The following is a 60948-nucleotide window of genomic DNA, read 5'->3' on the forward strand; positions in this document are numbered from 1 at the left end:
TTGCGAAAGTATTCGGCCCCCTTGAACTTTGCGACCTTTTGCCACATTTCAGGCTTCAAACATAAAGATATAAAACTGTATTTTTTTGTGAAGAATCAACAACAAGTGGGACACAATCATGAAGTGGAACGACATTTATTGGATATTTCAAACTTTTTTAACAAATCAAAAACTGAAAAATTGGGCGTGCAAAATTATTCAGCCCCCTTAAGTTAATACTTTGTAGCGCCACCTTTTGCTGCGATTACAGCTGTAAGTCGCTTGGGGTATGTCTCTATCAGTTTTGCACATCGAGAGACTGACATTTTTTCCCATTCCTCCTTGCAAAACAGCTCGAGCTCAGTGAGGTTGGATGGAGAGCATTTGTGAACAGCAGTTTTCAGTTCTTTCCACAGATTCTTGATTAGATTCAGGTCTGGACTTTGACTTGGCCATTCTAACACCTGGATATGTTTATTTTTGAACCATTCCATTGTAGATTTTGCTTTATGTTTTGGATCATTGTCTTGTTGGAAGACAAATCTCCGTCCCAGTCTCAGGTCTTTTGCAGACTCCATCAGGTTTTCTTCCAGAATGGTCCTGTATTTGGCTCCATCCATCTTCCCATCAATTTTAACCATCTCCCCTGTCCCTGCTGAAGAAAAGCAGGCCCAAACCATGATGCTGCCACCACCATGTTTGACAGTGGGGATGGTGTGTTCAGCTGTGTTGCTTTTACGCCAAACATAACGTTTTGCATTGTTGCCAAAAAGTTCAATTTTGGTTTCATCTGACCAGAGCACCTTCTTCCACATGTTTGGTGTGTCTCCCAGGTGGCTTGTGGCAAACTTTAAACGACACTTTTTATGGATATCTTTAAGAAATGGCTTTCTTCTTGCCACTCTTCCATAATGGCCAGATGTGTGCAATATACGACTGATTGTTGTCCTATGGACAGAGTCTCCCACCTCAGCTGTAGATCTCTGCAGTTCATCCAGAGTGATCATGGGCCTCTTGGCTGCATCTCTGATCAGTCTTCTCCTTGTATGAGCTGAAAGTTTAGAGGGACGGCCAGGTCTTGGTAGATTTGCAGTGGTCTGATACTCCTTCCATTTCAATATTATCGCTTGCACAGTGCTCCTTGGGATGTTTAAAGCTTGGGAAATCTTTTTGTATCCAAATCCGGCTTTAAACTTATTCACAACAGTATCTCGGACCTGCCTGGTGTGTTCCTTGTTCTTCGTGATGCTCTCTGCGCTTTTGACGGACCTCTGAGACTATCACAGTGCAGGTGCATTTATACAGAGACTTGATTACACACAGGTGGATTGTATTTATCATCATTAGTCATTTAGGTCAACATTGGATCATTCAGAGATCCTCACTGAACTTCTGGAGAGAGTTTGCTGCACTGAAAGTAAAGGGGCTGAATAATTTTGCACGCTCAATTTTTCAGTTTTTGATTTGTTAAAAAAGTTTGAAATATCCAATAAATGTCGTTCCACTTCATGATTGTGTCCCACTTGTTGTTGATTCTTCACAAAAAAATATAGTTTTATATCTTTATGTTTGATGCCTGTAATGTGGCAAAAGGTCGCAAAGTTCAAGGGGGCCGAATACTTTCGCAAGGCACTGTATATGGGTAAGGTATCTGATATGTGAGTGGAATAGGTTGTGGGGTGTGGAGGTGTGTTGAGTGGTGAGTGAAATAGGATGGTGATTTCATAGGTAAATACAAGGAATTTGTCCTCAGTTTGACTTTAATTTGAGCATCTGAGATGTGAGAGGACGATAATTGGACTTTTAGAACTTCCTTATTATGGATCATATTTATGGCTCCTCAACAACAATCAGGTTGTGTCCCAATTGGCACACTATTCCCTATATAGTGTATTACTTTTGACCAGAGTCAAAAGTAGTACATTAAATAGGGAATAGGATGCCATTTGGGACGCAGTCACAGTCCTATTGAATACACAATAAGCAACTGCTGTTCTAACTCTGGTATAATAATAATTATTACAGTGCCTCTCTATCCATGCTGTTGCATATGTGACAGACCGGCTCAAATCTGTCTCATGTAGCAAAATTTGAAATGGTTTATTTTACATGGATAAAAGTAGAGACTCAGAGCTACAAAATGGTTATCATACACTACAGCTGAGGAACAATGGGAAAGTAATTTTCCTTTGAAAGTTGATAAACTTGTAAACTCACTTTTGAGAAAATGGCCTTTAAATGTTTTGGTACTACTACTGGAGAGCCATTCAGCATTGTTCACACCCTCTTATGTTTTAGCCCCACCCATCTCCTTAAGGGTTGTTCCGAGCGTTCTGTACTAACAACATCTGGCAAGGACCCCAGTAAAGACCTTAATTATACACAGATTCAAAGTAGGTAAGCTAACTTGCTAGCTACTTCCAGACACAAATGAGAGAACAGCTCACTGAACATTACTCTCCCTAGCAGAGCTGGTTAGGCTGTTATGTTATCCAGAGCTTTGGTGACTGGAACTGTAATGTCAGATTGTCCATTTGTAAATTCAGAGCGCACACTGGAAGCTCTGGCCAATCAGTAGGGTTGATTCTAACGTTCTGACCTCACAACGGCAGTCAAGCACCCAAGCTAACTGGCTAACATTGGCTAGCTTGCTAGCTACTTCCAGACACATAATAAGAAAAAACCTTACTCTGACCATTTTACTCACCCTAGCAGAGCTGGTTAGGTTGTTTTCATGTTATCCAGAGCGTTGGTGACTGTGCTGTAACTGTGCTGCTGGCAACAATTTAATTACGCTTTTTTGCTGACGTTTACTGACACCGCCCATATTCAATGGATGTTGAGCGTTTGTAAATTCATCAGTTATCCTGCGCTCTGGCACACTCAGACGAGAGTATTTTATTAAGACATGTACAGTGGGGCAAAAAAGTATTTAGTCAGCCACCAATTGTGCAAGTTCACCCACTTAAAAAGATGAGAGAGGCCTGTAATTTTCATCATAGGTACACTTCAACTATGACAGAAAAATGAGAGAGAAAAAATCCAGAAAATCACATTGTAGGATTTTTTATGAATTTATTTGCAAATTATGGTGGAAAATAGGCATGTTGTTCTTCACACAACATATGTCCCCATATGTCCCCCTTTCAAGATCCCTATGTAGCCTTCGCTCCCCACTCAACATTTTTAAAAAGACCAGACGAAGCTCATTGCCTTCTTGAATTATGCAGAGATGGGCATCATGAAGGGCTCGTCATTGATTTAGTTGGAAAGGGGAGAAATTGTGCTTTACAATGCTATTGATATTACAATTGATCTGGAAGTATTATGTTTTTTGGGCGCTAAAATAAGGTCAATTGTACGGACCAAGGCGATGTACAAAAGTGAGTGAGTTTACGTTAAATGAACCATAATCCCAATTCATGACGTTACTACCCTGCATTAATCTGCAGCTAGCTAACAAACCAGGATCAACATTAGCTAGCTAACATTAGACTATAACTAGTCAAGCAAATGACTCTGAGATTCGAATAATAAGGTCATAGACGTAACGTTAGCTAGCGAGCTAGCCAGCTAACGTTAGCTAGCTAGCTAGGTAAACCACGAACCATATTCTCAACTCATGACGATACTACCCTGCATGAATCTGCAGCTAGCTAACCAACCAGGTTCAATGTCAGCTAGCTAACATTAGGCTATAACTAGTCAAGCAAATGGCTCTGAGATACGATTAATAAGATAGTACACCTAATGTTAGCTAGCGAGCCAGCCAGCCAGCTAATGTTAGCTAGCTAACAGCACACTTTAACTTGAAATGAAACCACTTTCTGTCAAAATTAGAAACATTTAATGTCTGAAAATGTAGCTAACTAGACTATCTTACCCGTATACATCATGGATGGATGTGTCTCCTGTCGCGGATGCCATGGTTGCCCTTAGTTTGAAGATGTAATCCAGAGACAGGTGTTTTCTCCATCTCCTTAGCTGTCATACTCGATTGTCGATTGTCATACTCCACTGATTTCAAAACTCGGTCCTCCAGAAAGTGGAGAGCATACACGTAATGTTAGCTAGCGAGCCAGCAAGCTACCATTAGCTAGCTAACAGTACACTTTAACTTGACATTAGGCTTGTCGGGGTTCACGAAAAGGGTTGTACCAAAATGTTTGATGTATTAGAATAATTGATTATTCTTATGTACTATTAATAAAAGGGGAGGGGTTGTAAAACCAGATTGACAATAGATATTAATTGTAGAGGTTTAGTATTCCACAATTGTTTTTTAGTTCTCTCTTTCTTAAAAAAAAGGTCCCTCTGAGAATGTATGACTGTGAAGAAGGAGCTCTGCAGGGGAGTGGAGGAGATAAGACTAGTCAAACATTCCACAATAAATCAACTTTACTGCTAAGTTTTAGATAACACTAAAAGCCATTGTTTATATAGGGTTTTGGACTCAGGAGTAAAAAGGTAATGACGTAGGTAGTGACATCACCAGGATAGACTGAGGGTATAACAAAACAACTGGAGACTTTTTGTTTGATGCAGAACTTACTCGGGAACAGGCGTGCTATGTTCCTGGTTGTCAACTTCTGTCTGAAATTGCATTAATAAAGGTTCTTGAATGATTTAATAAAATATATTGTCATAATGCTAATTTCACCAATGAACCAATGATTGACAAGGATGTAAGGAAGGAACCCTAACAGCTTATAAAGTTTTACTACGCGATACATAAAAAATACATTAAAAAAGCTGTGTTAGACAGGATTACCTAGACATACTGACCAGCTCAAATAGACAGAAGCATGCTATATGGCAGACCAATCCAAATACATCTCTCAGCATGTCCAGCCATTATCTCAGCCGATCATGGCTAGCGGGAAGGTTGCTGACTTTTTCTGTGGCTAAAGCAACTAGACTGGTAATTTAACAAATGTATTTGTATTTACAGATGACATACAAGTTTTATATTAAGGTACATTAAGGGGCTTTATCTTGGCCAGGTCGCAATTGTAAATGAGAACTTGTTCTCAACTTGCCTACCTGGTTAAATAAAGGTGAAATAAATAAATAAAATAAACATTAAAGTTGACATGTTCGAGAAGTTTACGTTCTAACAGCTCTCTTGTGAAGTAGTGACCCGTGACATACGCCTGGTTTCCTGAAATGGGTCACATATATCGATCTGCCCAGGGACTACAGTTTAAAACTAGCCAGAAGTCTAAATCTGGCACATTTACAGAAATGTTGATTGATTTGCATTCCCAGAAAACTGGGAACAGTCCCAGAACATTAGTTGTGACATTAGGATAATGTTTTTGATATCAAAACGTTGTTGTTTTTCAGAAAATGTTTAAATTAAATATACTTGGGAATATTCTCCTAAAATTCCCTAAAATGTTGTGATAGCCACCACAGATGTTGTCATTGGGTTTCCAGGTAAAGTAATAACACAAGTAATGTTTTTAGCACATACTGCCAATACAAAACGTGAGAGCAACGTTCTGGGAATGTTCTTGCAGGCAAACAGATTTTGTGTTACGAGAACTATTTTCTGCGAACTTTCACAGAACCAATTTTGGTTTGCTGGGTTGTCCCTGTCAACAAAAAAATAAAAAATAATATGTTGTATATAATATACCATTCATGCGCTTGTTTATTTTTAATCAAGTAACACTGCAAACTCTGCTCTTTGCTCAGAGATGTTTACATAACATTTCTTTACTGTATCTAGAGGTACTGTACTGTATCTAGAGAATCTGTGCAGACAGGGCACATAACTTTCACTTTCAACATCAGCATCAGCTACAAATATAGATACACTATAAACACATGTGCACATGCACACACAAGCACATGCAGACACGCACGCACACACAAAACCTGTAATATTTTTTTCAAATAAAAAAGTGATTTCTTATTTTAAAAATTCACATAAAACTTTATTTATTTTTGGTTCACCCAGACTGGCAATAGAATGGTCAAAAACATTACATATTTATCAGTTCATTTTCTAAATCATGAATGAATCACAAAATCTGTTGAACTTGTTTGACAAACATGGTCATTCCAGTTCATCCATTTGATCTTACTGGGGAACATGACACCTGTATGCTGCTTAACTCACTGGAATGTGTTTCTGATAGAAAGAGAGGAGGGAAAGGTGAGAGACCGAGATGGATGTGTCGGGACAGTGGGAGAGAGTGAGAGGGAGGGAGAGGCAGAGAGAGAGAGAGAGAGGAGGAATGGAGAGATGTGGGAAAGACAAACAAGAGAGTAAGAGGAACCCAAATGATACGTGCAAAGAATGAAAGAGAAAGAAAGAAGGAGAAAAGTATCCAGTATATTTGCTACGTATGAATCGTTTTGCGATACGTTTCATAACAAAGAAACGTCTGAACATTCTCAAAATTATTTTCTAAATTATCTGAAAGAAAAACCACGAAGCCCTGAACTAGCCCCAATTTCATAGTGCTGACAATAACACAGTTGTAACATTTACAGAACCTAACACAAATGTTGTGTGAAAACAAAGACTGACTGGACAGGTCTGCTGGTATAGTAACGTTATAAAATGTTAGTTTTTCTCCCATGATGACAATGGATAAACTAAGGTGTTGTGCTTTAAATGATTGCTAAGGAACAGTGCAAAATACTTGATATACAGTACCAGTCAAAAGTTTGGACACACCTACTCATTCAAGGGTTTTTCTTTATTTTTACTATTTTCTACATTGTAGACTAATAGTGAACACATAAACTATGAAAAAGAACTTATGGAATCATGTAGTAACCAAAAAAGTGTTAAACAAATCTAAATTGAGTAGCCACCCTTTGCCTTGATGACAGCTTTGCACACTCTTGGCATTCTCTCAACCAGCTTCACCTGAAATGCTTTTCCAACAGTTGTGAAGGAGGTCCAACATATGCTGAGCACTTGTTGGGGTCTATTCCTTCACTCTGCGGTCCAACTCATCCCAAACCATCTCATTTGTTTTGAGGTCGGGTGATTGTGGAGGCCAGGTCATCTGATGCAGCACTCCATCTCTCTCATTCTTGGTCAAATAGCCCTTACACAGCCTGTAGGTGTGTTGGGTCATTGTTGTGTTGAAAAACAAATGATAGTGCAAACCAGATGGGATGGCGTATCGCTGCATAATCCTGTGGTAGCCATGCTGGTTAAGTGTGCCTTGAATTCTAAATAAATCACAGGCAGTGTCACCAGCATAGCACCTCCACACCGTCACACCTCCTCCTCCATGCTTCACAGTGGGAACCACACATGCAGAGATAATCTGTTCACCTACTCTGCGTCTCACAAAAACATGGCGGTTGGAACCAAAAATCTCAAATTTGGATTCATCAGACCAAAGGTCAGATTTCCATCGGTCCATTGCTCGTGTTTCTTGGCGCAAGCAAGTCTCTTCTTCTTATTGGTGTCCTTTAGTAGTGGTTTCTTGGCAGCAATTTGACTATAAAGGCCTGATTCACGCAGTCTCCTCTGAACAGTTGATGTTGAGATGTGTCTGTTACTTGAACTCTGTGAAGCTTTTATTTGGGCTGCAATTTCTGAGGCTGGTATCTCTAATGAACTTGTCCTCTGTCCTCTGTGTCGGTCCTCATGAGAGCCAATTTCATCATAGTACTTGATTGTTTTTGCGACTGCAGTTGAATAAACTTTCAAAGTTATTTTCCGCATTAACTGACCTTCATGTCTTAAAGTAATGATGGACTGTCAGTTCTCTTTGCTTATTTGAGCTGTTCTTTCCATAATATGGACTTGGCCTTTTACCAAATAGGGATATCTTCTGTATACCACCCATACTTTGTCACAACATAATACAAAATTCCAACAATGAACTTTTAACTTTTAACAATGCACACCTGTTAATTTAAATGCATTCCAGGTCACTACCTCATGAAGCTGGTTGAGAGAATGCCAAATGTATGCAAAGCTGTCATCAAGACAAAGGGTGGCTACTTTGAACAATCTCAAATATAAAATGCATTTTGATTTGTTTAACACTTAGTTACTACATATGTTTAACACTTAGTTACTACATATGTGTTATTTAGTAGTTTTGATGTCTTCGCTAATATTCACCAATGTAGAAAATAGGAAAAATATAGGAAAACCCTGGAATGAGTAGATGTGTCCAAAGTTTTAGCTGGTACTGTATGTATGGTAAATATAATAATTTTGTTTTGAATGGATACACTATCTATTGGCTATCTTATATAGTGACTTCAGAAAGTTTTCATACCCCTTGTCTTATTCCACATTTTGTTGAGTTTCAGCCTGAATTCAAAATGGATTCAATATTTTTCTCTCTCACCCATCTACACACAATACCCTATAATGACAAAGGGAAAACATGTTTTTAGAAATGTTAGCAAATTTATTGAAAAAGAAAAACAGAACTATCTAATTTACATAAGTATTCACACCACTTAGTCAATACATGTTAGAATCACCTGGCAGTGATTACAGCTGTATCTTTTTAGTTAAGTCTCCAAGAGCTCTACAAACCTTGTGCTTCTACACCTGCATTGCTTGCTGTTTGGGGTTTTAGGCTGGGTTTCTGTACAGCACTTTGAGATATCAACTGATGTACGAAGGGCTATATAAATACATTTGATTTTGATTTGATTGTACAATATTTGCACAAATTCTTCAAGGTCTGTCAAGTTGGTTGATGATCATTAATACATAACCATTTTCAAGTCTTGCCATAGATTTTCAAGTCGATTTAAGTCAAAAATATAACTAGGCCACTCTGGAACATTCAATGTCGTCTTGGTAAGCAACTCTAGTGTATATTTGGCCTTGTGTTTTAGGTTGTTGTCCTCCTGAAAGGTGAATTCATCTCCCAGTGTCTGGAGGAAAGCAAACTGAACCAGGTTTTCCTCTAGTATTTTGACTGTTCTTTTTAACCCTGAAAAACTCTCCAGTCCTTAATGATTACAAGTATACCCATAACATGATACAGCCACCACTATGCTTGAAAATATGAAGAGTGGTACTCAGTAATGTGTTGTATTGAATTTGCCCCAAACATAATGCTTTGTATTCAAGACAAAATGTTAATTGAGTTGCCACATTTTTTGCAGAATTACTTTAGTGCCTTGTTGCAAACAAGATGCATATTTTGGAATATTTATATTCTGTACAGGCATCCTTCTTTTCACTCTGTCAATTAGGTTAGTATTGTGGAGTAACTACAATGTTGTTGATCCATCCTCCATTTTCTCCTATCACAGCCATTAACTGTAACTTTTTTAAAGTCACCATTGGCCTCATGGGGCAATCCCGGGTCAGCAGTTTCTATCCTCTCCGGCAACTGAGTTAGGAAGGAAGCCTGTATCTTTGTAGTGGCTGGGTGTATTGATACATGGGGCAGGATGGCAGGTAGCCTAGTGGTTAGAGTGTTGGACTAACAACTGAAAGGTTGCAAGCTCAAATCACCAAGCTGACAAGGTAAAAAAATAAAAATAATCTGTCATTCAGCACCTGAACAAGTCAGTTTACCCATTGTTCCTAGGCTGTCATTGAAAATAAGAATTTGTTCTTAACTGACTTGCCTAGTAAATAAAGGTTAAAAAATACACCATCTGATGTGTAATTAATAACTTCACCATGCTGAAATGAATATTCAACATCTGCTTTTTGTATTTTTTATCTATCTACCAATAGGTGCCCTTATTTGCGAGGCATTGGAAAACATCCCTGGTCTTTGTGGTTGAAATTCACTGCTCGACTGAGGGACCTTACAGATAATTGTATGTGTGGGGTACAGAGATGAGGTAGTCATTAAAGGATCATGTTAAACATTATTGCACAAAGAGTCCATGCAACTTATTGTTATTACATTTTTTACTCCTGAACATATTTGGGCTTGCCATAACAAAAGGGTTATTCATTTGTAAAAAATGTCTAACAACATAATTCCACTTTGACATTATGGGGTATTGTGTGTGACACAAAATCTCAATTTAATTAATTTAAAATTTAGGCTGTAACACAATAAAATGTGGAAAAGGTCAAGGGTTGTGAATATTTTCTGAAGGCACTGTACCAAATGAACTAGTTTTAACTGTATTTGGAAAGTCCTCTGTCCATAAAGTTCCATAAAAATTCCCTATTGTTGATAAACATAAAATATAAAGTGAAATGTACATGTATATTTACCATGATATGTGATGTCAAATCTATGTATATTTACCAGTCATATGATATTATGCAGTAAAACTGAGTTATAGTGATGGACGAAGAGTATAACTAAAACACTTTTCAAAATCAGTCAACTCATTTAAGTTTTAGACTCACATGTTGTACACACTGACAGACACATACGTGCATGCGCGCACACACACAGTCATAACAAACATACAGACTTGTACACACAAGTCATACACACACCCACAGAATAAATATACAGAGACGTTTTATATATACACACACACACACACACGTTTCTTCTCTAGCCTCTACTGGTCCTATACAGAAACTTGCTGGTGTTATTACCTCTGTCACTTTGTGTGTGTTTGTGTGTGTTGGTGCATGTGTTCCCAGACAAGCCACACACACACACACACACACACACACACACACACACACACACACACACACACACATACACACACATACACACACAGCAACTGGGTTCGAGTTGGGTCTGTTCAGTGGTGTTTCTGTAGCTTTCCATAGGGCTGAGAGGGAGGATAAGAGCATGGGATCAGTAGGTTGTTAAGACTGAGTAACATGGTCCTTCTGTCTGTCTGTCTGTCTGTCTGTCTGTCTGTCTGTCTGCAAGAGCCTGGTTGGTCCTCCATCCTCTATGGGCCGCCACTGTAGGAGTAGTCTGCCTTGTTGTGCATCACCAACTTGTTGTCCACAAAGTAGAAACTGTCGGACTGTGTCTTGTATGGGTGCAGGATCATCTCTCGCACTGCAGGGAGCAACAGAGACACAACACATTATATATATTAGTTTTTTAAAATTGCTAACAAGCAATGGTCAATACTGCAGCCACTTTTTCAAAACTGTTCACACAGTCTGCATTAACAACACGCATCTTGGCCGAACAATTAATCTCACCTCCAAAACTCACTCAAACCACCAAAACACTTCATACTGTCCATTTCTCAAAATAAGCTTGTTCGACCATAACACCGGTAACAATTCTCACTCAGAAAGCATACATTGTCACTCATAACACACTGACCTAAAAAACACTAACAGGGAGCATTACGTAAATGATTTTCTCCTTGAAGTGTGAATTATTTTTCACATACATCAGTATTTCATTCTAGAATAAGAATAACACCTTTTCACTATATTGACTGAACTAAAGTAAACTACCGTTCAAAAGTTTGGGGTTACTTAGAAATGTCCTTGATTTTGAAAGAAAATAAAAAAAATTGTCCATTCAAATAACTAGTTGAGTATCTGAGGCTTCAATTACAGGCTCAAAATGGCTAGAAACAAAGAACTTTCTTCTGAAACTCGTCAGTCTATTCTTGTTCTGAGAAATGAAGGCTATTCCATGTGAGAAATTGCCAAGAAACTGAAGATCTGGTACAACGCCGTGTACTACTCCCTTCACAGAACAGTGCAAAATGGCTCTAACCAGAATAGAAAGAGGAATGGGAAGCCCTGGTGCACAACGGAACGAGAGGACAAATACGTGAGAGTGTCTAGTTTGAGAAACAAGTCCTCAACTTGCAGCTTCATTAAATAGAACCCGCTAAACACCAGTCTCAATGTCAACAGTGAAGAGGCAGAGTTCCTCTGTCCAGTGTCTGTGTTCTTTTGCCCATTTAATATTTTATTTTTATTGGCCAGTCTGAGATATGGCTTTTTAAAATTTTTAACTCTGACTAGAAGGCCAGCATTCTGGAGTCACCTCTTCACTGTTGATGTTGAGACTGATGTTTAGCGGGGGTGAACATACTGAACAAAAATGTGAACATACTGTATTGTACTGTAGTATGTAGTTCAATTATCATTGAAGGATGCACATCTCACCAGTTATTTGCCGGAAAATTCGTACTATAGATGCAACTGTTGAACACTGCAGATTTGTCTGGACCCTTAAACCGGCCTCTCTCAAAGAGAGACCATGGTTTACAACATGGTCAATAATTGTGGCCCTTATCTCATCAGAGACCACCGCTCTTGGTCTTCCTCTCGTTTTGTAATCCACACATTCTCCCTCTCCCTGCCACTCTTCTTTCCCCACCGCCTGCCTGTCTTCCTTGATCCATGTTTCCAAACTAAATCATTCCGAAGCCGTCCTCTTTTGTCTGTTTGGTAACAAGACTAAGACTTGGGTAGGCTATCAGATGAAATTGCAATCAGCTGTGTTTGGAACGATAAAATATTATTCTGAGATTTTCTATGTTTCAATCTGGTTACTGCAGAAATGCACAACATTTGCCATCATTTTGTTTTCAATGTGTTTTTAACCGTTTTGGAAACAGTGTGTTAGCATTTGAAAACATGTGCTGCATATATAGTTTAGTAGGTGGTGGAGTTTGAATGAGAAAAGAGGTCATGGATTTCGGAGAATGTGGTCACTGAATGTATTTTGTGTGAAAGCAATGAAAAATGATTAACCGTTTTTCCACATACAGTTCTGTTTCGCTGACTGTGCAAAGAGTTTTAACAATGTGTCTTCAGTTTTGACCAATGCATGTTAGCAATTGAAAATAACTGTAACCCTTGTGTGGTGTTCATGTTTTTGTTCACCCAATGTTCGCGGATCTGATGGACCAACAACATTATTGGGTTTTTAATTACCAAACAGATCAAAATCACCACATAACAACATTGTGGCTGTGTCCGAATACCCATACTAGCGTACTACATACTTAAACTGAATAATTTTTACTAATCGTTACATACTATATAGCACATACTGTTCAATAAAAAGCATGCAGTATGCCATGCCCACATTGGACTAGCGGATCCTGACTGGCGGGGCCGAGTGAGGGTGTTTTTTTTTTCAAATTTAACAGACTTCTCATTAACCAGCCTGGATAATAGCTAATATCCAATTAGATTTGATCTCTAAACTCTGAATAGAATAGGAATAGAGTTACACAGTGCCTTCAGAAAGTATTCACACCCCTTTACTTTTTCCACGTTTTGTTGTGTTACAGCCTGCATTTAAAATGGATTCAAGTTAGATTTTGTTCCAATGGCTGACACACAGTAACCCTCAATGTCCAAGTGGAATTATGTTATTAGACATGCTTACGAAATAATAAAAAATGAAAAGCTGAAATGTCTTGTGTCAATAAGTATTCAACGCTTTTGTTATGGCAAGCCTAAATAAGTTCAGGAGGAAAAATGTGCTTAAGAAGTAACGTAATAAGTTGCATGGACTCACTCTGTGTGCAATAATAGAGTTTAAAGCGATTTTTTGAATGACTACCTCATCTCTGTACCCCACACAATTATCTATAAGGTCCCTCAGTCGGGCAGTGAATTTAAAAGACAGGTTCAACCACAAAGACCAAGGAGGTTTTCCAATGCCTCACAAAGATGGGCACCTATTGGTAGATGGGTAAAAATACAGTGGGGCAAAAAAAGTATTTAGTCAGCCACCAATTGTGCAAGTTCTCCCACTTAAAAAGATGAGAGAGGCCTGTAATTTTCATCATAGGTACACTTCAACTATGACAGACAAAATTAGAAAAAAAATCCAGAAAATCACAATGTAGGACTTTTAATGAATTTATTTGCAAATTATGGTGGAAAATAAGTATTAGTATCATAAATGTGGCATAACTGTGTGACATAATCACCCATGTCAAATGTGACATAACCCACTATGTCGAATATGATATAAACATGTCCTTAATAATGTCCTTAATAATGGGTGACATGTTGTGCTGAAGGATAGCACATGATCTAAAGTGAAGTCATGTTAGTCACATTACACCTAATCTCATTCCCAGACACTAGCACCCTAATGCGTGGAACACAAGGGGAGACTCTCACAAACACAATGGTGTTCAACGTTTTGCTCTACGGCCCCCACGAGTGTCAGGAGACTCGTCTGAAGTCAGTACCTTCAAAGTGCCAACTTCTGTTTGGTAGCGTCCGAACCGTTTGGGCTACAAACTAATGGGACCCCACTGTGAAAAGGGGGGACTCTAATGAACACGATGGTGTTCTCATCTGAAGGTTACCGGTACAAATAGCTAAATAATCTTAAAACAACTCCATATGTCAGTATAGCTTGGATAATAGCTAATATCCAATTTGATTTTCTCTCTAAACTCTGAATAGAATAGGAATAGAGTTATACAGTGCCTTCAGAAAGAATTCCCCCAACATATTCGACTCTAAAAAGTGAACAACTACAAAATAAACGATATTACAATCATTAAAAGTGGCCACTTGATTTGCAAACTCATCAGATGTGCGCTTTACTGAGCTACAGAAGCACAGCTAACCAAACAACAGCGCAGGGCATGCACACTAAATTAAGGGCAACTACACTCAAAAACGTACGTTTCTTAGATTTTTCCCAGACACCAAAAGTCATCCCCTGATGTTGTTTATGCATTTTTGTGAACACAGACACACTTGTCTCAATTGATGGGGCATGTGAAAGAAATGCTTTAACCACCCACCAGCCACATCTAGCTAAGGTCTGCTGCCTCAGTTTGTATGATGGCAATTTGCATATACTCCAGAATGTTATGAAGAGTGTTCAGATTAATTGCAATTAATTGCAAAGTCCCTCTTTGCCAATGCAAATTAACTAAATCCCCCAACAACATTTCCACTGCATTTCAGCCCTGCCACAAAAGGACCAGCTGACATCATGTCAGTGATTCTCTTGTTAACACAGGTGTGAGTGTTGACGAGGACTAGGCTGGAGATCACTCTGTCATGCTGATTGAGTTCGAATAACAGACTGGAAGCTTCAAAAGGAGGTTGGTGCTTGGAATCGTTCTTCTTCCTCTGTCAACCATGGTTACCTGCAAGGAAACACGTGCCATCATCATTGCTTTGCACAAAAAGGGCTTCCAGGCAAGGATATTATTGCCAGTAAGATTGCACCTAAATCAACCATTAATCGGATCATCAAGAACTTCAAGGAGAGCGGTTCAATTGTTGTGAAGAAGGCATCAGGGCGCCCAAGAAAGTCCAGCAAGAAAGTTGATTCAGGTTTGGGATCGGGGCCCCACCAGTACAGAGCTTGCTCAGGAATGGCAGCAGGCAGGTGTGAGTGCATCTGCACGCACAGTGAGGCGAAGACTTTTGGAGGATGGCCTGGTGTCAAGAAGGGCAGCAAAGAAGCCACTTCTCTCCAGGAAAAACATCAGGGACAGACTGATATTCTGCAAAAGGTACAGGGATTGGATTGCTGAGGACTGGGGTAAAGTAATTTTCTCTGATGAATCACCTTTCCAATTGTTTGGGGCATCCGGAAAAAAGCTTGTCCGGAGACGACAAGGTGAGCGCTACCATCAGTCCTGTGTCATGCCAACAGTAAAGCATCCTGAGACCATTCATGTGTAGGGTTGCTTCTCAGCCAGTGAGAAGTGGATTCACTCACAATTTTGACTAAGAACACAGCCAGGAATAAAGAATGGTACCAACACATCCTCCGAGAGCAACTTCTCCCAACCATCCAGGAACAGTTTGGTGACGAACAATGCCTCATCCAGCATGATGGAGCACCTTGCCATAAGGAAAAAGTGATAACTAAGTGGTTCGGGGAACAAAACATTGATTTTTTGGGTCCATGGCCAGGAAATTCCCCAGACCTTAATCCCATTGAGAACTTGTGGTCAATCCTCAAGAGGCGGGTGGACAAACAAAAACCCACAAATTCTGACAAACTCCAAGCATTGATTATACAAGAATGGGCTGCCATCAGTCAGGATGTGGCCCAGAAGTTAATTGACAGGATGCCAAGGCAGATTGCAGAGGTCTTGAAAAAGAAGGGTCAACACTGCAAATATTGACTCTTTGCATCAACGTCATGTAATTGTCAATAAAAGCCTTTGACACTTATGAAATGCTTGTAATTATACTTCAGTATTCCATAGTAACATCTGACAAAAATATCTAAAGACACTGAAGCAGCAAACTTTGTGAAAATTAATATTTGTGTCATTCTCAAAACTTTTGGCCACGACTGTACACCTGGTTAACTTGATTGTTCACATCTGGTGAAGTCTTTTGTTTAGACATGCTACTAGCTTGCTAGCTAAACAATGAACCATAATCCTCATACATTAGCAATAGAAACAAATTGTCATAGCTATACACCATGCATGACATTATGTAGTATGAATCTGCAGGTAGCTAAAGCCAACCAACTAGGTTCAATGTTAGCTAGCTAACAGTACGCTTTAACTTGCAACGAAAACAACTTTCTGACAAAATGAGAAACTTCTAATATCTGAAAATGTAGCTAGACTCTTACCCGTATACATGGATGAATGATTCACGCCAGACTGCAACCCCTTTCATTGAATAAAACATCATGTGTCATTTCTGTTTAGTTTGTACAGCTTGCTTGGCCCCTTTGTATCAAGTCACTCTGGTTCACACTGACCATGTGCAATGCCATAAGAATCATCAGATCTTTCTCCCTCTCTGTCACGGATGGTTGCCCTTAGTTTGAAGATGTAATTCGGAGATTACACAGCCTTCTGTGTTCTCTTTTCGACTCCCTCTGCATTTGCAATCAAACATCTGAATTTTCACACCCCTGAGTCAATAGTTTGTAGAAGCACCTTTGGCAGCGATTACAGAGTCTTTCTGGGTACATTTCTAAGAGTTTCCACACCTGGATTGTGCAACATTTTCCCATTATTATTTAAACAATTCTTCAAGCTCTGTCAAATCGGTTGTTGATCATTGCTAGACAACCATTTTCAGGTCTTGCCATAGATTTTCAAGAAGATTTAAGTCAAAAGACGGCCACTCAGGAGCGTTCACTGTCTTCTTAGTAAGCAACTCCAGTGTAGATTTGGCCTTGTGTTTTAGGTTACTGTTCAGCTTAAAGGTGAATTCATCTCCCAGTGTGGTGAAAAGCAGACTAAACCAGGTTTCCTCTAGGATAATTTTTATCCTGAAAAACTCCCCAGTCCTTAACGATTACATACCCATTATAACATGATGCAGCCACCACTATGCTTGAAAACATAGAGAGTGATACTCAGTAATGTGTTGTATTGGATCACAGCCACATCATGGTGGAAACCCTGAGCGGTTTCCTTCCTCTCCGGCAACTTAGTTAGGAAGGACACCTATATCTTTGTAGTGACTGGGTATATTGATACACCATCTAAAGTGGAATTAATAACTTCAATGTCAGATTTGTTCATTTTTACAAATCTACCAATAGGTGCCCTTATTTGCGAGGCATTGGGAAACCTCCCTGGTCTTTGTGCTTGAATCTGTGCTTAAAATTAACTGCTTGACTGAGGGACCTTACAGATAATTGTATGTGTGGGGTACAGAGATGAGGTAGTCATTCAAAAATCATGTTAAACACTATTATTGCACATAGAGTGAGTCCATGCAACTTATTACGTGACTTGTTATGCACAGTTTTACTCCTGAACTTATTTAGGCTTGCTATAACAAAGGGGTTGAATACTTACTTACTGACTCAAGACATTTCAGCTTTTCTTTTGTAATTAATTTGTAAAAATGTAAAAACTACTTTGACATTATGGGGTATTGTGTGTAAACACTGACCAAAACAATCTTAATTTAATCTATTTGAAGCTCTGACGAAGAAAACCAGAAACACTTTTCAATGAGAAAACAGAAATCCACTTTGGGTAAAACAAAACATATATAGACTTCTGTTTTCAAGTAGGCTACGATGCAATACTTGTGATCATGTTAAGGAGAACAAAACTACTTAGCCTACATTTGAACACCCATGCAGAAGCTTTGCTATTCGGCTTCTTCCCAATTAAGTAGCCTAGTTTTGTTGTTTGGCTACTTGAAGAGAACTATGTCCTATCACTCGCAGCCCACCTCTTCCAATGTATTGTGGAAAAGTGTGCATCGAATTCTACTAGACGAAGATCCAAAATGAGTATAACATCCTGGCATTTATACCATACTCGATTTTTGAAAATGTACATACTATAACTATAATTCTATTTTCGCATACTGAGAATACGTCATGTGCAATTGCATTGTTTCCTGCTATTCATTGATTTCGGTAGCACATCCCCATATCTAATTGATCAGCTGTTGTCAAAGCCGAAATTAATGACATCCAGGCATTTAAAGTATGCTCGATTTTGGAAATGTTGCATACTATTAAACATAATTTTTAATTAATAATAATAATTAATACCCAAGTATGGGTATTCGGACACAACTATTGTCCGTCAGCACATTTCCCAGGCCTCTCTCTCTCTTGCTGTGTGTGTGTGTGTGTGTGTGTGTGTGTGTGTGTGTGTGTGTGTGTGTGTGTGTGTGTGTGTGTGTGTGTGTGTGTGTGTGTGTGTGTGTGTGTGTGTGTGTGTGTGTGTGTACTCACTGATATCCTCAGACAGAGGGGGGAACTCATAGATGTGTTCGCAAGTGTTCTTGCTACTGGGCATACAGAAGCCAAACTCAAAGTCAAAGCTTTTGAGCAGCTTCTCTCTGAAGTAGTGCCTCTCAATCATCCGGAAGTTCTCTATGGGCATGTCTCCTACGGTGAACTCAACACTGAGAGAGGGGAAGGATGGTGAGATAAAGGCAGAAAGAGTGGGGTTGGAAAGGCAATTTCCTTGGGATTAAAATGTGTCCTTCTTTGTAGAGTTAGAGTTAGACTTCAGTGTAAATTGAGGGTTAGGTTTAGACTTTTGTGTACATTGAGGGTTAGGGTTAGACTTCTGTGTAAAATGGGGATTAGGGTTACAGACCTCTTTGTGAGTTAATGGGTTAGACTTACGTGGCGCCAACTTGTCTTAGCCGGAGGAAGGCGGGGGTGAACTGGTAGCGGACAAACCTCCCGGCGTTTGTATCAATGACGCTTTTATCTCCTGCTTTATCTACGCACAGACAGACAGACAGACAGACAGACAGACAGACAGACAGACAGACAGACAGACAACACTCAAAGGTAACACTCGTCATAATAGGCCAATCAGACCCCTGTGTGTGTGTGTCTCACCTGTATGAGGAGGTTTGGTGATTTCGAACAGCACTGTGCCTGTCTCCATATCTCTGATCTTGAACCTGGTGAAGTCAATGCTGTACACATTCTCACCAGGCCCACATAAGTAGTCTGATAGAGGGAGAGGGAGGGAGGGAGGGAAAGAGAGGGGGTGTTAAGGGAGGGAAAAGGAGAGAAAGAGAGGATGTTAATATAAACACAATTATATACTATTTATTTTCTTTCTTTATAGAAGAAAGGAAGTCTTCATCTACTGATCCTCTGTTTCTGTAAAGTTTTTAAATAAATGGTTGCCAATGCTGAGTGCATAACAATAACCTTGAGGATCACACATACAGTGTAAATAGGTTAGGTTACTGGGAATACACAGGCAGGAGATTACCAAAGCAATATTCTATCTTTATTTACATCTTATTTAAACAGGGACATCCTATTGAGACCAAAGCTTATTTTACAAGGGAGCCCGGCACACAATCATATAAATTCACAATAGCAAAGTAAAGAAAAACTATATTTACAAGAAATGTAAGAAAAGTAACTTAATCTTAAAGTAATCTAATCATGAAAAACAAACACATTCCTCAACCATCTGAACTGCCCCTAGTGGCACCAAAACATCCACCTTTAGAGAGTTCTGGAGATCATTCCTCTAGTCAGGTGCAAAAAACCTAAACTTAACTCTGTGGAGACCGAAGGGATCTCCAAAGTTAGCCATGCCTGTGATCGGGCCTGGTGACTCAAATGTCTGTCATTCAATAATGAAGTAAGGATTTTAGAAACAAAAAGAGAGCAGCGCATTGATCTGCGAGTTTTAAGAGAGGTCCAGCCTACTTTCTGATAAAGAATTCAGTGATGTGTACCCGCACCCGCAATAAAGGATAGTGCATTATGATAAACTGTGTCCAATGGCTTAAATACAGTGACAGCTGCATTCATATAGACCATATCGCCATAATCTGAAGCCGGAATGAATGTTGACTGAATTATTTGTTTTCTGCTATTTAACGAAAGGCATGCCATATTCCTATAAAGGAGGCCCATTTTAATTCTTAACTTCTTAAAACCTATTCATCAGTATGCTTTTTTGAAAGATAACTTTTCATCAATCCAGATACCCAAATATTTATCCTGAGTCCACAAAAAATGTACAAATCAAATCAAAATCATCAAATTAAATGTATTTATATACCCATTCGTACATCAGCTGATATCTCAAAGTGCTGTACAGAAACCCAGCCACAAACAGCAAGCAATGCAGTGCAGGTAAATGCAGCAAGCAATGCAGGTAATGCACCTTTCTCAAACAGCAAGCAATGCACCTTTCTAATATTGAATTGCGCATGGGTTCCCCTCAAATTAGGGACTGATTTAGACCTGGGACACCAAGTCTGTGCAATTAATTATGAAAAGAAAACCAGCAGTCTCTGAATCTCGTACGGTAAGAGTTGAGTACCCATGATGATTATGCTGTGTTCAAAACAACTGGGAAGTTGGAACTTGGAAATCTCCAAGTCAACTCGGAACTGGGAAAAGTTGTTCTAACCGGTCATCCAACTCGGAATTCCAGGTGGGGAACTCGAGCTTCGACTTACCAACCTGATTATCTCTGACTTTATGATTTGATCTATTTTTTCCCCCCAGTTGTCCCAGAGTTCCCAGTTGTCTTGAAAGCACAATTATTATGAATTTTTATGGACAAAAGAGCAAGATTATTTGTATTTGTCAAATGGTAGCTAAGTATCGATTATCATGTCACCAGAATAAGATTTCCTTTATTGGAAAGGACCATCAAGCTCATCACCTTGCACTTTCACCACACTGTGAAGTTCATCATTACTTATGTTATCTGTAGCCTAATAAACTGCATGCTTTCCCGATGAGTCGTAGTGGGAGGAGCACACAACAATATTTGCGCATAAAAGCGTTTCCACTGACATTTCTCGCATAATTAATTTTACAGACACAAAAAGATCCCACCATGTCTAGTGTATTTTGTTTTGTCGACATTCGTAAAGTTTACTGACAAATTTTCTGTTTCCATCAGGCCTGTCATATTTTGTTTCCGACATGTAATATACTTGCATAAAAAGGTTGGATGGAAACCTGGTTAGCGATAATAAAAAGTACGGGGCCCAAAATCGACCCTTGGTGGACACCTTTGGTAATATCTAGGAAACGTGATTTAACACCATCAGAAGAAACACATTGTGTCCTGTCTGTCAGGTGGTTTTCAAACTAATTGCAGGCTGCCTGCCACAGGCCAATTTCAGAAAGTCTACGAATTAAAGGCTCAGTGCAGTAAAAAATGAAAATTTTCCTGTGTTTAATATACATTTCCACACTATGAGGTTAGAATAATACTGTGAAAGGGATGATAATGCCCTTTTAGCGTAAGAGCTGTTTGAGTTTTGGTCACACCAGGCAGTAAATTAGTTAATAGACCAATAAGAAGCCTTTCTGCCAAAAACAGCTAGTTTTCAGTTTTCCCCTCCCCACCACTCACAGAATGTTCTAGCAAAATTCTTGCTAATGAAATAGTTTTTGGCTAAAAAGCTATTTTTATTTTTCACAATTTTAATTAAAAACAATCAATCAGTAAGGTACTTAAATGAGAATTCCATGATTTGTATTAATCAGTATTTTTGATGTTAATGGCATGTTATAGAAGGTTAGACAGTTTTCTTACAATCTCACTTGTTTTTGAGAAACTTACCCCACCAGCAATTGACTGCCTTAGCCTCATTCTGGAGTTCCAGGGCTCCAAAAACACCCAAATACGTCCTTTTACAAACAACAAAGTTCTCAGTATCGTAACCCAGTACTTTAGATCTTGTACACATGAAAATGTGTTATACCGAATGTTATAATCCATTTAGTTGAACTCAAGTGATAATTTGTAAATAAGGGGTATGCTACCGGCACAGGTACTAAGTAGCTAACTAATAACGTTGTCATTCACTCACTCACAAGGCAATAACAAGGGGACTGTAGTAATTTTTGCCGATTATTGTGGAAATTGGTTCACCGATATGTAATCCCAACATCTGACAATGCAATGATAAAACCTAGCTAGTCCGATAACTTTTCACAGACTTCCTTTGGATGACCCAGATTTACTGAAGCTTTGGCTAAGTGTTCTGCAAAGATGCAACACTCCCATCCACAGACTTTGTGTTTTGGATATATGGGTTTGTAGTGAGCATTTCGCCATTGACGACTTCTGTAAATGACAACATGAAAAATCCTTGGTAAAAAAAACATATTTGTAGAAAACAGCTACACCAACTGTTGAAGGATGTCCCGTGCCTGTCTAGGACCAGCAGAAATTGAGCTAAGAGATATGTTGTAAAGTTAGCTAGCTACCTACCTAGCTAGCTAATAAAGTAACATCACTGATGAAAAGGGGGACCACTGAGTCTGTGTGGTTTAGCTTATGTTAGCTAAAAGTTTGCTTGCTACATAGCCAGCCTCGCAAGTGTGTGTTTTGGGATAGTGTTAACAACTAGCTATTTTCAGGCTGTTTTGTGCTTCACTATTGTTATATAATTTTGCCAAACATGTCGTTTGCTAACGTTAGGTGACCTAGGGCGCCTTCACATATTCCCTGTATGATTTGGATCCTGTAGCTTTTATTTGGTTACCCTGATCGGCTAGTACGTTCTGGTACACTTTCATTCTATTACAACAATTTATTTTAAATACAAAATGTTCCATTTTGGGGACTGTGAAAAGTGCTTTATAAATTATATACAGTTATTAAGTAATGAGTCATTCGTCCATGTCCTTAGTAGAGTGACCTTCAAATTTCATATTTAACACTGTGTATTAACTCGACCGAAATGTGACCGACCGGCTCAAATCAGTCTTATCTAGCGACATTTGAAATTGTGTTTTTACATTGGATAAAAGTAGAGACTCAGAGCTACAAAATTGTATCACACAATACAGTTGAGGAACAATGGGAAAGTAATTTAGCTTTGAAAGTTGATAAACTGGTAAATCAATTATTTTTGTTCACCTTTAGTTAACCAGGTAGGCCAGTTGAGAACAAGTTCTCATTTACAACTGCGACCTGGCCCAGATAAAGCAAAGCAGTGCGGCAAAAACAACAACAAATGTACAATCAATAACACAATACAAAGGGAAGAAAAAATAAAAATCAATGTTCAGTGGTTAAATGTAGAAGAGTAGGCAATAAACAGGCAATAGAGGCAATATAATTGCAATTTAGCATTCACACTGGAGTGATAGATGTGCAGATGATGATGTGCAAGTAGAGATACTGGGGTGCAAAAGAGCTAGAGGGTAAGTAATACTATGGGGATGAGGTAGTTGGGTGGGCTATTTACAGACTGGCTGTGAACAGGTATTGTGATCGGTAAGCTGCTCTGACAGCTGATGCTTAAAGTTAGAGAGGGAGAAATAAGACTCCAGCTTCAGTGATTTTTGCAATTCGTTCCAGTCATTGGCAGCAGATAACTGGAAGGAAAGGCAACCAAAAGAAGTGTTGGCATTGGGGATGACCAGTGAAATATACCTGCTGGAGCACGTGCTACGGGTGGGTGTTACTATGGTGACCCGTGAGATGAGATAAGGCAGGGCTTTAACTAGCAAAGACTTATACATGACCTGGAGCCAGTGGGTTTGGCGACGAATATGTAGTGAGGGCCAGCCAACGAGAGCATATAGGTCGCAGTGGTGGGTAGTATATGGGGCTTTGGTGACAAAATGGATGGCACTGTGATAGACTACATCCAGTTTGCTGAGTAGAGTATTGGGGGCTATTTTGGAAATGACATCGCCGAAGTCAAGGATCGATAGGATAGTCAGTTTTACGAGGGTATGTTTGGCAACAAGGAGGCTTTGAAGGAGGCTTGTTGTGAAATAGGAAGTAAATTCTAGATTAATTTTGGATTGGAGATGTTTAATGTGAGCCTGGAAGGAGAGTTTATAATCAAACCAGACACCTAGGTATTTGTAGTTGTCCACATATTCTAGGTCAGAACTGTCCAAAGTAGTGATGCTAGTCAGGCGGGAGGGTGGGGGCAGCGATCGGTTGTAGAGCATGCATTTGGTTCTTTTTACTGGCAATTAAAAGCAGTTGGAGGCCACGGAAGGAGTGTTGTATGGCATTGACGCTCGTCTGGAGGTTAGTTTGCACAGTGTCCAAAGAAGAGCCAGAAGTATACAGAATGGTGTCGTCTGCGTAGAGGTGGATCAGAGAATCCCCTGCAGCAAGAGCGACATCATTGATGTATACAGAGAAGAGAGTCGGCCTGAGGTTTGAACCCTGTGGCACCCCCATAGAGACTGCCAGAGGTCCAGACAACATGCCCTCCGATTTGACACAATTAACTCTATCTGAGAAGTAGTTGGTAAACCAGGTGAGGCAGTCATTTGAGAAGCCAAGGCTATTGAGTCTGCCGATAAGAATGTGGTGATTGAGTCGAGAGCCTTGACCAGGTCGATGAATACGGCTGCACAGTAGTGTCTTTTATCGATGGCGGTTATGATATCGTTTAGGACGTTGAGCATGAAAGAGGTGCACCCATGACCAGCTCGGAAACCAGACTGCATAGTGGAGAAGGTACGGTGGGATTCAAAATGGTCGGTGATCTGTTTGTTAACTTGGAATTCGAAGATTTTAGAAAGGCAGGGCAGGGTGGCTATACAGTTGAAGTCGGAAGATTACATACACCTTTGCCAAATACATTTAAACTCAGTTTTTCACAATTCCTGACATTTAATCCTCGTAAAAATGCCCTGTCTAAGGTCAGTTGGGATCACCACTTTATATTTAGAATGTGAAATGTCAGAATAATGGTAGAGAATGATTTATTTCAGCTTTTATTTCTTTCATCATATTCCCAGTGGGTCAGAAGTTTACATACACTCAATTAGTATTTGATAGTGTTGCCTATAAATTGTTTAACTTGGGTCAAATGTTTCATGTAGCCTTCCAGAAGCTTCCCACAATAAGTTGGGTGAATTTTGGGCCATTCCTCCTGACAGAGCTGGTGTAACTGAGTAAGGTTTGTAGGCCTCCTTGCTAGCACACACTTTTTCAGTTCTCCCCACACATTTTCTATAGGATTGAGGTCAGGGCTTTGTGATGGCCAATCCAATACCTTGATTTTGTTGTCCTTAAGCTATTTTGCCACACATTTGGAAGTAGGCTTGTCATTGTCCATATGGAAGACCCTTTTGCGACTAAGCTTTAACTTCCTGACTGATGTCTTGAGATGTTGCTTCAATATAGCCACATCATTATCCTGCCTCATGAAGCCATCTATTTTGTGAAATGCACTAGCCCCTCCTGCAGCAAAGCACCCACCCACAACATGATGCTGCCACCCCCGTGCTTCACGGTTGGGATGGTGTTCTTCGGCTTGCAAGCCTCCCACTTTTCCCTCCAAACATAACGATGGTCACCATGGCCAAACAGTTCTATTTTTGTCTCATCAGACCAGGGGACATTTCTCCAAAAAGTACAATCTTTGTCCCCATGTGCAGTTGCAAACCGTAGTCTGGCTTTTTTATGGTCTGGCTTTTTTATGTTTTAGAGCAGTGGCTTCTTCCTTGCTGAGCTGCCTTTCAGGATATGTCGATATAGGAATCATTTTCCTGTGGATATAGATACTTGTGTAACTGTTTCCTCCACCATCTTCTCAAGGTCCATTGCTATTGTTCTGATATGCACTTTTCACACTAAAGTACGTTCATCTCTGGGAGACAGAAAGCATCTCCTTCCTGAGCGGTATGACAGCTGCGTGGTCCCATGGTGTTTATACTGGCATACTATTGTTTGTACAGATGAACGTGGTACCTTCAGGCATTTTTAGGATGTTGCTCCCAAGGATGAACCAGGCTTGTGGAGTTCTACAATGTTTTTCTGAGGTCTTGACTGATTTCTTTAGATTTTCCCATGATGTCAAGCAAAGAGGCACTGAGTTTGAAGGTAGGCCTTGAAATACATCCACACCTCTATTTTTATTTATTTATTTAACTAGGCAAGTCAGTTGAGAACAAATTCTTATTTTCATTGACGGCCTAGAAACAGTGGGTTAACTGCCTTGTTCAGTGGCAGAAAAATAGATTTTTACCTTGTCAGCTCGGGGATTTGATCTTGCAACCTTTCGCTTCCTAGTTCAATGCTCTAACTACTAGGCTACCTCTCGCAATTGACTGAAATGATGTCAATTAGCCTATCAGTAGATTCTAAAGCCATGACATCATCATCTGGAATTTTACAAGTGTCTCACCCTGACCATAGAGAGCCCTTGGATTCTCTATAGTGGTTTAGGTTAGGGTGTGACTAGGCGGCATTCTAGAATGTGTATTTCTATGTTGGTGGTTTTGTATGGTTCCCAATAAGAGGCAGCTGGTAATCATTGCCTCTAATTGGGGATCATATTTAGGAAGTCCTATCTCCCACCTGCTTTGTGGGATATTGTTTGTGGTAGTGTGTTTGGGCACTATGGCGTCATGGACTTATTGTAGCGGTTTGTCAGTTTCCTGTTTTTGCTTGCATGTTTGTCTGTTCTAGATGTTTTATTTGGTGAGTGTTTTTGTGTGTGTGTCTTTCGACAGATGCTTTCTTTCTCTGTTAGGGTGCAAAGAGGAAGGAAACCACTCAGATTTCACCTTGAGGCCAATGGTGACTTTAAAACAGTAACAGAGTTTAATGGCTGTGATAGGAGGAAACTGAGGATAGAATAACATTTTAGATACTCCACAATACTAACCTACATGACAGAGTAAAAAGGAAACCAGAATAGATATATTCCAATACATGCATACTGTTTGTATTATACAATGGCCAAATATACAGTGAAGTTGCTTACCAAGACAAGAGCGAATGCTGTGGTATCCATGCTGGTTATGTTGCCTTGAATTCTAAATATATCACAGATAGTGTCACCAGCAAAGCACCATCACCCCTCCTCCTCCATGCTTCACGGTGGGAGCCACACATGCGGAGATCATCATTCACCTATTCTGCGTCTTACAAAGACACGGCAGTTGGAACCAAAAATCTCAAACTCAGACCAAAAACCAGATCTCCACCGTTCTAATGTCCATTGCTCATGTCTTTTGGCCCAAGCAAGTCTCTTATTTTCATTGGTGTCCTTTAGTAGTGGTTTCTTTACAGCAATTCTATGATGAAGGCCTGATTCACACAGTCTCCTCTGAACAGTAGATGTTGAGATGTGTCTGTTTCTTGAACTCTTTAATGTGCAATCTGAGGTGCAGATAAATGCTGATTTCTGAGGCTGGTAACTCTAATGAACTTCCTTTCCTGTGGTGGTCTTCATGAGAGCCAGTTTCATCATAGCACTTGATGATTTTTGTGAATGCACTTGAAGAAACTTTCAAAGTTCTTGACATTTTCTGGATTGACGGACCTTCATGTCTTAAAGTAATGATGGTCTGTCATTTCTCTTTGCTTATTTGAGCTGTTCATGCCATAATATGTGGCCCATTTCAAGAAACTAGGCGTTTGTCAGGAGAGCCGTTTCAACGTAAACTTTTTTTGATCAAAATGCGTTAATTGGCAGAAATTCCTTCTCGAACATGTTATCTTTCATGTGCCTCAACAAACTTGTATGTCATTTGTAAATACGAATATAATTGTTAAATTATGAGCCTAGTTGGTTTAGCCACAGAAAAAGAAAGGAACCTTTCTACTAGCCATGATTGTCTGAGATAATGAGTGGGCTGGACATGCTGAGAGGAGTTTGGATTTGTCTACTATTTTGCATGGTTCTGACTATTTGAGCTGGTCAGTATGTGTAGGTAATCCTGTCTAACACTTATTTTTGTGTTAATGTATCGCGTCGTAAAACTGCATAGGTGTTGCTCTCCACTTTCTGGAGGATCAAGTTTTGAAATCAGTGGAATTAGAGTATGATAGCTAAGGAGATAGCAAAAACACCTGTCTCCAGATTACATCTTCAAACTAAGTGCAACCATAGCATCTGTGACAGGAGACGTGTCCATCCATGATGAATACAGGTAAGATTAGCTAGCTCCATTTTCAGACATTACACATTTCTAATTTTGAAAGTGGTTTAATTTCAAGTTATTGTACTGTTAGCTAGCGAACATTGGCTGGCTCACTAGCTAACATTACGTGTATGATCTTATTATTCGTATCTCAGAGCCATTTGCATTGCTAGTTATAACCTAATGTTAGCTAGCTGACATTGAACCTGGTAGGTTAGCTACCTGCAGATTCAAGCAGGGTAGTAACGTCATGAGTTGAGATTACGTTTCATTGTTTACCTAGTTAGCTAGCTAAATGTCTTAACAAAAGACTCCACTGTGCAAGTAACCATTTCGGGTTGGTTTGTAAATTCAGTCTGGCCATCTACTCCGATTTCAGAGCACTCATCTGAGTGTGCCAAAGCTCAGAATATCTGATGAATTTACGAACGCTCAACATCCATGGCCGGTGTCAGTAAAAGTTGGCAAAAAAGTGTAATAAATTGTTGTAAGCAGCACAGTTACAGTCACCAATGCTCTGTATAACATGAAAACAGCCTAACCATCTCTGCTAGGGTGAGTAAAATGGTTAGAGTTTGGGTGGGGGCTAAAGCTTAAGAGGGTGTGAACGATGCTGAATGGGTGTAGACAAAGAAGAGCTCTCCAGTAGGTACCAAAAAAAGTGAGGTTACAAGTTTATCAACTTCCAAAGCAGAATTACTCAATTTTTTTTAAGACTGAATCAAGGCATTTGGTCACATATGGACTTGGTCTTTTACCAAATAGGCCTATCTTCTGTACCTTGTCACAACACAACTGATTGGCTCAAACACATTAAGAAGGAAATACATTCCACAATTTAACAAGGCACACCTGTTAGTTGAAATACATTCCAGGTGACAACCTCATGATGCTGGTTGTGAGAATGCCAAGAGTGTACAAAGCTGTCATCAAGGCAAAGGGTGGCTACTTTGAAGAATCTCAAATTAACCTGTCAACTGTGGGACCTTATATATACAGGTGTGTACCTTTCCAAATCATGTCCAATCAATTGAATTTACAACAGATGCACTCCAATAAAGTTGTAGAAACATCTCAAGGATGATCAATGGAAACAGGATGTACCTGAGTCCAATTTTGTGTGTCATAGCAAATGGTTTGAATACAAATGTAAATAACGTATTTCGGAAAATGTTTAAAAAAAACTTTTTTTACTTTATCATTATGGGGTATTGTTTCTCATTTTTTAATAAGATTAATATAGCATCATGTGGAAAAAGTCAAGGGGTCAAAGTATGGGCGAGTGTGTGTCGAAAGGAAAGTCCTGGGCGTGTAGAAAGGAGTGGGTATGTCGAAAGTGCTCTGCTTTTGGTTAGATGGTTTTGATTGAGCTGTTTTTTTTTTGTTTCCGTTTCTTACCATGCAACTACTGTACCGCGAGAGTTTGGACTTCTGTTTTTAAGCCAGAGTCGTATTTCAATGCTAGTCTTACACAAATAATTGTACATTTTCAGTTATAAAACTAACGATAGTTTATTTTTTGTTTAAAATATTGCTTGGCCTCCTGAGTGGTGCTGTGGTCTAAGACACTGAATTACAGTACTAACTGTGCCACTAGAGAACCTGGGTTCAATTCCAGGCTCTGTCACAGCCGGCTGCGACTTGGAGACCAATGGGGTGGCGCACAATTGGCCCAGTGTCATCTGGGATAGGGGAGGTTTTGGCCGGCAGGTATGTCATTGTCCTGTCACGCACTAGCGACTCCTGTGGCGGGCTGACACGGTTGCCAGGTGTGCGGTGTTTCCTCTGACACATTGGTGCGGCTGGCTTCCAGGTTAAGTGGGCATTGTTTCAAGAAGCAGTGCGGCTTGGTTGTGTTGTGTTTTGGAGGACGAACGGCTCTTGACCTTCGCCTCTCCCGAGTCTGTTAGGGAGTTGCAGCGATGAGACAAGACTGTAACTACCAATTGGATGCCATGAAAATGGGGTAAAAAAACAAACAATATATATATTTTTTAAATATTGCTGATAGGTCTACTATTGCTTCATGTGTTGTATGCGTGTGCTTACTGTGAAGGTCACCCTGATATTGGCTAGGACCTTCCCATTCCATTGCCAGACAGTAGTGCTTGTCAAGTGTGAACGAAAAGCACTGTGTCCTGGTATTGTTGCCGTGTTGTTGCCATTCATGCCCTCACCATTGAGTTGTAGACTGTATGTATCAAGGGGACATCTACACTGAACAAAAATGCTCCACTGTGCCAGTGGCCATGGAATGTGAGCATTAGCCCACTGAAGAAGTTGGTTACGTCGCCGAACTGCAGTGAGGTCAAGACCCAGGTGAGGACGACGAGCACTCTGATGAACTTCCCAGAGACGGTTTCTGACAGTTTTTTCAGAAGTTCTTCAGTAGTGCAAACCCACAGTTTCATCAGCTGTCTGGGTGGCTCGTCTTAGACCATCCCGCAGGTAAAGAAGTCGGATGTGGAGGTCCTGGGCTTGCGCGGGTACACATGGTTGTGAGGCTGTTTGACATACTTCCAAATTCTCTAAAACAACATTGGAGGTGGCTTATGGTAGAGAAATTAACATTAAATTCTCTGGCAACAGCTCTGGTGGACATTCCTGCAGTCAGCATGCCAATTGCATGCTCCCTTAAAACTTGAGACATCTGTGGCACATTTTAGAGTGGCCGTTTATTGTCCCCGGCACAAGGTGCACCTGTCTAATGATCATGCTGTTAAATCAGCTTCTTGACATGCCACACCTGTCAGATGGATGGATTATCTTGGCAAATGAGAAATTCTCATCTTTTTGAAAATTTCTGGGATCTTTTATTCAGCTCATGAAACATGGACCAACACATGTTGCATTTATAAATATATATTTTTTCAGTATAAATGGTTCAGTTATTTCTTGTGTAGGTTGCTATCTTACTTGAAAAAAAACATGAGACTTTTACCACATTTTGTTATGTTACAGGATTATTCTAAAAATGATTAAATTGTTAATTTCTCATCAACAATACCCCATAATGACAAAGCAAAAACAGGTTTTTAGAAATATTTGAAAATGTATTAAAACTTAAAAACAGATCACATTTACATAAGGACTCAGACTTAGTACTCAGTACTTTGTTGAAGCACCTTTGACAGCGATTACAGCCTTGAGTGTTCTTGGGTATGACGCTACAAGTTTGGCACACCTGTATTTTTTTTATTTATTTTACCTTTATTTCACTAGGCAAGTCAGTTAAGAACAAATTCTTATTTTCAATGACGGCCTAGGAACAGTGGGTTAACTGCCTGTTCAGGGGCAGAACGACAGATTTGTACCTTGTCAGCTCGGGGGTTTGAACTTGCAACCTTCCGGTTACTAGTACTAACCACTAGGCTACCCCGCCTCCCCATTTGGGGAGTTTCTCCTATTCTTCTCTGCAGATCCTCTCAAACTCTGTCAGGTTGGATGGGGAGTGTCGCTGCACAGCTATTTTCAGGTCTCTCCAGAGATTTTTGATCAGGTTCAAGTCCGGCCTCCGGCTGGGCCGCTCAAGGACATTCAGAGACTTGTCCCGAAGCCACTCCTGCGTTGTCTTGAATGTGTGTTTGGGTCATTGTCCTGTTGGAAGGTGAACCTTCGCCCCAATCTGAGGTCCTGAGCGCTCAGGAGCATGTTTTCATCAAGGATGTCTATGTACTTTGCCTCGTTCATCTTTCCCTCGATCCTGACTAGTCACCCAGTCCTTGCCACTGAAAAACATCCCCACAGCATGATGCTGCCACCACCATGCTTCACTGTAGGGATGGTGCCAGGTTTCCTCCAGATGTGACGCTTGGCATTCAGGCCAAAGAGTTCAATCTTGGTTTCATCAGACCAGAGAATCTTGTTTCTCAAGGTCTGAGAGCCCTTTAGTTGCCTTTTGGCAAACTCCAAGCGGGCTGTCTTGTGCCTTTTACTGAGGAGCTGGGTCAGATTGGGGGGGATCAGATTGGGAATTTAGCCAGGACACCAGGGTTAACACCCCTACTCTTACCATGAACACAGAGAGTCAGGACACCTGTTTAACGTGCCTCCTACTGGCCCTCCAACATCCCTTTTACCAATATCTGGATCAGGACCAACCATGTTTAGCTTCAGAGGCAAGCAGTGGGATGCCTGGGTCATGTGGGTGATGTCATGTGATGGTGGAATATGGGGACAGAAAGCTGAGGAACAACGGTGCCTTTATTTAGACACTAATCCTCGATCTCAGATTAGCCTCCTGGGGATTAGTAGGGTGTGTGTGTGTGTGTGTGTGTGTGTGTGTTTAGAGAATAGAAAACATTGACATTAGAGAAAGAGAGTGAGAGAGAGAAAAAATAGAGCACAAGGGAGGAGTGGATGGGAACTGAAAAAAAGCAAGAGAGCAGAACATAGCAGAGAAGACAAGTTCTGTACCAAAGGAAGCCAACTGACTCTCACAGTGATGGGTGGCCTTCTAATCACTGGAAACTGGCAGCAGCGTTACCATGGAAACCTAAGTGTCTGTCCCCTGCCCTCGATTCACTTGCTCACACTGGCCACCTCACCTCTCTATCCAAACCCCCCACCTGGAGATGTAAAGTATGATGATGATGATGATGACACCATTAACTGACATCATCACCCTGACATCATCACAGTTGTCCCGGCCTTTGACCAATGAAGGCTTGTTCTTTCTCCACTGAGCCAATCAGGATGCGAATCAGGATGTGGCTGTAAATACATACAGTAGGGATTACATAAAACAGAGTTGTGAAATGAATGGCAGAGCAGAGTCTGTGTCACTGTAACTACAGCGTTTGGCTTTTAGTTGTATATGGGTATAATAAAACAGACATACACTGTCTGAAGGCTAAATACATCTAGCATGCCTCAAAGGAAACAGTGGGGGTTTGAACTGGAGTTGTGGGGAGTGAAGATTGTAGTGTTCTCTTTTCAAATGTAGGTTACAGTTTTGAGCTTGACATATAACAAAGTTGTATTTCTCAAAACTAACATCACATTAAGCTTAGTTTGAATGGAGAATAGCCTGTCTTTTCCTTAACACTCAATAGATTACCATGAGGATCATGATGACCATGTTACGTGTCACTCTCTAGCCATCAAAGGAGAGGAGAATAAAACAGGATTATAAAAGAATACGCGTGCAGCCAGAGTGACCACTCAGGTCTGTTTGAACAGCCAATCAGGGACGAGCAGGAAGCCACTGCGCTTCAACACAGCTCAACGGGACTAATCCGGTTTAGTGACTCGCAAGGAAGCATATCCATTTTATCACTCACTGGAAAGTGGGGGGAGCAAGAGAGGGGGTAGGGGAGAAGGTTTAGGACCAGAGGGGACACAGTATGGTTAGTAGAGGGAGAGAGCAGGTGAGGTAGGTAGGCAGGGTTGGAAAGATCTGAGTGACGTGGGAGGGAAGGAGGGTACAGTATGGTGGTCTGCTGCCAAAATACAATGTTCATAACAGGGAATTACTATTTTGAGACGTTCGTAACAGGGAATTACTATTTTGACACGTTCGTAACAGGGAATTACTATTTTGACACGTTCGTAACAGGGAATTACTATTTTGACACGTTCGTAACAGGGAATTACTATTTTGACACGTTCGTAACAGGGAATTACTATTTTGACACGTTCGTAACAGGCACGTTCGTAACAGGGAATTACTATTTTGACACGTTTGTAACAGGGAATTACTATTTTGACACGTTCGTAACAGGGAATTACTATTTTGACACGTTCGTAACAGGGAATTACTATTTTGACACGTTCGTAACAGGCACGTTCGTAACAGGAAATTACTATTTTGACACGTTCGTAACAGGCACGTTCGTAACAGGGAATTACTATTTTGACACGTTCGTAACAGGCATGTTCATAACAGGGAATTACTATTTTGACACATTCGTAACAGGGAATTACTATTTTGACATCTTCGTAACAGGGAATTACTATTTTGACATCTTCGTAACAGGGAATTACTATTTTGACATCTTCGTAACAGGGAATTACTATTTTGACATCTTCGTAACAGGGAATTACTATTTTGACACGTTCCAAACAGGGAATTACTATTTTGACATGTTCGTAACAGTGGCATGTAGTATATGTCCAGCCCTGCCTCTGAACACTAACTCCCTAGGGCTAGGTGATCCATGATGTTGTCATGGTGTGACCATGTAGTCATCTCCAATCAGAGGATGGGTCACTTCATTCTACCGCAACACTACACAGACAGATGGACGGACAAGCAGGCTGGCAGGCAGACAGATGGAAGCAGGGGACAGAGAGAGAGAACCCCCACAGAACAAAGGCAGAGTGTATTCATTTGGCCAGCATCTTAGAGACTTGACACCTGAGTCTAAAGCAGAGGTTGTTATTGGGAGTGTTTGTTCAGTTCCATTTCAGTCGGTCAACTAGGTACAACACAGCTTTGGGAAGTTTGCGCTAGCGCCCTCTACTGAATAGCATTTTAAACACACCTGACAAGGCCAATGAACACTGTGCCTCACCGGAAGCCCCGCCTTCCACAGGTGATAACCGAGGCACAGATAAATTCCTTAAATTCTTCCGCTATTCACCTCGAGCTGAGCAGAACAATTTCACACAAAATAAACATGTAAAGGTGAAATCTATCAGCCTTTACTGCAACTTAACTGTCCCACTTAAAGAGAGTGTGCTCATCCTTCTGGTTTTGTGAGTTTCCTGCTGAATCCGTTAGTTATTTTTAGGCCTGTTTAGCCTGGCTAACTGGCTAAGATGGCTAACGCAACCAAAACGATGAAGGCTAACAAGCCGGGTTCGGGTTCAAGACCATGCCCAAATAAATGAAAAGATGTTCTTGATCTATGGTCTGTCTCGGCACGGTGCTCCGGCTGTGTAAGCTTGTGTGCGGGCTGAACACGTAACAGTGGCTTGACCACGCCTGGCATGCTCCCCTACTGCCACTGGCGATTCCTCCCGAGGTGGAATCACCTCCTTGTTTGTGTCAATTTCTCTCAGCCAATCATCAGTTATTTGTGTAAGTGCTGTGCTTGTTTACTGTAAAATTTGAATTATTTTGTGAGAATGCTGTTCATCGACTACAGCTCAGCGTTTAACACTATCGTGCCCTCCAAGCTTATCACTAAGCTAAGGACACTGGGATTGAATACCTCCCTCTGCAACTGGATCCTGACTTTCTGATGGGCCGCCCCAGGTGGTGAGGGTAGACAACAACACATCCACCAAGTTGACCGCAACACGGCGCCCCTCAGTTGTGCATGCTTATTCCCCCCCTCCTGTACTCCCTGTTCACCCACGATTGGTGGCTACGCAAGACTCCAACACCATCATTAAGTTCGCTGACGACCTAGGCCTGATCACAGAGGGCGCTGAGACAGCCTATAGGGAGGAGGTCAGAGATCTGGCAGTGTGGTGCCATGACAACAATTTCTGCCTCAATGTCAAGAAGACAATGGAGCTGATCGTGGCCTACAGGAAACGGAGGGCCGAGCAAGTCCCCCTTCACATCGACGGAACTATTGTGGAGCGGGTTGTCCACATCACAGAAAGTTCTACAGCTGCACCATTGAGAGCATCTTGACTTGGTATGTTAACTGCTAGGCATCTGACTGCAAGGCGCTACAGAGGGTAGGGCGAATGAGTAGCTCGTGAGGGGCGCATCGGTCTAAGGCACTGCATCTTAACGCTAGACAAGTCACTACAGACCCTGGTTCGATCCCAGGCTGTATCACAACCGGCCGTGATCGGGAGTTGCTGCATAGGGCGGCGCACAATTGGTCCTGCGTCGTCCAGGTTAGAGGAGGGTTTGGCCAGGGAAGGCCGTCAATGAAAATACTAATTTGTTCTTAACTGACTTGCCTGGTTAAATAAAAAGTGTTAATATAATAAATATATATTATATTTGAGATTCTTCAAAGTATCCACCCTTTGACTTGCTGACAGCTTTGCACACTTGGCATTCTCTCAACCAGCTTCATAAGGTAGTCACCTGGAATGCATTTCAATTGCCTTGTTTAAAGTTAATTTGTGGAATTTCTTTCCTTCTTAATGCATTTGAGCCAATCAGTTGAGTTTGAGTTTATTTTATTTTTACAGGGACAGTGCACATTAATCAACGTTTCAGTAAAAGTGCCGGTTTTAGCCAGCCGGCTAATTTTCAACCGAAGTCCCTGGGCAGGTTGTTAAAAACAATTACACTATAGACAATCATTGAGCAGTGAACACATGCAGAGCAACATAGGACAAGCAAGACAAAGCATACAGACAGAACAACATAGGACAAGCAAGACGTAGCATACAGACAGAGCAACATAGAATAAGCAAGACGTAACATACAGACAGAGCAACATAGGACAAGCAAGACGTAGCATACAGACAGAGCAAAATAGAACAAAAAGCAGCAAGACAAAATTCATAAAAGCACACCTCACAAGCTACAGACAACAGACAACATGGAAAGCGGCAATACACAGCTAGGGATTATGTTCACAAATCTGATTGACCTTTAGCCATGCATTTTGTGAAAGTGTGATATGTGGTGCAGTTATGTGTGTCTGATGGCAGTGTATTCTAGACATGGGAAGGTCTCACAGAGAAAGGTGATTGTTTCGCTCTGAAGCCAAACTGCATGGAATGTAATGTGAAGGGGCTGTTGTTGAGGTGGGCAATCAGTTGTTCTGCTACACACTTTTCAACAACCTTTGACATCACAGGTAGTAGTATTATAATGGGCCTGTAGTTACTCACTTCAGCAGGGTCACCCTTGGAAACACCCCGAGACCAATAGATGTGTTGGTGACCTTAGTAATGGGGCCAATAAGTGTCTCTTTGTAGTTTTTAAGAAAGGTAGAGTCCAGCCCAAACACATCTTTGGCTTTAGAGTTCGTTAGTGAGTTAATCACCTTGTTCACCTTTGACTCATAAACCTCCCTTATGATGAAGACAGGTTGAGCGTCATTCACTAGCACTGAGCCCAAGAAACCAGTGGAGGGGTTCTGTGTCAGTACCCTGACAGAGTCAATAAAGTAGGAATTGAAGGTTATTGCTATTTCGACTGCATCCTGTGTTAGATTGTTATTCACCATGATTTCTAGTATTTTTGCAGTGTTACTATGGTTTTTCCCTGTTAACTTTTTAGATTCTCCCAGATCAGTTTAGAATTTCCCTTTGCTTCACCAATTATGTTAATAAAAACGTTTGCTTTGGCCTGTCTGATTTCTTTCATCACCTTATTTCTCATGATCTAATTTGGATTTTAGGGCTATTTTTAGAGCATAATCTCGTTCTTTCATCAATTTCCAGATTTCTCCGTTCACCCAAGGAAGAGTGCTCTTTTGGCCAGGTTGGGGTTTTGATTTTCTTTAGGAAACCATTTATTGTAGTCTGGATTGTGGATAGAAAAACCTGACTGACTATCAGCTTCCACGTCTGTATAGGACAAGAGATCATTCCAGTTAATTCCCTTAATTGCGTTTTCAAAATAGTTTAATTCACTCTTAGGTATTCTTAGTTGATCCGGCTTTCTAACAGTAGAGAGGTTAAACCTGCTCTTGGACAGCTTTCTGGCTATAAGTGTCAGATTATGATCAGATAGCCCAGTAACCATATTGAATGATTTAGTCACTCTCTCTGGTTTATTACTGAACACCAAATCAATCTGTGTTTTAGAGCAACAAGTCACCCTGGATGGTCCTTTATGTGTAAGGTCAAATGTATTAGTGATCCATTTGAGGGTTTTCCTACAAGACCTGTCTTAATATTTAATATTAAAATCTCCCATTAAGATGACCTCTTTCCCAAAATCACATTCCCCATTCCCTGTTATTAAACTGATCAAAAAACACACTTTTGGTTGAAGGTGGCCTATACATTCCAATAAGGGTAAAAGACATTTGGGGAGACAGTGTAACGTTCAGGCCAATACATTCTAGTTCATGATCACTTGTGACAAGGTAGGGGTGGTACACAGAAAATAGCCCTATTTGGTAAAAGACAAAGTCCATATTATGGCAAGAACAGCTCAAATAAGCAAAGAGAAACGACAGTCCATCATTACTTTAAGACGTGATGGTCAGTCAATACGAAAAATTTCAAGAACTTTGAACCTTCCTTCAAGTGCAGTCTACAAAATCTATCAAGAACTATGATGAAACTGGCTTTTATGAGGACCGCTACAGGAAAGGAAGTCCCAGAGTTACCTCTGCTGCAGAGGATAAGATGTTTAAAGTTACCATGCTCTCCACATGTGTGGTTCCCACAGTGAAGTATAGAGGAGGAGGTGTGATGGTGTGGGGGTGCTTTGCTGGTAATACTGTCTGTGATGTATTTAGAATTCAAGGCACACTTAACCAACATGGTTACCACAGCATTCTATTTTTCAACAGGACAGTGACCCAACACACCTTCAGGCTGTGCTAGGGCTATTGACCAATAAGGAGAGTGATGGAGTACTGCATCAGATAACGAGGACTCCACCCTCATCCGACCTCAACCCAATTGAGATGGTTTGGGATGAGTTGGATCACAATATGAAGGAAAAGCAGCCAACAAGTGCTCAGCATACAGCTGAAGTTGGAAATGTACATACACTTAGGTCGTTTTTCAACCACTCCACAAATTTCTTGTCAACAAACTATAGTTCTCGCAAGTCGGTTAGGACATCTACTTTGTGCATGACACAAGTAATTTTTCCAACAATTCTTTGCAGACAGATTATTTCACTTATAATTCACTGTATCACAATTCCAGTGGGTCAGAAGTTTACATACACTAAGTTGACTGTGCCTTTAAACAGCTTGGAAAATTTCAGAACATTATGCATAGACTTTAGAACCTTCTGATAGGCTAATTGACATCACTTGATTCAATTGGAAGTGTACCTGTGGATGTATTTCAAGGCCTACGTTCAAACTCAGTGCCTCTTTGCTTGACATCATGGGAAAATCAAAAGAAATCAGCCAAGACCTCAGCAAAATTATTGTCGACCTCCACAAGTCTGGTTCATCCGTGGGAGAAATTTACAAATGCCCGAAGGTACCATGTTCATCTGTACAAACAATAGTACGCAAGTATAAACACCATGGGACCATGCAGCTGTCATACCGCTCAGGAAGGAGACGAGTTCTGTCTCCTAGAGATGAACGTACTTTGGTGCGAAAAGTGCAAATCAATCCCAGAACAACAGCAAAGGACCTTGTGAAGATGCTGGAGGAAACAGGTACAAAAGTGTCTATGTCCACAGTAGAGCAAGTCCTATATTGACATATCCTGAAATGCCGCTCAGCAAGGAAGAAGCCACTGCTCCAAAACCGCAACTGCACATGGGGACAAAGGTAATCGTTTTTTGGAGAAATGTCCTCTGGTCTGATGAATCAAAAATAGAACTGTTTGGCCTTAATGACCATAGTTATGTTTGGAGGGAAAAGGGGGAGGCTTGCAAGCGGAAGAACACCATCCCAACCGTGAAGCACGGGGGTGGCAGCATCATGTTGTGGGTGGGTGCTTTGCTGCAGGAGGGACTGGTGCACTTCACAAAATAGAAGGCATCATGAGGCAGGAAAAGTATGTGGCTATATTGAAGCAACATCTCAAGACGTCAGTCATGAAGTTAAAGCTTGATCGCAAATGTGTCTTCCAAATGGACAATGACCCCAAGCACACTTTCAAAGTTGTGGCAAAATGGCTTAAGGACAACAAAATCAAGGTATTGGAGTGGCCATCACAAAGCCCTGACCTCAATGCCATAGAAAATGTGTGGGCAGAACTGAAAAAGCGTGTGCGAGCAAGGAGGCCTACAAACCTTACTCAGTTACACCAGCTCTGTCAGGAGGAATGGCCCAAAATTCACCCAACTTATTGTGGGAAGCTTCTGGAAGGCTACACAAAATGTTTGACCCAAGTTAAACAATTTAAAGGTAATGCTGCCAAATACTAATTGAGTGTATGTAAACTTCTGACCCACTGGGAATGTGATGAAAGAAATACAAGCTGAAATAAATAATTATCTCTACTATAATTCTGACATTTCACATTCTAAATATAAAGTGGTGATCCTACCTGACCTAAGACAGGGCATTTTTACGAGGATTAAATGTCAGGAATTGTGAAAAACTGTGTTTAAATGTATTTGGCTAAGGTGTATGTAATCTTCTGACTTCAACTGTATGTGGGAAGTCATTCAAGACTGTTGGAAAAGCATTCCAGGTGAAGCTGGTTGAGAGAATGCCAAGAGTGTGCAAAGCTGTCATCAAGGCAAAGGTCGGCTACTTTGAAGAATCTAAAATATATTTTGATTTGGTTACTACATGATTCCATATGTGTTATTTCATAGTTTTGATGTCTTCACTATTATTCTACAATGTAGAAAATAGTCAAATAAAGAAAAACCCTTGAATGAGTAGGTGTGTCCAAACTTTTGACTGGTACTGTCTGTGGAGGATTTATAAAGCCAGGCACATTTAACAGTTAGGCTGTTGATTACAGACCTAATTAAGCTGGGGTTTGCTCTCTCCTCAATTTTCTTAGTGTCACGTTTTCTCTGCTCGTCCCCTTCGGTGTTTGACGTCACCAGTATACTAACCACCGGTCCTGGGATCCATCATTACGCACACCTAACGGAGAATATTCTACAACCAGTTGACCCAGAGAGCCAGCACAACAGCCCATTCAGCAACCCACTCAGGTCAGCGATGCCCATTTGTCCCTCCCCGCTAAATATGATGGCACCCCATCTAAATGCCATGGCTTCCTGCTTCAGTGCTCCCTATACTTTACGCACCACATGGGTCCCCCACCACCGAGAGGTCTAATGTTGCCACAGTTATTTCTCTGCTGACCGGGCGAGCATTGGAATGGGCTACAGCCATCTGGGAGAGAGGAGAGGAGGTGCTAGATTTATATGAGGGGTTCAAGACTCTGTTCAAATTCATCTTTGATCATTCCCCGGAGGGCAGAGAGAGGGGTGAGCGCCTACTTCAATTATGGCAGGGGGACCAGACGGCTGCCGAATGCACGCTCACCTTCCGTACAGGAGCAGCATCCAGCGGATGGTTCGTACGCTATTCAGAAGAGGTCTGCGTGAGGAGGTCCAGACAGGACTGGCCTGTCGCGACGCCAACCTCTTCCTAGACGCATTCATTGTGTTGGCCATCCGTCTGGATAACCTACTTCAGGAGTGAAAACTCTGGATCAGAGCCTGAATCCATGGAGGTAGGGGTCACATGTCTCCCCGCGACGGAGAGACGCAGATGGAGACAGCTGGGGCTCTGTCTGTACTGTGGTCAAGGAAGGCACCAGCTCCAGCGGTATCCGGCACATCCTAATCCCGGATCCACAAGCAGAGGGATGGTCAAGTGATCTTCCACCTCCTGGTGCAGGAGTGAGTATTTCATCTTAATCACTTTCTGCTAAACTCTTTTTTTTTGTCCATCACACTAGACACAGTACATGAGGGAAAGTCAACTACAGCATTGGTGGATTACAGTGCCACGGGGAACTTTATTGACTAGACCCTTGCCTCTCATAACATCATCACATACCCACTCTACTCTCCTTTCCCGGTTCAAAGCCTCGATAATCGGCCACTAGGATCCGGAACCATCACACTCACTGTGGAGTCCGTTCATCAGGAGAACATCCACTTCATCACCAGTGCACCAGGTCGCAAGATACACTCCGCATCTACCCTCTATTGTTGGCTGATACCCAGGCCATGAAAGATTACATCCAAGAGACGCTCCAACAATGTTTCAACTGCACGTCCACTTCTCCTGTGCTGGCTGGTTTCTTCTTTGTGGCCAAGAAGGATGGAGGGTTACATCCCTGCATTGATTAGAGGATTCAATTAAATCACCACGAAGTACCGTTACCCTCTCCCATTGGTCCCGGCAGCCATCGAACAGCTCCGTGGTGCCCGGTTCTTTACTAAACTGGACCCACAGAGTGCATACAATTGCATCAGCATCCGGGAGGGGGATGAATGGAAGATTGCGTTTAGCACAATGTCTGGCCACTACATGTACTTGGTGATGCCATTTGGCTTAGCCAATGCTCTGTCAGTGTTCCAGGCATTCGTTAACGAGGTGTTCAGGGACACCCTAGACCCAAACTGTTACAGACCTATATCCATCCTGCCCTGCCTATCTAAAGTCTTCAAAAGCCAAGTTAATAAACAGATCACTGACCATTTTGAATCCCACCGTACCTTCTCCGCTGTGCAATCCGGCCTCCGAGCTGGTCACAGGTGCACCTCAGCCACGCTCAAGGTACTAAACGATATCATAACCGCCATCGATAAAAGACAGTACTGTGCAGCCATCTTCATCGACCTGGCCAAGGCTTTCGACTCTGTCAATCACCGTATTCTTATCGGCAGACTCAATAGCCTTGGTTTTTCTGACGACTGCCTCGCCTGGTTCACCAACTACTTTGCAGACAGAGTTCAGTGTGTCAAATCGGAGGGCATGTTGTCCGGACCTCTGGCGGTCTCTATGGGGGTACCGCAGGGTTCAATTCTCGGGCCGACTCTTTTCTCTGTATATATCAATGATGTCGCTCTTGCTGCGGGCGATTCCCTGATCCACCTCTACGCAGACGACACCATTCTGTATACTTCTGGCCCTTCCTTGGACCCTGTGCTAACTAACCTCCAAACGAGCTTCAATGCCATACAACACTCCTTCCGTGGCCTCCAACTGCTCTTAAACGCTAGTAAAACCAAATGCATGCTTTTCAACCGTTCTCTGCCCGCACCCGCCCGCCCGACTAGCATCACCACCCTGGACGGTTCCGACCTAGAATATGTGGACAACTATAAATACATAGTTGTCTGGTTAGACTGTAAACTCTCCTTGCAGACTCATATTAAACATCTCCAATCCAAAATCAAATGTAGAATCGGCTTTCTATTTCGCAACAAAGCCTCCTTCACTCATGCCGCTAAACTTACCCTAGTAAAACTGACTATCCTACCGATCCTCGACTTCGGCGATGTCATCTACAAAATAGCTTCCAACACTCTACTCAGCAAACTGGATGCAGTCTATCACAGTGCCATCCGTTTTGTTACCAAATCACCTTATACCATCCACCACTGCGACCTGTATGCTCTAGTCGGCTGGCCCTCGCTACATATTCGTCGCCAGACCCACTGGCTCCAGGTCATCTATAAGTCTATGCTAGGTAAAGCTCCACCTTATCTCAGTTCACTGGTCACGATAACAACACCCACCCGTAGCACACGTTCCAGCAGGTATATCTCACTGATCATCCCCAAAGCCAACACCTCATTTGGCCTTCCAGTTATCTGCTGCCAGTGACTGGAACGAATTGCAAAAATTGCTGAAGTTGGAGACTTTTATTTCCCTCACCAACTTTAAACATCACCTATCTGAGCAGCTAACCGATCACTGCAGCTGTACATAGTACATCTGTAAATAGCCCACCCAATCTACCTAACTCATCCCCATACTGTTTTTATTTTATTAACTTTTCTGCTCTTTTGCACACCAGTATCTCTACTTGCACATCATCATCTGCTCATTTATCACTCCAGTGTTAATCTGTTAATTTGAAATTATTCGCTCCTATGGCCTATTTATTGCCTACCTTCTCATGCCTTTTGCACACACTGTATATAGACTTTCCTTTCTCTACTGTGCCATTGACTTGTTTGTGCTATTGGCTTGTTTGTTTATTCCATGTGTAACTCTTTGTTGTTGTCTATGTCACACTGCTTTGCTTTATCTTGGCCAGGTCGCAGTTGCAAATGAGAACTTGTTCTCAACTAGGCTACCTGGTTAAATAAAGGTGAAATAAAAAAATAAAATATAAATGCTCGGATGCCAGGTGGTTGTGTATCTTGATGACATCCTGGTATACTCGGCTACCCTGGAGGATCACATCTCTCACCTTCGAGCAGTCCTGGAATGCCTCCTTGCTAACCACCTGTTTGTCAAGGCTGAGAAGTGCCAATTTAATCAGAAGGCTGTTTCCTTTTTAGGCTACCAAATCAGCCTGCAGGGAGTGAGGATGGATGACAAGAAGGTAGATGTGGTTAGGTCATGGCCAGTCCCAACCACCATAAAATGGTTAGAACAGTCTTTTGGGTTTGCAAACTTCTACCGCCGTTTCATCAGGAACTTCCGCTCCGTTGCCGCCCCTCTCACCGCTCTCCTCAGCCGAGGCCTTCCGTCTCCTCAAGGGACGTTTCACCTCCGCCCCATTACTCAAACACCCAGATCACACGATATCCTTTCTGGTGGAGGTGGACGCTTCAGAGGTGGGCATGGTGGCAGTTCTGTCTCAACAGGGTAATCCACAGAAATTGTATCCGTGTGCATATTACTCTACAAAACTGTCCCCTGCAGAGAGGAATTACGACATTGGTGATCGAGAGCTCCTGGCGGTGAGTAGTAGAGGAGTAGAGACACTGGCTGGAGGGTGCCAAGGAACCATTCGTCGTCCTAACCGACCATCGGAACCTGAACAGCGAGGAGGCTGAATCTGTGCCAAGCAAGGTGGACATTCGCCAGGCTTTGGAGAGGGAGTCCGCACCAACTAATTGTCCTCCCGAGCGCACCTACGTTCCCACAGGGATTAGGAACCGGCTGCTGACCTGGGCACACACAGCTGTCGTCGCTGGACATCCAGGTATTTCTTGCACTACCCAGTCTATCCCCGAGAAGTACTGGTAGCCCACCCTGGCACAGGACGTCACTCGCTACGTCAACTCCTGTTCCGTATGTGTCCAAACCAAATCCCCCCGGAACTCTCCAGCAGGAAAACTCCTTTCTGTGCCTCAGCATCCCTGGTCCCATCTATCCATTGACTTTGTTACTGATCTCCTCTCTGACTGTTTCACCACCATTTTGGTGGTTGGGGATAGACTTTCAAAATCCTGTTTAATCCCTCTTTCTGGTCTCCCTACTGCTCTCCAGGTTGATGAGGCACTATTCAAACTGGTCTTGCAATATTATGGCCATCCGGAGGACATCGTCTCCAACCATGGGCCTCAATTCACATCACGCGTATAGAGAGCATTTATGGAGAAGCTCGGGGTCACGGTCAGCTTCACTTCCAGGTATAGGCCTCAGGTGGAGAGGATGAACCAGGAGGAGGGGGAGGTTCCTGAGGAGTTATTGTCAGGTCCGGCAGGGAGAGTGGGCTCGATTCCTTCCATGGGCAGAGTACGTCCAGAACTTGCTACCTCACTCCTCCACTGGGTTGACCCCCTTCCAGTGTGTTCTGGGTTTTCAGCTGGCCCTGGCTCCGTGGACCCCGGGCCAGACCGAAGCTCCTGTGGTTGATGAGTGGTTCAGGTGTGCAGAAAAAGTGTGGCGCGATGCTCACGTGAGACTCCAGCGTGCCATCCACTGTCAGAAGGAGCAGGAAGAATACCACCAGTGCCCCCCCCCCCCCCCCCCCCCCCCCCCCATGTATCACCCTGGGGATTGTCTGGCTCTCTACCAGGAATCTCCCACTCCGCCTGGCCAGCAAAAAGCTGAGCCCCCGGTTTGTGGGGCCATTCAAGTTTATCCGAAGGGTGAACGAGGTGACATATAGGCTACAGATTCCCAGTGACTATCGTATCTCACCTTTTCATGTCTCCCTTCTCAGGCCGGTGGTTCCTGGTCCCCTGATTCTGTCCCCCCTGGACATCGAGGGGGGTCCGGCTTATGCCGCCAGATCTCTGCTGGACCTCCGACGTCTTGGGGATGGCTCCAGTACATGGTGGACTGGGAGGGGTATGGTCCAGAGGAGCGGTGTTGGGTTCAAGTGGAGAACATTCTGGATCTCAACACCATCTGTGGATTGGTTATCAGGGCTATACTGATAACTCGAGCTTGGTTTCAAAACCATACCAAACCATCTTTGGTATAGTGTCACCATAATATTTGGCTTGAGGAAGTGTGATAATCATTAGGATATTTTAGTGATCAGCAGTAGACGTCCTAAATGCCCCCCAGCCTTCAGATTTGAGCTAAACAGTGCACTTGCACTTCAGATGTGTTTTAATGCTATGGACGCAAAAGTTAACTTATTCATTTCCAAACGGCAAGGGTTACATTAAATAGGTGTAATATTTTTTACTTATGCATTTGGTAATATTCAATTAATACGCACACAAACCATTTGAACAAAAGCATTCACTGTGAAAGTTGATACATGTACGCCCTGGTGGATGCGTGGCTGACCCACCAACCACGCATCCACCACACCCTGACCTTTGTGGCTTTCCTTCCTGTGGCCTCGGCAATCCCCCTTACCATCTTGCTTGAGGATGGCAACTCTAATAGAGGAGTTGGTTGAGACACTGAGTCTCAAACAACTTCTGTATTGGAGTTGCCATCCTCGAGCAAGAAGCACATTATGTAAAAAATGCAAATACTATTCAGTTTTTTTTTAAACTTAATTTTAAAAAACAGTGGACTTTTGAACTTTATAAATAACAAATTCACACAAACAAATGTCAACATGAGTTTTCATAATACAACAAGACTTCTATGAAGTAAGCTCTAATAACTTTAATGTGCCATGTGAAAATTACACATTTTTAAAGGCCAATATTATATTATTGCGTACCTCGCTAAGAAAACACACAGCGTAAAGGAAAAGGGGATACAGTGCATTCGGAAAGTATCCAGACCCCTTCACTTTTTCAACATTTTGTTACGTTACAGCCTTATTCTAAAATTTATTAAATGTTTTTTTTTTCCCCCTCATCAATCTACACACACAATACCCCATAATGACAAAGCAAAAATAATTGTTTAGAAATGTATATAAAATACAAAAAAATATACATTTACATAAGTATTCTGTCACGACTTCCACCGAAGTTGGTGCCTCTCCTTGTTCGGGCGGCGTTTATGTGCTCTGGAATTTTGTTCTCCTTGATGGAAGATTGTTTATTGAGTAAAGTTACGATTATTACTCATCTCTGTGTCCTGCGCCTGACTCTGCCTTACCCACCGAGACTATTGACAGAAACACGCACCACTAATGGAGTCAGCAGGTGCACACAGCCCTCCACTACCTGTGGAGGAGCGCGTCCAGCAGCACGCGACTATGTTGCAAAGTCTCGGCACAGCCATGGATCGCGTGCTGCAAACCATGGAGCGATGGGAGAGAGGGGATTTTCCAGAAACCCCATCATCATCACCCCAGCTCCCACAACAACCCACACCGCTGTCCACCCCTCCTTCACCTGGATCCAGTGGGATTCGGCTTACGCTCCCGAGGGTATATGATGGAACGGCTGCCGGGTGCCAGGGGTTCCTACTCCAGCTGGAGCTCTACCTGGCAACTGTTCACCCGACTCCTTCGGGACGCGATAGTGTGAACGCCCTCATCTCCTGTCTGACTTGTAAAGCACTGGAATGGGCCAACGCCATCTGGGGAAGGGAAGGACCGACGTTGGACAACTATTCAAATTTCACCCGCCGCTTCCGGGCGATTTTTAATCCTCCACCTGAAGGGAGAGCAGCGGGGGAACGCTTGTATCATCTCAGACAGGGCATGTGGAGCGCACAAGACTTCGCTCTGGACTTTTGAACTCTGGCCGCCGGCGCGGGATGGAATGAGCGGGCCCTGATCGACCACTAAAGGTGTAGTCTACGCGAGGACGTTCGTAGGGAGCTAGCTTGCAGGGGAACCACCCTTACCTTTGACCAGCTGGTGGACCTCTCCATCCGGCTGGATAACCTGTTGTCCTCCCACGGACGTCCGGATCCGGGTCCGTCAGTTCCGTCCCCCAGCACCTCCGATTGGGAAATTACAACCCCTACCCGTTCCACAACGGCCGTGGTTACACCTATCGGTGGATTTCGTGACGGATCTTCCTCAGTCTCCTTCCTTTGCCCGGTCTCCCTATGGCTTTACAGACTGTGGAGGCCCTGTTCACCCACCTCTTCCGGCACTACGGGGTGCCTGAGGATATAGTTTCTGAGTGGGGTCCCCAGTTCACGTCGAGGGTCTGGAGGGCGTTTATGGAACTCCTGGGGGTCTTGATCAGCCTCACTTCAGGTTTTCACCCCGAGAGTAACGGGCAGGTGGATAGAGGTAACCAGGATGTGGGTAGGTTTCTGAGGTCCTATTGCCAGGACCGGCAGGGGAGTGGTCGGCTTTCATCCCCTGGGCAGAGATGGCCCAAAACTCCCTCCACCACTCCTCCTCCTCCACCACTCCTCCTCCACCACTCCATCTCCTTTTCAGTGTGTACTAGGTTATCAGCCGGTCCTGGCACCGTGGCATCAGAGCCAGATCGAAGCCAGATCTCTCCAGAGATTTTTGATCAGGTTCAAGTCTGGGCTCTGGCTGGGTCACTCAAGGGCATTCAGAGACTTGTCCCTAAACCACTCCTGCGTTGTCTTGGCTGTGTGCTTAGGGTCGTTGGTGTGCTTAGGGTCGTTGTCCTGTTGGAAGGTGAACCTTCGCCCCAGTCTGACGTCCTGAGCGCTCTGGAGCCCAGTACCTGCTGCTGAAAAACATCCCCACAGCATGATGCTGCCACCACCATGGTGGAAAAACCACCAGGTTTCTTCCAGACATGACGCATGGCATTCAGGTCAAAAAGTTCAATCTTGGTTTCATCAGACCAAAGAATCTTGTTTCTCATGGTCAGAGTCCTTTAGGGATGTTTAAAGCTTGGTAAATCTTTTTGTATCCAAATCCGGCTTTAAACTTCTTCACAACAGTATCTCGGACCTGCCTGGTGTGTTCCTTGTTCTTCATGATGCTCTCTGCGCTTTTAACGGACCTCTGAGACTATCACAGTGCAGGTGCATTTATACGGAGACTTGATTACACACAGGTGGATTGTATTTATCATCATTAGTCATTTAGGTCAACATTCGATCATTCAGAGATCCTCACTGAACTTCTGGAAAGAGTTTGCTGCACTGAAAGTAAAGGGGCTGAATAATTTTGCACGCCCAATTTTTCAGTTTTTGATTTGTTAAAAAAGTTTGAAATATCCAATAAATGTCATTCCACTTCATGATTGTGTCCCACTTGTTGTTGATTCTTCACAAAAAAATAAAGTTTTATATCTTTATGTTTGAAGCCTGAAATGTGGCAAAAGGTCGCAAAGTTCAAGGGGGCCGAATACTTTCGCAAGGCACTGTATAGCTCTGGCTATACTAGCAAACAGTTATCGACTAGCAAACAGTTATGTTATAAAATACATCAGTTCGTAAATCACCGTTCATAAAAACACTATGCATAGCTTGTAAACCTTATTTGGTTGACATGTTGAAGATAATAGCAAGGGGCTGGAACTCAAATCGCTAGTGGGGTGGCCCACATGGGCCAAGCTTGCAGTACGTCACCAAAATGTGTGTAGATTCCCTGAATGGGAAAATTGCGCCACACAGTTACCAAAAAACAGTCGCTTTCAAATTAGGGATTTCATGACTTGTTAAGGTAAAACAGTAATTCTGCTCAGAGATTATGCATGTATGAACTACACATTGACATATCCAGCCTAAAGCGGGATGTTTAAAACATACTAACGTAGTTTAGCCCAATTTGCTAAAGTCCCGCAGCATGTCTTTTTAAAGGACAAGAACAGTGAACTGTCACGAACCAGCTCGAAGTCCGTAACAAAAAGGGAGACAATGTGGAGATATGGAATAACAAAATATATTTATTAACGGAGGTAACCTAAATACAATTAACAATGGGGTGTGTAGTCAGTAATCAGTAGTGTAAGTGAGTGGTTGCATACATAGATGTGATAATGAGAGGTGTTGAAAGGTGCCAAAGCAAACAATCGAAAAGGCCACAAAAATGCCACAACCAAAATCCGACAGTGTGTCTGCATGGAGAGAGTCTCCTCAATGAATGGGGAAAAGGTGTATTTATCCCGGGTGTGTCCCATTTCGCTGACGACCCTCCCAGCTCCGCCCACCGACATCCTAATAAGGAAAACAAGAGCAAAGAGAAAGAATTTGGCAGACAGAGTGGGAGGGTCGTCACAGAACTAAATGAAAGTCACTGACTGTCAGACTCCTTTCTTGTCCATTGTGTGCACTGTCAGAACTCAAACTCACACACAAACACTCACTGTAAGGCGTTCTTCTCTCTCTCTGTCGGTCTCCCTCTTTCTCTCTGACTGGAATAAATGGTGCCAGCCTCTGAAAGAGTGAGATCCCTTTGTTCTTCAGGGGACAGAGGACACAAGGCCAGCAGACAGGCAGACAGCGAATGAGCCAGCTAGCAAGCCAACGAGGCAGGCAGACAGACAGCCAGGCGGACGAATGGACAGAGAGAGACAGACTCTTCCTCCTGACTGACACAGAGAGGACTGTCTCTGTGTGTGTGTTCCTGTTAGGCCACAGAGAGATAGGCTGCTGTAACCATGGAGAGATTTTTCAAGATGCTGCAGCCATCCAAGCATGACTCCCCTCTCGTCCTGACACCCCCCGAGTTGGAGCTTGTCCCGGCCTGGGAGTTGGGCTCATTAGGGTATTCCCAGCTGGACATTGTTCAACACTACTCTTGTTCTGTTTCTATGGCAGTAGCACTGTATAAGAAAGGGTTCTCTGACCAGGTAGAACCTTTTCACCTAACAAATAATCATTTTCTTTCATAGAAAGAAATTGGGGCGGCAGGGTAGCCTAGTGGTTAGAGTGTTGGACTAGGAACCTAAAGGTTGTAAGTTCAAATCCCGAGCTGACATGGTCGTTCTGCCCCTGAACAGGCAGTTAACCCACTGTTCCTAGGAATATAAGAATTTGTTCTTAACTGAGTTAAATTAAGTTAAAATAGAGAAGATGTTAAAAAAATGTTCTGAAGAAGTTCTGGATAAAAAAGGTTCCATGAGGAACTCTCATCCCTGTTGTGCAGAGGAAGAATCCTAATTTATAAGTGGATGGCTGGAGGTCAGAATGCTATCCAGAACAGAAGCTGCTCCAGTTTCAACTATTCTGCCTGCGGCTATGGAACCCTGATGTGCTACCTGTCCCAGACTCTCTAGAGACAGCAGGAGCAGAGACACTCTGAATGACCGGCTATGAAAAGCCAACTGACATTTACTCCCGAGGTGCTGACCTGTTGCACCCTCGACAACCACTGTGATTATTATTATTTGACCCTGCTGGTCCTCTATGAACATTTGAACATCTTGGACATGTTCTGTTATAATCTCCACCCGGCACAGCCAGAAGAGGACTAGCCACCCCTCATAGCCTGGTTCCTCTCTAGGTTTCTTCCTAGGTTCTGGCCTTTCTAGGGAGTTTTTCATAACCACCGTGCTTCTACACCTGCATTGCTTGCTGTTTGGGGTTTTAGGCTGGGTTTCTGTATAGCACTTTGAGATATCATCTGACGTAAGAAGGGCTTTATAAATAAATGTAATTTGATTTGATTAAGTTAAACAACAACCAGCAGTTTATAGGCTACGTGTGAGGGGATGGAGGGGTGTTTGGATGGGCATCAAATGGCACCCTATTCCCTACATATATAAGGAACAGGGTGCCATTTGGGACATCACCTGTTGTGTAAGAAGGTATTACTTAAAATAGTCAAGGGCCCTACAGGCCACCTGTTACCTAACTTCCTGGAGGTTAGTGGGGTTAGGGCATCAGAGATGGATAGATATAGCTGCTAAACCACTCTCTCTCTCTCCACAATGCATTCGAAAAGTATTCAGTATTCTTAACCTTTTCCACAGGAGTCACTACAGCATGACGGGACAAGGACAAACACTCCACTAACTCAGACGATGCTGGGCCAATTGCGGGTGGTCTCATTGGTCTCCCGGTCACAGCCGGCACAGGTCTCGAACCAGCATTTGTAGCAACTCAGTTTGCACTGCAATGCAGTGTCTTAGACCACTGCGCCACTCAAGAAAGGTTGTAATGCTTATCAATTGCCTTGCACAAAGTTTCAAACTACTAAAATATTACACAGGCCTCTTAAAGAATTTCATTTACATGTATTTTTTGTTCACAGAAACATTGAGAAAATATGGAAAAACAAATAATGAAATGTTAATTATATAAAGCAGCCCGTGTAATCATCTGCCAGAGAGTAGCACCAATCTGCCCGAGCCCCAAGTAATACATTTGGGACAGATAACTCACACCTGAATCGGCCCGAGCTCAATCCCCACATCGTAGCCATAAGTAATACTGCTGAAGGCGGCCCAGACTCGGGTTAATGACGTCGGCCGAGTCTGACTCTCAGCCGGAATCGGCCCAAATTCACTGTGCTAGCTGGGCAGTTTCCAGTAAACATCAGCTGTTGACAATCTATTGATTAACCAGAGAAGCTGGAACGTGGTTACATTGTTGCAATGAATGCATGAACAGCGTGGAAGGGAAGGACACCCTCTTTGCAACACTTTGCTTAGGCCTCTTCACACTTCATTCACTGAATGAATTGGGTTTTATGTGTATCTTATTACTAGGCTACCAAAAGCAGCCAGTCAATCGGTAAGCCTAGTGTGGTGTATGGACTATCGAACTTACTCTCGGTGATCTTCTGCAAGCCCAATACGTCCTCGGGAGTGATCGCCATGTTCCCGAGCAGTTCCTCTTCCGTGGTCACCGGTACCCCCACATCCATTGAGTTGCAGCCTTTTTTGACTTTCATTGCTGCTGTTGGGTTCTGGTTTGCGCTCGGGCTCGCAGTGGCCGTTGATGTTGTTACTGCTGCTTCCTCCGGTATCTCTTCTGACACAGCAACTGCCAGGATTATTACCGGTGGACTTCTTAGCGCTCAACGGTCCCGGCTGTTGCTTCTGCTGGTGCAAGAATAGCTCATTCTCTGTCCCTCCTCCCCCTTCTCCTAGCCCATGCCTGTAAGATACAAAACAGTCATCCTCCCTCCCTCCCTCTCCAAAGCCTGCACAGCTGCTGTCTGTAGCTCCTTGGTGCTTAATTCAAAGCCCTTCTTATTTCTGAGTTGAAGTCTGCCGTCTGCAGGAGATGATACTGCTATAGAGTTGCTCTCTCTCCTCCTAACATCGAACAAATCCACCTACAGCGCACTGCATGGCTGAAACAGTCTCTGGTGGGGTCGTCTGCGGGTTTGCAGCTGCCTCGTAAAGATTGCAAGGCAAAGTGAGCGTTGTGCCTGATCGTCGTAATTGGAAAAAGGGAAGTGGCACTGGTTGAGATCCAAATGCCCAAACTGCAGCTTCTCCACTAACACGTTGCATTTAAAAACAATGCAAGGATTTAGAGATCTGATATAATATTTTGTTTGATCCCTATTGGGCGCTACCCCTATCTCTCAATTATTTTTTCATTTCACCTTTATTTAACCAGGTAGGCTAGTTGAGAACAAGTTCTCATTTGCAACTGCGACCTGGCCAAGATAAGGCATAGCAGTGTGAACAGACAACACAGAGTTACACATGGAGTAAACAATTAACAAGTCAATAACACAGTAGAAAAAAGGGGAGTCTATATACATTGTGTGCAAAAGGCATGAGAAGGTAGGCGAATAATTTCAATTATGCAGATTAACACTGGAGTGATAAATGATCAGATGGTTATGTACAGGTAGAGATATTGGTGTGCAAAAGAGTAGAAAAATAAATAAATAAAAACAGTATGGGGATGAGGTAGGTGAAAATGGGTGGGCTATTTACCAATAGACTATGTACAGCAATTATGTATGGTCCATTTGGATGTCACTCCAAAAATGCTTTGCCATGTCAGCTGAAAGGACATCTGCCTGCTGATTTCCATCAAGAGAAGTCAATTAGGCCTATTGGTTTGTCAGAGGTCCAAACAGATACATTAATCATGTGGGGTAGGCCTATAAACCTATATAGCCTACGTTTAGGAAGTGCAATTGAGTAATAGGTCAGAACCACAACACTGAATGCCTTAGTAGTATTTCATTTGTCTCTCTAGACGTACTGGTTACCTCACACAATGTACCAATATTCCAGCTTGCCTAGCTAGCAGGTAGCAGGCGTAAAAAGATGCCTAAACGGAGTTCCCACTTCCATTTTTCAGGGGAAATGGAAGTTAGGTTGAATATACTGTACCCTTGAAAACCTGTGGAGAGTGGGTTTGACTTTCTGAGACTAGCATTTCATTGGATACCACAGCCTATTAGTACCCTACCCTGTACTGACCAGACCGTGTAGTGTCACTGGACTAGACAGCAGTCTATACATCATTTGAGGTTATTTCCTATATGGTCATAGGTTGCGTATTAATTAAGTGGCCTTCTCTCCTTGCCTCTGCAATAAAGCAAATGCCAAAGGTTTGCAAAAGGTTTGCATTCATCTGGCTGGCCTGTTCTTTCAGATCGGTGAGAAGGTTATTAAAATGTACCATATGGTAAAATGGACAGGCCTATGCCAGTATGGCCAATGACATAGAGTCTAGTCCATGAGATTTCCAGTGAATATCCCAGACATTCTGGAATGTCACAGTTGTTCCACAAGTTCTCACTCATCCATGAGGAAATGCTGCATCCTACAGGCCAGCTGCCTCTACTGCAGAGCCAGTCACAGTGGACATTTCAGGGTGGGTTTGTCATGGTTTGCTTTGTCATCAAGGCTGAAAAGGAGCATTTTCAAATTTTTCCTGAAGTCCATTTGTAAAAAATACATTGCTGAGTTTGTTTACTAGAATACATTTTCATAAAAGGTGCAATAACGGAAAGAGAACACTGTAAAAGAAAAGGGCGGACTCTATGATTGTGGAGAATTATTAGCAGTCTTTTCTATGTGGATTATGTTGAGCTTTTTCACCCCCCAAAAATGTTTGCAGCAACATACACACAACACACAACCTGTGTACATTTTCATCTGATAAGGTGGTTGTGTTTCTTAGCACAGGTCTAAGGCGTGTGTGTGTCTGTGCCGCCTGCGTGTGTGTTGAATGGCTGATGTCTGTATACGGTAGAGTATATATGGTCACAGAGAGCTCCTCCCATAGGCTTGCTGACAGTGCTTGTCTCTTTGTCACTTCTGGGCTGCTAACATCAGCAGAAACACTCACCGACACACACACAGAGGAATACATGCTAAGGGTGTCACACGGACGCACACACACACTCACACAGAGACACACACACGTGCACACACACACACATTGATATGCTTTATACACATACTAGCAACAAAGCCGCTACACACCGAAACATCCAAAACATATGCATAGACCAACATTCACTGAGAAACACACACACACACACACACACACACACACACACACACACACACACACACACACACACACACACACACACACAGAAGTCTGGGCAATTTGCTGACCTCAGTAAGCTGTTCCCAACGAGTTCATTGTTTGGTGAGAGGAGTGGATGGATGGATGCTGTAGCCTCTGTTAGATGTTAAGCATTCTACAGTCCCACCAGTCTCTCGCTATACTGTTTTGTCCCATCTCTGCTTGTTTGCTTTAGCAGCACAATGACTTACAGGGGAGAGAGGCATAGAGGCATAGAGCCATAGATATTTAGAATAGGCATTTTACTATAGCTCTGTCTTGTCTGATCTCCCATTGTACCAGACAGAGCGTGCCTGCTTTGCCTTAAGTGTGGATGTACACCGTACTGTACATGGAAATAATGACAGCTCCACAATTCATGTTAATTTAGATTGATTGTAAAAAGGAGATGGAAAATTGCTCTGCCTCCAGCATATTGGTAAATGCATGCTTTCTAGAAACTAGTCCAAGACACAGTTTGTCACTGCTTTCAGCACATCAGTGCATTTACTTAGGACAGAGAGGGTACATACACAAGCATATAGACACAAACAAAATACATCTAGGAAGAATCTTGAATACGACTGAAATGTTGATGCTAATGTAAATAATTTGCTACATACTTAACTATGCACTACTTTAGAACACAAACAAATGAACAATGCCTATGTGAACAGTGAGTAACATTGACAAACAACTCTTCTGAATCTCATCCAAAAATGTCAACATTCTCCAGAGAAGAACAAATCTATTTTTCTCTCTGTATCCATGGCAAGAAGAGCTCTTCTTTTTCTCTCTGTATCCATGGCAACAATAGTTCTTATTTTTCTCTGTATCCATGGCAACAAGAGCTCTTCTTTTTCTCTGTATCCAAGGCAACAAGAGCTCTTCTTTTTCTGTGTCCATGGCAACAATAGCTATTATTTTTCTCTCTGTATCCATGGCAACAAGAGCTCTTCTTTTTTTCTCTATATCCATGGCAGCAAGAGCTCTTCTTTTTCTCTCTGTATCCATGGCAACAAGAGCTCTTCTTTTTCTCTCTGTATCCATGTTAACAAGAGCTCTTCTTTTTATCTGTGTATCCATGGTAACAAGATATCTTCTTTTTCTCTATGTATCCATGGCAACAAGAGCTCTTCTTTTTCTCTCTCTTTTATACCACCCCCACATCTGATATGTTATTAAATCATGGTCCATTCTCACTAGAGATCAGAAATAACCAGCCAGTACCAGTAAACTGTACCAGACTTTACCAGTGCATAGATCTACCCAACCTTTATCCTCCATGGCAGAGACCAGGGTTATATTGCTCCCTCATTACCCCCCTGGCATTGTACCACTGCCCCCTCATCCTAACAAATGTCCTTCTACTATTACCAAAATACTGATCAGTTATGTCATTCACAAATTACCGATAAAGTGTATTTTTGACCAACACTGTTACACTGAGATAAAAATGCATAGTAAGTAAAGTTATATTACACTGTTATCATAATAAAGAGTTAGTTACTTAAGCAATAAGGCCCGAGGGGGTGTGGTATATGGCCCATATACCACGGCTAAGGGCTGTTCTTACGCACGACGCAACGCGAAGTGCCTGGATACAGCCCTTATCTGTGGTATATTGGCCATATTCCACAAACCCCCAAGGTGCTTTATTGCTATTATAAACTGGTTACCAATGTAATTAGAGCAGGAAAAATAAATGTTTTGTCATACCCGTGGTATACGGTCTGATATACCACGGCTGTCAGCCAATGAGCATTCAGGCCTCGAACCACCCAGTTTATAATGGCCAATATACCAAGGCTAAGGGCTGTCCGACGCAAAGACTTTTGCTATTATAAATTGGTTACCAACATCAATAGAACAGTAAACAAGTATTATTTGTTTCATACCCATGTTTTATTGTCTGATATATACACAGCTGAAATGCTGTTTCAATCAATCAGCATCCAGGACCCAAACTATATCATATATCATAATCATATTTTTTATACTCTGAGTATACCAAACATTAGCAACATCTTCCTAATATTGAGTTGCCCCCCCCCCCACCTGTATCTACAGTGGTGTGACTGTATGTGTCTAAGTGTGTCTCTGTGAGCAAATGTGTGTGTGTGTGTGTGCATGTCCATTTACTGAATACACAATTAATCCATATATGTACACTCTTAAGGTATAAAGACCTGCCTTAATTATTTCTGTGTGTGTGCCTGCATACGGCCATTTATGCATATGTATGTGTGTTAACCCCATCTCAGGCAGGTTCAGGCTCAGTAACAATGGATCCCAAAGCAAAGTGCTGACAGTGAATCGGGTGTGGCTGACCCCCTAGCCCCAGGCCCCGGGATGTATATATACCCACACACACACCTCTCTGGCAGACCGCTCAGTGGAACCCTGTGACACACACAGCTTACGTTTTAGGTAGGTCTGCTAGCACACAGCTCCATGTTTATCTAACATACTTAATTTAGTCCTATCTGTTTGGATAGGTCTGATCTGATGGGCTTTGACACATAGCTTTTAAAAAAAAACATGAACTATAAAGCTGTTTTATCGGAGATTCTCCGTTGACCATGTTTTTTAGTACTGGACGCTAGGCTTCAGGCTTGATCTATGTCCCGGAAGCCGGCCCATAGACTTCTGTTTGTCTGTGTGATAGAGCTTCGCGGGGCAGTTAGAACGGGACTACAGGGTAGTGTTCCCAAATGATGTGTCTGGAACCAGTGGTAGGTGGTGACTGGGAGTTCTCACTGAAGACTTGTTAGTATCAAGATACTTTTTGTTTTGTTTTATTTGGAGGATTACAATATTACTATTTGAAAGGCTTCAGTTTAGGTGGATCGTGGTATAAAATAGTCTGACAACCATTGAGGCTCTGATGACAGGGAGTTTCAGTGGAGAGGTATGAATGACTGATCATTATGCATAGATCACTCTGTTTATTTAATAGGGCTGGTCAGGCATCTGTCTAAGGCTTTACCTCATGATTCAATGAACTGTGTTGTTCTGTAGCTACAGGTCAGTGAACCAGAGGCTATGCGAGCTTCAAGACAGGGTGGTATTTCTTGATGTAGACGTCCTAAAAATATGTTTTGTCAAGAATTAACTGAATTATTTATATGTATATCAGACTATTTCCGTGAGAGCTTCTATGTTTTTATACAGTGATGAATGTCTATGTGCAGAGACATGCTTAGAGAAGAATGTAAGTATGAATGATGATGTTTATTTGTTTTAACTCACCTCCTCGTCTCCCTCCCTCCTCTCTCTCTCTCCAGGTCAGCACTGAGACAGAAGGACATAATGGCTCTGACCAAACCTATGAATACCATGCCCATGGGCCCATGGAAGATCACAGTGTACGACCAGGAGTACTTCCAGGGAAAACGTGTGGAGTTCACCGCATGCTGCCAAAACATCATGGAGTGTGGCATGGAGAACATCCGATCCCTAAAGGTTGAGTGTGGAGCGTAAGTAGTCCCAAAACCCTTTACAGTGGGCACTAACTAATCACTCTCTCTCCGTATTCATCTCTTCCTTCAATTCTCTCTCCATCCATCACTGTCTTTCCTTCCTTGATTTCAATCTCACTCTTTTCTCTTTACCTCCCTCTCCCTACCTTCCTTTGTCTCCCTACATCGCCCTCTCTCTCATTCCATCTCCCTCCACCACTATCTCCCTCTTTCCATCTCCCTTTCTCTCCCTCCCTCTAGTTGGGTGGGTTATGAGCACTCCAGTTTCAGTGGCCAGCAGTTTGTCCTGGAGAAGGGAGACTACCCCCGTTTCGAGGCCTACAGTGGCAGCAACTCCTACCGCATCGAGAGGATGATCTCCTTCAGACCCATCTGCTCCGCTGTGAGTCACTCCACATTATCACAGATCATCACATTATCATGGCAACATTATCAACAGTATCTACAATACATTAAATTCAATATTTTTACTATACTACATAATGAACATAACATCCCATCATATTACCATGCCAATGTTACCAGATTATATTTACACTGCATAACATTGTATAACCTTATGATACATTCAATTATCAATAACAATATATGAAATACTATAAGAATGTAAACGGTGTGTTAAAATGTCTCTCTCTTTTCATCCCATCATCTCTCTATCGCTCATCGCTCTCACCATCCCTCTTTTCTCTATCTATATCCTTCTCTCCATCTCTATCAGAGCCACAAGGAGTCCCGCATAACCATCTATGAGAAGGAGAACATGATTGGCCGCCAGTTTGAGATGTGTGATGACTACCCCTCCCTGCAGGCCATGGGCTGGTTCAACAATGAGGTTGGATCCATGCTCATCCAGAGCGGAGCGTAAGTATACTAATGCCATGACAGGGACACTGCCACTTCATACTACATATACTACCACTGCTACTTCTGTACACAATTGCCGCCGACTACTACTACTCTACTACTACTTGTACACTACCGACCCAGACCAATCTCTACTACTAATAATGACTGCTTCTACAACTCGTGCTACTACTGCTAGTACATTTCTAGCACAGATTCACCTCACAGTAACAGTGTATCTGATTGGCCTGCTCTTGTCTCTCCCTGTAGCTTCGTGTGCTACCAGTTCCCCGGCTACCGTGGCCACCAGTACATCATGGAGTGTGACTGCCACGGAGGAGAATACAAGTGTTACCGTGAGTTTGGCTCCCATGCCCAGACCCCTCAGATCCAGTCCATCAGGAGGATTCAGCACTGAGCAGGAACCACCTTCATCCCTCCTCTTCTACTCCTCCACTCCTTCTTCTTCTTCTTCTTGTTCTACTTCCTACTCCTCTTCCCACTCTTCTCCCCTCTCCTACACCTCCTCTCCCTTGCCCCTCCCAGTTCCACTAATCAGGCTAGTCAAGGCAGGATTCTGGGCCGGTCCTCAGGTGCTTACTGACGACGTTACATGTTCATGGCACAAAATAAAAAAACAGAAAAAAAACAAATGGAAAGAAAGAAAGATAGAGGGAATAACAGAGCTGAGAAAAACAGTACAATGGAAGAATACATCCGCGACTCCTCCCAGAGGCTGGTCGCAGAACTATGAAAACACCTCAGGACCTTTTGCTTTTCTTCATCCACATCATCATCAGCTTCTTTTTCACCATCATCATCACTATTGCCTGTCACTGTGGTTGTCATGGTAAACATTGCATGAGATTGATGAATAAAGAGATTGAGCAAAAGAAAGCGAGAGACAAGACAATGACTGGCATGTAACTCGCACTGCGTTCGTCCTGTCCCTCCCTCGCACGCACACACAAACACACACACACACACACACACACACACACACACACACACACACACACACACACACACACATACACACACACATACACACACACATATTGGGGAGAGGGGGGATACAGATGAGGCTTGGCTTGGGAATATTGTACCGCATAGTGTCTTGATTGAAAGGGGTGGAGCCGAAGGCTTTATGAGGGGGGCGTGGCAAGAGGTAATACAATTTGGTTATAAAATGTTATAACTGTGGGGTCGCCATGATATGATTACTTTGATCCGAACATGCTCTGATCTTTTTGTTTTTTTAATCCATTTTGGCTA

At 42.4% G+C, this 60948-nt stretch overlaps 1 protein-coding gene and 1 pseudogene across 1 annotated transcript; one reads left to right on the top strand and one right to left on the bottom strand.

Annotated features, from left to right (window-relative positions):
- Positions 1 to 10770: 10770 nt before the first annotated feature.
- On the bottom strand, positions 10771 to 52922 carry LOC139368331 (protein unc-119 homolog A-like; annotated as a pseudogene).
- Positions 52923 to 57737: 4815 nt separating this feature from the next.
- On the top strand, positions 57738 to 60606 carry LOC139368338 (beta-crystallin A1-like). Its single transcript, XM_071107103.1, has 5 exons — positions 57738 to 57778; positions 58636 to 58827; positions 59071 to 59212; positions 59549 to 59691; positions 59944 to 60606. Exons 2-5 carry the CDS (start codon positions 58661 to 58663, stop codon positions 60089 to 60091), a joined length of 600 nt encoding a protein of 199 aa, XP_070963204.1. The 5' UTR covers positions 57738 to 57778; positions 58636 to 58660; the 3' UTR covers positions 60092 to 60606.
- The last annotated feature ends 342 nt before the right edge of the window (positions 60607 to 60948 follow it).

This window comes from Oncorhynchus clarkii, chromosome 2 (genome assembly GCF_045791955.1).
Source record: "Oncorhynchus clarkii lewisi isolate Uvic-CL-2024 chromosome 2, UVic_Ocla_1.0, whole genome shotgun sequence".
NCBI classification, from domain to species: domain Eukaryota; kingdom Metazoa; phylum Chordata; class Actinopteri; order Salmoniformes; family Salmonidae; genus Oncorhynchus; species Oncorhynchus clarkii.

Bases quoted from the DNA above. Each gene is read 5' to 3' on its own strand.
- LOC139368338 (XM_071107103.1), top strand. From the start codon at position 58,661: ATGGCTCTGACCAAACCTATGAATACCATGCCCATGGGCCCATGGAAG. The intron at 59,213-59,548 runs GTGAGTCACTCC...CATCTCTATCAG, and splicing joins TCAGACCCATCTGCTCCGCT to AGCCACAAGGAGTCCCGCAT. The intron at 59,692-59,943 runs GTAAGTATACTA...CTCTCCCTGTAG, and splicing joins ATGCTCATCCAGAGCGGAGC to CTTCGTGTGCTACCAGTTCC.